Below are 72089 nucleotides of genomic sequence, written 5' to 3' on the forward strand. Positions count from 1 at the left end.
GTATCCCTTGCAGTTGAAACAAGCTATTCCATCAGTTTAGCAACACACTAATGTTAGCCTTGTTAGGATAAACTCCCTAAATCTATCCAATGGTTAAGAACATTTTAAACTAACATGAGACTTATAAGTGTCCAATTTAAAGAGTAATTCATAAAAGTATACAAATTTAACATAAAATAACGATGTACTTTATTTATTTACTATAAATGTTTGTATACAACAATCTGATTGGAGCTAAGGGCATCATACATTGTCTAACACAAAAGATAGTTTCAATGTGTTAATTATAAGTAAAACAAACAATAATTACGTGGCTATGGGGACTTTGTATATGGGCCCATTTAGGTTCCTAACACATACTAAGTCCCAAAAGATGGAGGCAAAGAGAAAGTAGACCAGCTATATGCCACCCCACTAGGGGTGTTACTTAAGCGGGACCAACCCAGCCCACAATTTTACACATTCTGGGCTTCAATTTTTGGTCCTTAAGGCTAGATCTGGTCCGAAAGTTCAAGCTTCTTTATTTTTTGGTAGCCCAAAGCTAGCCCGAGGTCGACCCTATCTTATTCTAACCCAAGCATAACCCACCTATGTGCATACATATATGTATATACAAACACATATATGCACTTACGTTTTGATAAATCATACACACATGCATATGCTCACATTAAATTTTAGTGTGGGCTGATTGACCAACTGGAGCCCAATAGGCTCGAGCCCAACCCAAGAGCATCAAATTTCAGTTTTAATTATGTCCATGTTGAACAATTTGGGCTTGACAGCCTTAGGCCCAATGACTCCATTGCTTCCACGAGGGAGCATTGGGCACTTGAGCAATGCGTGTGTGAACTGCATATTCAGCTGTCCAGTCAACGGTTAATTTCTAGGAGACATTTGATATCAGTTGAATTGGCAGAACTGAAAAACTTATTAATTTGTCTTTTACTGAATAAGTTTTGATGGAGGTTATGAGTTTTTTAAAGGCTGAACTTGAAGTTGAGAAAAGAACCAGGATATCCTTCAATATTTTCTTGTTTAATCATTTACTTATCCATTAATTAAGTTGAATAAATAATTTTATTTAATAAACTTGCTAATAATTTTCCAAAGAAAATGAAAGAGAACGGAATCAAAACCGAGCCTGTCTTCAAACAGTCACACTCTTATTCACCACAATAATCGTGTTTTTCTTATCCTACTCCCAACAAAGTTTATGCCATAAACATTAACACATGATCCCATAGAGTGGAAATGTATAATAAGTACATCAACCATTTAATTAACAAGTTAGTTCAACAGTTGTCTTTATCAAAAGGAATTAATTATTCCAAAAAAGTTGTCATATAGTCAGCTCACCAAACCCAATAGTAAAATGGCCTTATTATCAACTTAATTGATAAGAGTTGGGAATCTAATTTCACATGCCCCTTATGTGTGGAGAAAAAAGAAAAAGCAATCATATGGGATAAAATAATATTTTTTCTTTTATATACAAAATAACAATAATAAATAATAATAATAATAATAATAATAATAATTGATGAGAACAGATTTGGCCCTCCACTAACATCATGACACATGACATCTCGGAACAACTGGATGACACCATAAACTACCTAGGCGATAATTTACCTTAACCAAAATGATGGAGTCCCAGTTAGTGACCTGGCACTGTTGCCAACTTGGCAACCTACCTTTGTCATCGACCTGATGACCTAGAAAATCATGTAATAACTAATTAATTTAATCTACTCCTACCGTGTCCTTTGGGGTGGACCAGCCAAGTAGATCTTTCTATCATCAAAGGGGCATTCAATAGGGCTGCCCTTTTAAGTCTTTGTTTATTCTTTACTCTGAAGTGATCTCCACTCAATTATCTTTTCATCTCCACAATACTGATTTGCTCTTAGTTTAAAACTGCACCGTGAATTAAGGGTTAATACTCAAATCATGCCAAATCTCGCATCTGTTTTAGTAAGGAATGTGACTTTCTAATTGAGAATTTTAAAGCTAAATTATCTGATTGGATATCACAAGTACTGCGCGCCTATGGTTTCAGAAAAGATTCTAGCTTTAGTCTGCAACTTAAATCCATTGAAATTTGATTTAAAAATTACAAATATTAACAAAAATTAGTAAAAATAGTGAAACTTTAATAAAATTAGTAAAATGAATAAAATTTTATTTAACTAATAAAATCATTAAAAATATAAAAAATAATTATATTTATACTAAAAATAATTTTATTAATAAATTTGTTTTTAAAATAACGAAACTAAAATTAAAACCAATTTATGCTACAAGTTGTTTATGCTTGGGGTTTGAAATTGTATATTTCTGTAATGTAATGTTTGCATTTCCCATCTATCTCTTCCTTTTTTCAATACGTATCAAGTTATGGTGACCTTGGAACGGGAAGCCTACTAAAACCACTTTCTGAGCATTAGACATAACTCAAAAACTAATACTTTAATTTAACTTGGACCAAGTTCGCTTAGAGACCCATCTATCCCAGCAATAGATTAATATAATATTATATTAACTTCTAACAGGTCCTAATTAATTCCTAATTATAAAACTTTTTCCTGAAATTTGGGCCCCACCGTCCCTCCCCCCTTCCCCCCCTCTCGCTTTCTTCCCCCTTTTCTCCTATTGGTCTCTCCTTATTTCTCCGCCTTTCATGGCCATGGATAGGGGTGGGTTTGAACAGAGTCAAGCTGAATAGTTAGATATTCGAGCTCGACTTGCCAAGGCAGCATGAGGTTTGAGTTTGAGTTGATATCGGTTCGAACCAGAACTTTGAGGTCGAGCCAAAAGCTCAGAAGCTCGAGCTTGGTTCAGCTCAAGTTCGACTTGAGAAAAATGTCTTATAAAAAAAAAATTATTTAATATTTAAAAATTAGGAATTAAATAATTAGCTATTATTATATATAAAAATAAAAATATTATATAATATTTTTTATTTTATATATATTATTTTCTATAATTTTATTATTATTATTATTATTATTATTATTATTATTATTATTATTATTATTATATGTATATAACTATTCAATCTCGATTTACAAACCTCATGAGCTGAGCTTTATTAGGCTTAAACTAGGCTCGAAGCTCAATTAAAACCAATTTAAACCAAACTTTTCATAAACCAAACTCAAATAACTCGTAAAAAACTTGATTCATGACAACCCCTTACCATAGATAGTAATTTGAGCTCATACGTAGGGACAAACTTCACCATTGTTGTATGGATTTCTTTATAGCTGATGGACTTGCCAAATTGCCAATTTATTCCTCGTTTTAACCCTTTTAAAAGCTTATCTCTACACTGATGACAGAACCATAAAATAGAATTAAGCTCATATCTGAATTTAAACCCATTGAATATGTATAGCACATGGGTCCAATCAGTGATCATTTTTCTTGCACATGTTATGAGATTAAATAATGTCAAATAAAAATTAATTGTTGATGAATTTTTATAATTATTTCATTTAATTTGATCTCGATCATATACGATACATTGCCCCAAGGAGTATGGCATTGACGCGGTCAATAGAAGCGAGAGCAGAGCTTTCATTTGTTTTTAGTTTTTTTTTTCATAAAATATTTATTTTATTTTTAGTTTTTTATTTTGAAAGGGAACTATTTGTGTTTGGATTGCTAATTTCTCAAAGTCAGCTTACAGTAATTCAGTTTGAGTTGAGTAGTTGGTCAATTCAAGTTTGAGTTTGGCAATGGCAATACCAGACTCAAGTGGCTCGCGAGAATAATGGAGCTCATAATAAAATACTGTTTTATAAATACAAATACACATTAAAATAATATAAGCAAATACATTTAGAAATGATTTTTATAATATATTTTTATTTATATTTTGTTTAATATTAATTTATCTATAATTGTTTAACATATTTTTAATATCATTAATATTGATTTATTTATAATTTTTAATATTAATTTATTTATAATCATCTCAAGCCGAGTTAATCTCAAAAAGTCCGTGAGTATCAACTCAAATCAAATTCAAGCTAAATACATAAAACTCGAATTGAAATACACCACACCAGCTTTGTATAGTGGTCATTGGACCAGTATTGCTGGTGGAAATACTCTCTCTCTCTCTCTCTCTCTCTTTATATATATATATATATATACAAAAAGTTGTGAAATAAATCAGCTCTATTAAGCTGACTCGGGGCCGCCAGCCTATATTTTGGCACTCAAAAAAAGAACATTCTTTCTCTTCTCCTCTCTTTCCTTTCTCTTCTCTTCTTCTTCCCGTCATTGTATGACCAGATCTTTAAAACAAAGACTTTTTCAATTATTTATCAAGAAAAAAAATGAATTGCTTTATAAATGCCCTTATCTATACAAATGGAAATGAACCCCTTTAAATTGTCAAGTCTTTCAGAGTTTCCTCTGAACTTTTTGTTTAAAAACACTAAGAAGACAAGAAAAGAAAATTTATAAATGATTCCATAGAAGTTCATTAAACATAATACTTAGATACTCAAAAATAAAAAGATCACAATTACAAGTAATAAAAAGATTACAAACCAAGTGCAGCATATGAAAACCAATATGGTGTTGGTTTATCGTATGAAAACCAATATGATAATCTACATATGAAAATTTTTATTCTATTGAGTTTTCCAATAAAAATTAAGCAATTTTCATGAATCATGATAGTCTGCATATGAAAATCAATCATGATGGTGTTGTTTTATCATATTGAGTTTTTCAATAAAAATTAAGCAAAAAATTAAGCAGTTTTCATGAATCATGATAATCTGCATATGGAAATCAATATGGTGTTGGTTTATCATATGAAAACCAATATGATAATTTGCATATGAAAATTTTTATCATATTGAGTTTTCTAATAAAAATTAAGCAAAAAAATCAAAGCTCACTGTCGGTCGCCGCTGCTCCTTGTTGCTGTTGATTACAAAAGGAAACCTGCCGTTGCAAAATCATCAGCCACTACTGCAAAATCATTGACTGTTGTTGCTCCTTGTTGCTCCTTGTTGCTGCTGATTACAAGAGGAAGGAAATCTGCCGCTGCTTCTTGTTGCTCACTATTGTAGATGAAGCTCTTTTTAGGAAGGAAATCCATTGTAGTCGTCGGTCATCGCGATTCACCGTCGGTCATGGCTGCCGCAAGTCATCCGTCGCGCTGTCGGAGTATGAGGTTTGAACGGAAGGAAGGCTGGAACTTGGAATGGTTACAACAAAAATGAACTTTCATTCTAATCCTAACTCGTATGGCTGGAATCGAGGGACATGAATGACATTTTTTTGTTTTGTTTTTTTTTAAATCGAACGAAAATGAATTACGCTACCCAAACTGCTGCCTGGTCAAATGGTTTAGTGGATCGATCGCCCGGATCAATGATATTTTGACCTTTTCAATGGTTATTTAATAAATAATGATTTACAGTATAACTGGACCCGAGGATTGACCAGTTACCATTTTTCCAATCCGACCATATGGTCCGGTCCAGTTTTGGAAACCATGCTTGACCTGAAGATGAATGAAGGAGGGAGTGGGTCTCTATTACTGATGTTCTCGTGAACATAGACTGGATCCTGGTTGTTATGGGGGATAGAGGGGTCTTGAACTGGGTACTTGCCTCTTGCCCGCTATTGGTTGCTGATGTAAGGTTCCTAGTTCTTGTGATGCGATCGCTAGCTACTGCTGATCGGTCTTGCTTTGTCGGTTGTGTTGGGGCTGATTTCTCTAATCTACCTCTTGCCGAGGTGGTGGTGTGCACAGACCAACTATTGGGTCTCGAGGTATGGTCTGGCCATGAGGAGTTGTGACCCGCGAAGGCCTTGCACCCCGGGGGGAGACTGGCAAAAGCTCTACTGGTTTTGAGTCTAATTCTGGTTTGGATTGTTTTGATGGAGTGGAGGGAACTCCCGGTAGTAGTAGTAGTAGTATTGTTGGTACTGCCGGAACTAGTGGATCTACTACATTTGAAGTTGCATGACCCGGAGCATGAGCTCATGGAACTGTTGTGCTCCGACCCCAAGAGGAACCATAGATGGTTTTGCAGCTGGGATGGCAACGCTCACATGAGGCAAGGGTGCATTAACTGACTAGGTAGCAAACAACTGGCTCTGAACTGTTGATACCCCTAGCATGGAGAGGGGGATGGTGAACTAGACATTAGTCACTGAGGGGTCTCCTGGTTAAATTCAGGTAGGTCCTACCCCCCAGTGATGTTCATCTAGATGCTTTTTTTAGTGTTGCTTGAAGATGCCATTAGTAAAATATGCAAGGAAAGCGAAAATAATGGAGACTTAGCTTTCCATCGCGTTCCCACAGACGACACCAATTGATGGTGCGCAATCTATTTGCACCTAGCTAGATGGCAGCTTGAACATTGGTCGTTTAATTAACCGATCGAACTATAAGACAGGATAGCTCAGAGAACCCAGGGTGGCTCACCAGGCATGGTCGCTTCGTTGCTTAAGTTAGTATCTAGTTGTGTGAGCTAGTAATCTTGAATGCAATAGTGTTAGTTAGTAGTAAATTACGCTTACCTTGTGTTAATGGGTTAGATGCCTTTATATAGGCGAGCTGTTGTAGGTCTTACGAAACACCTCCAAGATCTTTGGGCCACTCCGTTAAGAGTCTGTTTCACACTAGGAGGTGGACATCATGCTAGCCGATAAAGCTTATCGAGTCCGTCTGATCCGAGAGGTATGTGGATAAGGCCCAAAGACACGCGACGTGATCCCGTGAAGTTCGGTGATAGTTAGGTAGCTTCTAGAAGTAGGTTACGTGTCACCTCGGCAAGTTGGGTTACCACGAGCTGCTCGGTCCTCAGTCTTGGCCGAGGTACCCGAGGTGACCTGGCCTACTGAGGTGGCACAAAGTGCCAAGTAGATATCTAATTAGAAGATAGCATCCACATGTCCGCTTATGGGCAGGTCGAGCCAAATCACCCCTCATTAGTTTAGACAAGTGAGAAAGAGAGGATAAGAGGAAGAGGAAAATAGAGAAGAGAAAGAAAGAAAGGAGAAGAGAAAGGGATGGAGGAGAGAGTAGATCGCCACTTTAAGAGTTGCACCGGTGATCAGGAAAAATAGAGGAGGAGGTACCGGGAAGGTGAAGAAGAGAAAGAGAGAGAGTGAGAGAGAGAAAGAAAGAAAGAATGGGAGAAGAGACCATATCGAGGAGAAACCAAATTTCCACCACTAATTCGCTGTGTGAAGAGGTTGAAGGAGATTAATAGTGCTGATTCTAAGGGATTCAATTACTTGGAAAAATACCTTTATCTTAGGAAATACCTACATCAGATGAGTTCCAAGGTATCACTTCTCCAAGTAAAAGAAAGAAACAAAAACAAATAGAGAAATAAATCATATACCTTAAGGTTAGGGGTTAGAAGTAGTTAGATCAAATTACAAGAATATCCTTTATATGTGTAGGGGTATTATGACCCGATGGGCTGGTTTTCCCAAAATTTAATGCGGTTTGGGTTAAATAATCAAAACCTAACCCACCCTACACCCGGTTTGGGTTTAAAACAAACACTAAGGTTAGGGCATAGAAGTTAAACCAAATTACAAGAATACCCTTTATATGGATAAGGACATTATGATTGACGGGCCAAGTTAACTAAACATGCACCGAATTTGGATTAAATAATCAAAACTCTAATATGAACCTACACCCTAATAGGCCTAACCCTAACCTGACAATGCAGGGGTGAATCAAGTCCAATTTACTATTTAACTTAACTCATTGGCATCTTATACAAGATTAGACACTCTCACTAGGGTTTCTGTTTCAAAGTGGTTAGAACAACTAAACATATCTCACAAATATAATACTTAAGTTGGATTGAATTTACTTGGCTCAACTAGAAATGTCATAAGGTTTTTTTAACTTTAATTTTGCTTAACAAGGCTCACGCATCAAATAGATTGTGACTAGTTTCACATTAATCCAATCCCATTGGGTCCCGGTGGGTGGTTATGGGTTGAAGCAAATTTGATACAATGAAATTGTAGGGTCGAAGTATTTGCACATATATTCTTAATTGATATAAATTAACTAATTCTGAGACAACCAGATTTGATTTAGCTTCTCATTTCTATTTTCGTCCATTTAGATTTTGGTTTGGGTCAGGCATATTCGATTCTATTTGGTTGGTCTAAACCCTATCCGTTACCATCCCTTCGAGAGTGTAAATACTAAATACTGATTTTTGCTCTTTTTTTTTAAACACAGTGAATATCTATCTATCTATCTACCTATCTATCTATCTATCTATCTATCTATATATATATATTAAAACTGGTCCATCCATGTCAGTATAGATCTCCTTTGAGAAAAGTTATTTATCTATTTTTATCATTTTTTATATTCTTTTATTTTCTTTTGTTTTAAAAATATAAAACAGTAATCATTCCTTATCTTGATTAGATTAAACAACCAATGAAATGCACTTTCCAAAAACCTAAATAATCTTTTCTCCTAAAATTTGTCCTAAACTACCTCCCCCACTTTCTCCAAAATTATCACTAATTCCTATTTATCTTCTAAATTATCTCTAATTCATAATTATCCTCTCCCCTACTTTTTAAATATATCTATCTAAATAAAGTTTGGATTAAAAAATACTAGAATTATTTAAATATGATAACAAAATTATAGAATAAAATTAAAATATTCATTAAAAACACAAAAAATAATTTTATATTTTTACAAAATATATCATGAAATTATGTACTAAAAATTTAAATTATATTTTTCTAGGTTATCAATTTAAATGTTTTCAAATATTTAATAATATTTAATAGCTTTAAATAAATAATATTCAAATAACAAAAAAATTAAATATTTTATAGATTATTTAAATATTTATCATAACTAGATTTTAAATAGTTAAAATAACAGAATTACATAATAAATTTAAAAAAAATCTTCAAAGTAGAAAAATAGTTATAACATAATATTCAAATTAATAATAATTTAATATATTACAAAGTTAATATGAAATTATGTAATAATAGTATAAATTATGATTTTATGGATAATTAAATTCAATAAATAATTAATATTTTAAATTTTAAATATTTTTCATTATTTAAGTATTTAAATAACTAAATATTTTAAATAACAAAATATTTAACATAACTAGATTTTAAATAGTTAAAATAAAGAAATTATGTAATAAATTTAAAAAATCTGAAAAGTAGAAAAATAATTATAACATAATATTGAAACTAATAGTAATTTAATATTTTCACATAATATTGTAAATAACTAATTTCACTTATATCAAGTAATAACTCGAGAAAAAAACTTTCAAAAACATTAATATTTATTAATAATAATTTTAAACTATTAATCTATATTTATTATATAATTATATATACTAAAATTAATATTTATTGTATTTTAGTAATTATTTATTGTTTTTTTGTGATAAATGTATTTTCAATGATTATGTATACATTTATTTTGTTTTGTTATTTAACATAAAACTTTCATTAATTATTGGATATTAAGCTACTATTAATGATTTTTTTTAAGTTTAATTTATAGTACCTATGGTATTTTTGTTATAACTTATTGGTTAATTAGTATTTATTAGAGATTAAACTATTATTTGAGATTATACTATTTATTGACTAAGTTAATATATTTTTAGTACTTATTATATTTTTGTAACTATTGTAATTATTATATTTTTTTCATTATCAATATATTTTCCATAATTGTGTGTTTTCGCTATAAATTTTTAATAATTTTTGGAGATTAAACTATTGTTATTTATCGGAGATAAAACTATTAATTTAGCTAAAATCATGAGTGTTCATGAGTTGGTTCGGACTGGCCGTAGGCTATTTAGCCAACAAATTGACATGGTCAAGTTTGGGAGTTGGTCAGTTGAAGCTGACTGACCTTTTGTGAAAACCAACCCACTCAAGTTATATTGGTTTAGGTCAATTTTCACAAAAATTTCAATCACTTCAAAAGATTTAAACTTCAAAATTAAATTTAATTTTAAAAATTACAATGCAATTGTAGGTACATGGTGGTCACTTAAACCATCAAAACAGAGGAGGTGTCAAACTAATACTATACGAATGCTTGTAATGAGTCCATAACTCATCGCACATCTGCGATGAGTTCATAACTCATCACACATTTGTGATGGACTCATAGCCGAAACAGGTTGTGATGAACTTTGGACCAATGCAGACTTGCGATGAGTTTAAATCTATCGCAGAACTGTAATGGGCTCTGAACCAGTGTGGACTTGCAATGAGTTTAAAGTCATCACATAATCGCGATGAGCGCAAACTCACCACAGATCATAAACAAATAATAGAAACCCGTGTATTATTAAAAAACACGCGTAACGAGACACCCCGTGAGCCTAATGAGGGTGCATAAGCTAAATAGTGACGTCACCCATGCCACATCTTTTTAAAAGGGTCATAAAAGGAAATAACACATGTGTATTATGAGAATCCTTAGATGAAAGGAAAGTTCGTCCTTGAGATATCTCATAAAACATGTGCCGAAACCCTAATAGTGTTTCCTAACAACTGACATGAAATCCAATATTCCCTTTCCTAATGGGAGCCAAACACTTTTGGCTCCTTCCTTTCGGGACCTTGGGATCCCTCCCTATAAATAGAGGTCTAATTCATAACAAAATAATCATTCTATCACCTCATTTTCCCTAGCCTTTAGCCTACCTCCTACACTTGACTTTCTTTTGTCCTTCAATGAGACTCTCGTACATAGCCTAACCACCTCACTCACATCAATTATTAAAAAATAAATTTAAAAATTAGATTTATGAAATAAAACATTTTATACTAAGAAATATGGGAAGTTTATTTAAAATATAAAATATTAATATATGTCAATGGTTAGGTCATTCCATTTTTGTCGGTTTATAAATAGCCAAAGTGAAACTGATCCAACTTGGTCGAATTGGGAATTTTTTGAACCAAAGCCGACATAGAAAACCGACCAACTCGGGTCAAGTTGATCAGGTTGGTCAGTTTCGTAAGTTTGATGAATAAATCTAACTGAAATTAATTATTGTTATTTTTGTATTATAAAAAATTTATTAAAAGTAGTACATAAAATATGATTAATTATTATTAGATATTTAAAAATTTGAAAATATAAAACAATTGTATACTCTTATGTGTTTATATTAGGTCATTTACTATAACACACCTTATAGTTAAACTTACCTTATAGTTTTTATTTTACTAAAATATCCCATATATTTTATAATTTATTTACTTAATCAACATTTCATTAAGGAGTGTTTGTTTTGCCATTAGGCCTATGATTTTTTATTCCAAAAAATACCCTTAACATTTTTTATACAAAAAACAAAATTGGCCAAATATAGCCAATGGAGTGGTTGATCGTGCCTTATTAAGGGCAAAATGATATTTTTCATTTTTATTTTCCTGTGATTAAATTTATTCAAATGATCATTAGGGTCAACACTGTCATTTTCCACTATCATCTAATGGAAGATTTATTAAATCCGTTGCAAATTATAAGTGGTGTTTTAGTAAAATGCTAACTATAGGGTAGATTTTTAGTAAATCCATGAAACTATAAGGGTATTTTAGTAAATGACCATTTCTATTATTTATCTGTTGCTTAATAAATCTTGTGCATCACACAGGTCATATATATTCTAAAACACAATAGTTGGAATTTTTTCTAGTTTTTGAATTATTTATTTTTTTATTCTATGTTGTTTTTAAAACAACCAATGAGATGCTTTCCTTCCCATAAAAAAATTGCATAAAATTTCTCTCTCTCTCTCTCTCCTCCATATGTACCCAATAACCTAAATAATATCCTCTCCTAAAATTTCTCCTAAACTACCTCTTCCATCATCCCCCACTTTCTCCTAAATTATCTCTAATTCCCTTTTATCTTATGAATTATATCTAATTTCTATTTATCCCGTAAATTATCTCTAATTTAATAGAGATTTTCTCTCCTAAATTATCTCAAATTCCTATTATCCTCTCCCCCACTTTTTATCTTTATCTCTCTAAAGGAAGTTTGAATTATAAAGCTTAAAAATTATTTAAATATTCAATCAAAATTATACATATCTTTAAATATTTATTAAAAACATAAAATAATTATAATATATTTAATAATATTCATATTATTAATAATTGAATTTATTGTACTTATTGTATTATTGTTAAAATTTGTTAATTATTATTTATTAGATATGAAACTATTATTTGGGATTACACTATTTATTGACTAATTTAATATATTTTTTAGTATTTATTATATTTTTATAATTGTTGTATTTATTTATTTTTAGTTATTTATTGTATTTTCTTTATCAATATAATTTCAATAATCATGTATTTTCTCTATAAAGTTTCAAAAATTATTGGAGATCAAAAACTATTATTATTTATATTATGCTATTAATTTAGCTGAAATTAGGAGTGTTCACAAGTTGGCTCAATTTGGTTGTAGGTTGTTTGGCCAACCAAATAAACATAGTCAGGTTGGGGAGTTGGTCACTTGAAATTGACTTACCACTAGTGAAACTAGCCAATTCAGGTTGTATCGGTTTGGTTGGTTGTTCAAAAGATTTTAACTTAAATAATTAAATTTTTTATATAAAATATATTGGACTAAGAAATATGGGAATTTTCCAACTTTTCCATATTAAAAAAATTATATATCTATATATCTATATATATATATATATATATAGTTGAGTTGTACGATTTTAGTTGATGTACAAATGGCCAAAGTGAAAATGATCCAGCTTAGTCGGATTGAGAAATTGTTGAACCAAAGCCGATTACAAATACTAGAAAATCGATGGTCGATTAGATTGGTCGGTTTCATTAGTTTGATGAAAAATTATAGCTTAAACTAATTGTTATTCTTGTATTATAAAAAAAATTTATTAAAAGTAGTATATCACTAATTATTAATTATTTAAAAAATAAAAAATATAAAACAATTATCTATTTTCACATGGTTCTATTATTTAACTTTAACTTTCACTTACGCTGAGTTTGGAAGGAAGCAGAGTGAAAATTTTATATTTTGCATTATTTTGTATGTATTTAAGCTTTAATAAATCCCATGGTCACATGGTCCCCGCTGGTATTTTTATAAATAATAGACAACAAAGTCATGCAAACTTTTTCCTTTTTTTTTTAACGTCACTCCAAACAAGGAAAAAAAGAGAGGCTACAAATACGAATAAACGAATGAAGGAGGGGCAAAGGTACAACCCTCGGTGAAGTATAGAAACTTAACCATAATGGCTGTAGCTGGGGTTATGCTGCTGTTTCTTCAGCTCCTACTCCTGTTCTTGCTGTTATTCTTGAGTCTCTTCATGGCAACTGCGACCTCATCACCAATCATGCCAAAGCCCGACTGCCCAGACAAATGTGGCAACATCACCGTTCCCTACCCATTCGGATTTGGGGACGATGCAAGCTGTTATAGAGAAGGTTTTCAACTACTCTGCAACCCCAATTTCACTATTCCAAAATTGTTTTTGAAAAATATTTTCATTTTCGAAGACACAAGCGGAGAAGGATGGCAAAACTTTACTGATAAAAAAGTAGTGGAAGTTGAAGAAATATCATTACAAGGCCAGTTGCGCGTCTATTCCTTCATGAATTATCGTTGTAACAATGATTCGTTAGTTGTTGTTAGCCCTAACACGTCTTTGATCCAAATGGATATGACGGGTACGCCCTTTGCTCTTTCTGATACCGGCAACACATTAACGGCCATCGGTTGTGAAATTCAAGCCGAAGTTGCTTCCGGAAATGACAGTACCGTGTGGTATCGAGGCTTTCAGTTTCAATACCGATGATTCACTCAATGTGGCGATAAAAACGAGACGTTCAATGGGACTTATCCAGGGATGGGTTACTGCCAGACCACCATCACTAAGGGGCTAAAGCATTTTTATGGGATTCTGAATGGCAACCACTTGTTTGATAGAAATTTCAGTCCCTGCGCATACTCTTTCGTGGCCGACTACAAGTGGTACAACTTTAACATACACCACCTCTCTGACTTTGGTTTCTACACAAGAAACAGAGGCATGGTTCCAACAATATTAGACTGGGCAATAGAGAACGACTCGTGCAAAAACATTACAATGAGAAACACCACCACTTACGCGTGTGGCAAGAACAGCAGATGTCATGACTCTCACAACGGTCGCGGATATCTCTGCAAATGTTTGGAAGGCTACCAAGGCAACCCTTATCTTCAAGACGGATGTCAAGGTATGTAATATATTGAAGTCAACTCAACTACCTCTTTACCATGACTATTTCTACAATTTTGATTGTTATTGTTGAATCCAACCCAAGATTTTTGTTATAAATGGGTTTCAGATATCAATGAATGTTCGGATCCAACCATGAATGACTGCTTACCATCTCCATCTGTGATTTGCAAAAATACGGCTGGGAGTTACAATTGCTCTTGCCCATCTGGTACAGAGGGCGACGGAAGACGAAATGGGTTTGGTTGCATCCCTATTCCTCCTCCACCACCTTCACAGACAAAACTTCGGGTGATTCAAGTCTCCACAGGTAATAGCTTAATACTTGATTTAAAATCTTCACATAGTTAACAAATATTGTCTTTCAACTCGGGAATAGCGGATGCACCAGTTCTCCAAATTCGGTTGTCAATTCCATTATGTGTCCAATCTCAATTACCATAAGTCTTCATGTGCATCCGATTATCATGTCCGATTTTGAATGGAGTAAATCTGCATCCATTCAATTATTACTACGATCTAACTTCCAACATCCAAATCTAAGATTATTGGATTTGGAATCGAATCAGGTATCTAAGTTCGATTCCATTGACAACCTACGTTATTTCAGCCCAGCGCCTGGGCCTGGATCATGCCAGCAAACTTTGATGTCAAGTTTTGGCCTTCGGACTCTAATATTTCAAACCCAGCTCCAGCCCAGCCTAGCCTGGGCCTGGGCCTAGGCTATATCCCTCTATGGGCCCAGGCCTAGGCTATATCCCTTACCATATGTGCAAAGCCTGGCCTGGACCGACCCACAATCACCCCTATCAAGTACCACCTCCAATCCTGTTGCCACGAGTCCTATGAACCGCTTGGTCCACAACAAGTGTGGACCCTCCAATCCCATCTGGCCATGTCAGTTTAAGAAGCTTGAAGACCAAGGGTCTGTTTGGCATGTCTTTCCGTGCAGTCTTTTGGTGGTTTATAAGTCAGGAAGACTGATTTTCGGTCTATTTCCATTTAACATGCGGAAGATCTAGCTGCCAAAAGACAGGATGCCGAAAAGATGCGAGAAGTCCATTTTGAACTGATTTTGGGAAGCTCTAAATGAAGCTTCTCGCGTCTTTCGCGTTTTAATTTTGGCCGAAAAGATGTACGGAAAGATGCACGTCTGCCAAATGTGCTTCGGGCTGCTCAGATCTTCATGCAAAAACTCAATGCATCTTTTGCATGTCAGAACTACCAGAAGATCTTCCCAAAATGACGTGCCAAATGGGCCCCAAATTAGCGGAGATTGCCTCTTAATGTTGGTTCCCTTAGATCAACAACCAGCTATCTTCTTCTTTTTCTTTCACAAATAGGGCTTTTGTTCTTTGAACACAGATTGTACATAGAAAACCTAGAAAACATTTCCAAACAATGAGAAAAAAACCAAACACACATTTATAATCAGTGAACAAGTGATATGCTTATGTGATTTATATGAATTAACCAAACGCTAACCCATATATATCTATGATACAAAGAGGAAAGAGGAGAGGTGAGGGATCCTCTCACCACAGAGATTACAAGACCTTTCATTTTTTCAAAATTTAAAAGGGTAAAGACTTGAACATGCCCTGAGTTTTCATAAATTATTTAAATATATCCTGAATTTTCGTAGATTATTTTACTTCAAGCACAAATTCATCAAGAATGTATTGAATCAGCTTCCTTTGTCACTCTCTTGCCTTGAATCAGCTTCCTTTAGAAAGGCACGTATACTGTCTAATTCATTCCTGAGTTCTCTAATATCTTCTTTCACTCCTTTGGGTTGTTTCACTTGTTCTCTGAGGAGAGAATCAACCTTATTGAGACAAAATCTGACAACAGCCTCCACCATAGTCTCTGCTCTCAGATCTAAAACTTTGATAGCAGTATTGTATAATGTGAAGAAGCTTCAGCTTATGAAGCTCCTACCATTTATTAGTAGTTGAGAGGGAGAATGTATTGCATATTCATCACCAATTTCAAACTCACTTTGAGCTTCCATAACCAATAACAATTTTGAATAATTTTACAATAAGATCTCACTATGTCCGAGGGATGGGTCGATCATGGGTTGGTTTATTGATTGGCCTTCCATAACCAATAGCATGGAAGGTTGAGGAATCCAAAGCGTGCCCCACTTTGTACTAACATTTGTCATTCGATGGTTTCCTGGTTCCATCCGTTATTCACTATAAAATAATTTTTCATCAGCATTCCTCTAGTAGGAATGGGAATGAGATTTCAATTCTGTCCAATCAAGTAGTTGTAATCAGAATAGCCCATTCAAATTCCTATTCCTGCAAACCAAACAGGACTTAACATGCTCAAGCTGAATCTAAGTGGATGGATAACCTAGTAGAGAGGGGGAGGTGGATTAAAATAGGGGACCCGTGTTTGAGGGTATGAATAAAAAATGAAGTTAAGTGATGGTTGTGGATTGTAGGTTGTAAACAAAAGAGAAGCAAAAGGAGGGAAAAGGAAAAAGGAGAAGAAGAGAAGGGGAGAGAAATAGCGGGAGAAAGAGAGATAGAGAGAGCAAAGAGGAAATCATCAAGAATCCAATACCTGGCCATAGTGCCACACTAGAATACCTTCAGTTTCATTTGTTAATCTCCTATTATTAATTGTACAGTGGTACAATTCATAAACTCTACATGTTTCCTTCACCTGGCCATAGTCTTATAAACTCTATGTACGAGAAATGAGAGATGATAAATAATATATGGGTTTGTTTTGGTTTTTTTTTTTTTTTTTGAAAATTTAAGGTATGATGAAGAGTAAAAATTCCCTTTTTATAGCCACAAGTATATTTATTTAAGTCTATTTAAAAAACACAGGGTTATGTTTAAGTTAATTTAGGAAAACTTAGGGTATGTTTAAATCTTTTACCCAAATTAAAACCATCTCAGGTTTTAATTATCCCTTAATAAAATCCATCATTACACAAATAAAGCCCTCTCAAGCATTAATTGTTTCTAATAAAATTCATTATTACTTTTCATGTCATAGTTGTTTCTAATAAAATCCATTATTACTCTCTCTCTCTCTCTATATATATACATATATATTCATCCCCCCCAATAGTCAATGCTTGTAACATTTTCCCTTCACTATTATCCTAATTTTCTATTAAATTTCTTTGACTCTCTTATCCTTTATTCTCAGTTTGGAAGGAGTACAAATGCAAATTTGTAGAGTGTAAAACCTTATATTTTTTATTATTTTGTATGTATATGCACTCTACAAATTTACATTTATACTCCTTCCAAACAGAGCCTTAGGCTCTCTCTAATAAAGTAGGGGTTTAAAATTGATTGATTGAATTAAGTTAAAGGCCAAACCAAAACCAAACCTAAAATAGACCTTAGCCAAGATTCAACGTGATGTCAAAGTACAAAACCCAAATAGGGGTGCAACTTGGGTTGGGAATTTGACAAATTTTCAATGGTCCCTGAATACCACATTCCTGAAATCAGAGCCTAATCCCGATTGGAGTAAAAAGTGATCACCCCTGTCCTAAAATCAGAACCTAACCAAATTTCTACAAAATCCCAGGCATTGCTTGGATTTAATTAGTTGACAGTTTAGTAAAATCAAACACAAACCCCTAAAACAAATATACCTCGCTGAACCTATTTAGCTGATGTGATTTTTAAAGTGAAACCTAATTTGGAAAAGAGAACAGTAGACAAAACATAAAAAAAAAGTGTGTCCAATTTCTACAAGTCTATTCAAATTATCTGCATCAGAAAAGAAATGTATATGTCGTTATAGATAAATTGAAAAATAATATAAAAACCATTTTTAGATGGATCCCATTCACAGAAAAAGGGAGAAGGATCAAACACCACATTAATACTACTAATATCCTAAGAAAAATAGAGAAAACAAGAATAATATAAGATTAGGTGGTGGTGTTTCAAAAAGATTGGATTTGGTTGGGTTTACTTGAACAAGAGAGGAACTTATACTAGTAAGGGAGGTAAGAAAGAGAGAGGAAAGCATTGTGCTGTAATGGGTCAGGAGTGGATGGTGAGACTAGGGCTAACAATCTTGACCCTAACCCATTTGACCCACCCACCTTGGAACCCACCCAATCTATTAGTGAGTCAATATGGGTCGAGTGACCCATTAGGGCCAATAGAAAAGGGTTAGGGTGGGTTGGGTCGAGAGTACCCATTAGGGTCAAGATGGGTTGGGTCAAAATCAACTATACTTGCCAAATCTCAAAAACAAGAAGTTTTAGTGATTCACACTCATGCCTCCTACAGTGGCAACATCTCATTAAACTTCCAAACCACTATGTCACATTTCATTTTGAGATTAAAGGTAAAATAAAATAGATTTTATTAACTTTCGAGTTCACATGCAATTTTATACAAAAGCAATTTCACAAAAGCAATTTTATGAAAAGGACTTATGAAAACATTTTTATAAAAGTACTTTTACGAAAATAGTTTTACACGAAAGCACTTTTATAAAAGTACTTTTTTGAAAAACTTTTATGAAAGCACTTTTACAAAAACAATTTTACACGAAGTACTTTTACAAAAATAATTTATAAAAGTACTTTTACAAATATAAAAGTACATTTATAAAAAGTACTTTTATGAAAGCACTTTAAAGTACTCTTTATAAAAGTACTTTTATGAAAGCACTTTAAAGTACTCTTTATAAAAGTACTTTTATGAAAGCACTTTAAAGTACTCTTTATAAAAGTACTTTTATGAAAGCACTTTAAAGTACTCTTTATAAAAGTACTTTATGAAAGCACTTTTACAAAAATAATTTTACACGAAGTACTTTTACGAAAACAGTTTTATGAAAGCATAAAATCATTTTTATATAAGTACTTTTACAAAAGCACTTTCACATAAAAGCACTTTTATAAAAGTGCTTTTATGAAAGCACTTTTACAGAAGTACTTTTGTAGTACTTTCTCATAGAAGTACTTTTGCGAAAGCACTTTCATAAAAGTTTTGCATTTTTTTCAATTTTTTTGTTATTTTTTGCATTTTTTGGTGTTTTTCATGCATTTCCTACAATTTTCTAGTATTTTTTGTATATTTTCTTATTTTTTCTACAAAAATTCTGAATTTTCTGTAATTTTTTAGTTTTTTTATATTTTTCATATTTTTTGGTATTTCTTGTATTTTTCTATAATTTTTTGGTTTTTCTGCATTTATCTACAATTTTTGCATTTCAAGTATATGAGTTGACCTTACTCATTTTTGTAATTTGGTAGTCTTAAGAGAAATTATACTCTCAAAATTTATTATTTTGGGTATACAGGCCATCCTGACACACTTTTGTATTTATAAGTGATGGTAGGTGGGTTAGTATGGGTGAGGGTGGTTAAAGGTCAATATGGATGGGTCAAGTGGGTCAATATGGATGGGTCATGGTGGATTAGGGTCAGGGTGGGTTATGATCCTTTAACAAGGATTGATGATGAGTCATGGTGGGTTGGTGGGTCAATATGGGTGGGGTGGTATTCAACCATTACTCAACCCAACCCAACCCATCCATTTACCACCTCTAGGTCAAACTACAAATGGGTATCTTTTAAATTGTAAGTAATTTTCCCACTTGGGGGTAAAATTATCAACACATAAATAGGAAAAAATTGACCCTTTTAATAATGGTTTCTTTTTATGACTAAAACAATTATTGTCTTATTTATTTGGGAAATAAAAAAATATGGTAAGTGCATTTACCTCTGTGTAAGTTCATTTACTCGGATAAATAACTTACTGGAAAGCAAATAGAGTCGGAATAACTTTCATAACTAGGATTCTATTCCTGACATCAAGGTCTTTAAACCCAATGCCACGTAGAGCTTTATGGTTGTGGAAATACACTCAATCTCTCAAGTAGACATGCATGTCTTGTCATTACCATATCCCCACTACAAATTTGATGGGAAAGTTGAGTCGCCATGAAGTAAACAGTGATTATCATATCCCCACAGAACCATGGTCCATCATTTGTATACAGTTCAGATTTGCACGACAAACAACAAAACACTGAGCTATATTTCCCACTACTTCAACTATCTTTATTGAAGCAAATTTTTCAAAGTTTCAAATTTTTATTTAAAATCCATTTTCATGTCCAAGGGCGATTGAGAAAAGTTTTTGAATAAGGGGAGCTATTTATCCATATGAGACTACAAGTTACAATACAATACATTTGATATAGGGTTGTCAATAGGTTGGGACTATATGTACTATATCCAGAACCAACCCTGTAGGCAATTGTGCTAATAATTATATTGAATCTGACCTTATTTGACAATTTTCTCTTGGTAATTTGACCATAATGAGCCTTAATATCTCTTTTTAAATTTCCTTTTTGCCTCATACAAAATAAGACATGTTCACACACACATTTAATGAGTGTTTATAGAAACAAAGGAATGGGAAAATTTTTGTGAATTGTATGGCAAAGTAAAAGTTCAATACAATTAAAGAATACCATACAAGGGTATTTGTATCCATAGTGTTGGTCTATATAAGGTAAGACTATACAAGGTAAGATACAACTTTGAGATTAGAGAGATGTCCCAAGAATCAAGCGGAACCAATATTCTAGTTCTTAGCTAGGTAACCGTGCTAACACCACCCTCAAACTCATGGTAGCATGGTAGATCCAAATTGACAAGTTGAGTTTGGAAACTAGATAACAAAAATGATTAGGAAGTTGAGATTTAGTGAAGATATCTGTAGTCTAGTCAATGGAGCTCAAAGATGCAAGACGAAGAGTGCTAATAAATGTTGTCGAATGAAGTGACAATCATTTTCAATATATTTAGTGAGCTCATGAAAAGCATCATTGCGACCAATTTGGATTGCAGTACAGTTGTCACAATGAATGGTTGTGGTTGTTGAATGTTGAACACACATGTCTATTAATAACTAGTGAAGCCAAAGTATCTCTAAAGTGGTGTCAACAAGGGCATGATATTCTGCCTTTGTACTAGATTTTGTAGTGACAATTTGCTTCTTGCTACACCAAAATATAAGAAAGATGCTAAAAACGGAAACAATAAGCCATGGTAGAGCGACGATTAGTAAGATCCCCAATCCAATCAGCATCTGAATAAGTAGAAATCTTAAGTGTAGAGTGAGTTGAGAAGTGAAGACCATGGAAATGTGTAACCTTGATATAGCATAAAATGTGTAGTACAACTGCATAGTGTGTGGAGCGTGGAGCTAACATGAACTAACTGCCTAAATGAATTACATAAACAATGTCAGCGCAAGTAACAATGAGATATACTAGACTACTAACCAATTGTTGATAGTGAGTAGGATCATCAAGTGGAATATCATCCATTAGAGTCAGCTTCACATTCAGTTCAAGATGTGTAGAGAAAGTTTTGCTATTTGTTAATCCAACATGTGAAAGAAGATTAGAAGCATACTTTGCTTGGGAGAGAATGTATCCTTCAAGGGATGAGGAAACTTAAAGTCCCAACAAATAGCTAATTGATGCATGATCCTTCATTTCAAATTGATGACTAATAAATGACTTGAGATCAAATATGCCAGATGTATCATCACCAATGATGATCAAGTCATCAACACTGAGCAAGACTAGAACAATGCCATTGCTAGTTTGGCATATAAAGAGAGCAGAGTCATGTGGGCTGAAAGAGAAGCGAAGGTGGCTAACAGTGGTACTGAATTAGAAAACCATGCTTGTGGTGCTTACTTAAGTTCATAAAGAGATCGATGAAGTTGACACACCTTGTAGATCACCATTGAGAAATGCATTTTTTACATCCCTTTAGAATAGTCTCCTCATAATCTATGCCATTTTCTTGGGTGAAACCTTTGGCAACTAAGTGAGCCTTGTAAGGCACCACTGATCCGTCAGATTAATCTTAATTATATAAACCCACTTACAGCCCACAATAATTTTTCCAAGAAGAAGGTCTAGCAGGTCCCAAGTTTGAATTTCTCTAGTGTCTGTAACTCTTCTACTATAGTTTGCTGCCAAAGAGGGTTAGAGCTCACATCACGAAAGGAATGAGGCTCATGCAAAGAGATTATGGTAGAGAAACAATGACAATTAGTGAAACAAGAAGGATGTTCTCTTACTCTAGTGGAGCATCAAAGAGTTGAGGTAGATGTAGATTGATTAGAAGATATGGGCTCATCATGTTCAAGAGTAGTTCCACCAAACGAAGAAGATCCTTCAAGAGAGGCCATAGGTGTCAAGGTAAGTGCATCATTACCCTCATTAGTTGAGACTACATCGGATTCACTAGAGAATAATCAATAGAGGGGTTAGAAAAGAAAGAATTATTGTACGATTAAGAGACTAGGAACTTGGAAAGAGAAGAAAACATGATGTGCTCCCTAAAGACAACGTGGTGAGAGATCTGAAGATGATTAGAAAGAGGGTTCCAACAATGATAACCTTTATGCTCAACTCCATAGCCAAGGGAACAACATAACCAAACATGAGGTTCTAGTTTTGTACGTTCATGGGGCTAAAGAAAACAGAACAAGTACAACCAAAAGCTTTTAAGGAGTGATAGCCAGGGGGTTTATTATACAATCATTCAAAATGAGATATATGATTAATAATAGGGGAGGAACATGATTAATGGTGTCGACATCTGTTATAGTAGCTTCACCCCAAAATAGTTTTGGACAAGATTTCAAGACAAGGAGAGAACAGGTGGAGTCAATAATGTGTCAAAGTTTGCATTTTGCAAGACCATTTTGTTGAGAGGTGCCTGAAAAAGAACGTTGAACAGTGGTACAATGATGCTTGAGAAAAATTTGAAATAAAGACCTTTGATGGTCTTAGAGAACTATCTTTTTATCATAGCAACAAAGGTCATGTAAAATTGAGGCAATTCAAATCGGTGATTCATAAGTTATATCCAAGTAAAATGGGAATGATCATCGATAAGCAGAACAAAAATACCTACAACCTCCTACTGTATTAATTCAAAAGTAGAGCATATGGAATCACTTATATTAAAGGATAAAGCAAATTATTCAGAAACTTGCCAGGGAAACAATCAAAGGTCCTTCCTTTTGCTAAAACTAAAAAACCCTTGGAAATTAAATGATGAAGAGTCCTTAAAGAGATGTGACCCAAGTGGAGATGCCAAAGATGTAATGAAGAATCAGTAGTAGTAGCTAATGTGAGATGAGGACTCTTGGAAGGTGGTATGTGAAGAGAGGTTAGTTCAAACATGTGCCCAATCTTACAGCCTGTCCCAAGAAGTATCCTATCTATTGTTCTTGCAATCAACAACCAATAGCAGAGAAAGACAATTCAAGACCAAGTTCACACAATTGGCCAACTAAAATGAGATTTAAGGTAAGTTTTGGTATCAAGTATGTGTTTGGCAATGTCAAATTAGATGTGGAGACATAACCAAGAGGACTAACATGCAATAGGAGATCCATTTGTAGTTTGTATGGTGGGTGCATTAGATGCAAAAGTCTTGGAAGAAAGAAGTGAGGAGTCAGAAGTCATATGGTTATGACAGGGAGAGTCAAAGAACCATGGAGAAATACTAGAGCAGTAGACTATGTAGCATGATTACTGGAGGAGTTAGAGAGGACCTGTTTAAGTATGACTTCCAAGTCATGAAGTGAGATAGCCGTGAAGGAGTGGAACATTCAATAATGGAATCAAAAGCTACAACAGGATATGTATGTTATGGGCCCGGGCGTAGGATCTTGTCACGGGGCGGTTTGCTGGGAAAACTCCTTGCTTTCCCCTTGCCTTCCCTTTGTGAGTTGACCCTATGATGGCGGACTGAGGGGTGATTTGTCCAAGAAATCACCTAACTCTCCTTGCTCTCTTCTTGACTGAAAATTCGATGTTTTATTGAATAAATCAGCTCCTTAAATAGGAGATTACAGGAGGGTTTCCTTCTTGTATTCGGCTAAGGTAGTCCCTCTCTTATCGCAACACAGGCGGTGCGCACCCACCTTGCTGCTGCTATGAGGTGCGTGCCGCTGCTATGCGGTGCGTGCTGCTGCCGAGTGCTGCTGCTGTGCGGTGCATGCTTCTACCGGGCGGCTGGCAGACTGTACCGCGGCGCGCTGCCAAGTGGTGCGCACCGCCTGTGTTGCGGCATGCTACCGGGCGGTGCGTGCTGCCTGTGTCGTGGTACACTGGTGCGTGCCGCCTGTGCCGCGGTACGCTGGTGCGTGCCGCTAGGCGCGCTGCTGCCTGTGGTTGCAACGCAGCGTGTTGCCAGGAGTCGCATCCATAACATTACACCCCTCCTGGGCAACAAGCTTGTCCTCAAGCTTGAGGTCGGGGTAGGCGTTGTGCAGGTCGGTCCATGGAATCCAAGTGGCCTCTGCTGATGGTAGTCCGTCGCAGTCTACTAGAACCTCGAAGGTGCCCTGATTGATGCGTGACCGGATGAGAGCTCTAGGTTGGAGGATGGGTCTGCCGTCCTTGAGAGGGGGTAGAGGAGGCACTTGCGTTGGGGGAGTCCCTGTAAAAGGCTTTAGCAGGGACACATGAAAGACATCATGAATTTTGCTGTGCTCGGGCAGTTCCAATTGATAGGCAACCTTACCGATCTGTCAAAGAACCTTGAAGGGCCCGTAAAACCTTGGGGCCAGCTTTTGGGGCCCCGTCGCCTAAGGGAGAGCTGTCGGTAGGGCTGGAGCTTTAGCCAAACGAACTGTCCTGGCTGGAAGGTGACCTCGCGGTGGTGCTGATCGTAGGCTATCTTCATACGTGCCTGTGCCTGCTGCAACCGTAAGGAGACTTCAGCCAGTAGGGCGTCGCGGTCTTGGAGGCTACGGTCTACTTCTTCCAACCGAGTTGAACCCGGTTCGTAGGAGACAAGACGAGGAGGGTCTCGCCCATACACCACGCGGAAGAGAGTCATGCCGAGGGATGAGTGGTAAGATGTGTTGTAGCAGTATTCGGCCCAAGGAAGGCAGTCCACCCAACGTCGTGGTTGGTCCCCCACGAAGCAACGAAGGTACATTTCTATGGTGCGATTGACAACCTCCGTTTGACCGTCCGTCTGTGGATGATAGGCGGAGGAAAAAGCTAGGGTCATGCCCTGTAATCTGAACAGCTCCTTCCAGAAGGTGCTGGTGAAGACTGCATCCCTGTCATTGACGATGGTCTCAGGCAGCCCATGTAGGCGGAAGATGTGTGTGAAAAAGGCGTAGGCCACAGAAACTGCGTTGTAGGGGTGAGACAATGGAATGAAATGAACATATTTTGACAAGCGGTCCACCACTACGAATAAGATGGATTTCCCTCCGACCTTAGGCAAGCCTTCAACGAAGTCCATAGAGATATCGGCCCAGATCTGTGTTGGGATTGCAAGGGGCTGTAGGAGTCCTGCTGGGTGTAGGTTCTCCCACTTTTGTTGCTGATAGACGGAGCAGTTCTGGATGAAATCCCTGACCGAGCCTCGCATACCATGCCAATGAAAGTCTGCATGGACGTGGTGTAACGTCTTCTGCACCCCTTCATAGGTGGCGTTGTGGATGCTGGCGAGGATAGCTGGAATCAAGGGACAATCGGTTGGGAGATATACCCTTCCTTTGTACAGCGCAAGTCCCTCGTGAATGGTCCAGTTTGGTCTAGTTGTGTCCGACTGTAACTCTTGCATCAGGTCTCTCCACGTGGGTGATTGGGGCAACACGCTCCTTAGGTCCTCCAGCAGGGTCACGCGGGGCTGGGAGACCGCGCAGAGGTACGCCGTGCCTCTTCCCACCTGGACAGCGCATCAGCGGCCCAGTTGGAGGCTCCCGCCTTGTGGTCTACGCGGAAGTCAAATCCTAGCAGTTTGCTCGCCCAGTGCTGTTGGGGTGGAGTAGTAAGCCGCTATTCTAGAAGGTATTTGAGGCTGTAGTGGTCTGTCTTGACAATGAAGGGTCTGCCCCACAAATACGGCCTCCAGTGCTGGACGGCCTTGGCCAGTCCGATCAATTCGTGCTCGTAGGCCGGTAGCTTGAGGTGCCCATCTGCTTGTTTGTGGCTGAAGAAGGCTATGGGGTGCCCTTTCTATTGCAGTACCGCTCCGATGCCTATGCCAGACGCATCACATTCTACTATAAATTCTTGCTCAAAGTCTGGTAGTTGCAGCACGGGGGTGGTGGAGAGTGTGTCCCTTAGCTTTGTGAAGGCGGTGCTAGCTGCTTCATCCCATTGAAATGCATTCTTCTTCAACATCTTGGTCAATGGGGCCACCAGGAGTCCATAGTCCCTTAAAAATTTGTGGTAGTATCCCATGAGTCCTAAGAACCCACGGAGGGCCTTGATGGCGGCTTGGGCCACTCCCGGATGGCTTGAATCTTGGAATTATCTACCGAGACTCCTTCCCTGCTGACTATATGGCCTAGGTAACAGACCTGCGGCTCTCCAAAGGAGCACTTGGTTCGTTTTAGGAAGAGCTTGTGCTGTCACAGCAGCTCCAGAATTGTTCTTAGGTGACAAACGTGCTCTACCCACGAAGTACTGTAAATCAAGATATCGTCGAAAAATACTAGGACAAACCTGCGGAGGTGGGGCCGAAAGACCTCGTTCATCAGGGCCTGGAATGTAGATGGGGCATTGGTGAGACCAAAAGGCATGACCAGGAATTCAAAGTGGCCGTGATGCGTTCAGAAAGCTGTTTTCTCCTCATCTTTAGGGGCCATTCGGACCTGGAAGTAACCTGACCTGAGATCCAGCTTAGAAAAGTACTGGGACCCGTGGAGCTCATCTACCAATTCGTCTACCACCGGGATCGGGAATTTGTCCTTGACGGTTCTACTGTTGAGCTCCCTGTAATCCACACAAAATCTCCAGGTGCCGTCTTGCTTTGGCACCAACAAAACTGGTGAAGAGAATGGAGAGCGGCTGGGGCTTATGATTCGCTGTTCCAGCATCTCTGCTCACTGCCTCTCTATCTCGTCCTTCTGTAGGTGCGGGTAGCGGTACGGCCTCACGACGATGGGTCCTGCCCCTGGTATTAATGGGATCCGATGGTCACATGACCGGCTAGGTAGAAGGCCTCTAGGTTCTGAGAACACGTCTGAAAAGTCGGCAAGAAGCCTCTCCATCTCCGTGGTGTGCAAGGCGTCGCCATGGAGAGTATGCACCTGCGGTTTTCTGGCTCTCATCTTGGTCCCCTTCCAGGTGACCCGCTTCCCATGTAAGTCAAATGTCATGGTCAAGGAGCTGAAATCCCATAGGATGGGGCCGAGGGTGATGAGCCACTTAATCCCCAACACTATGTCGAATTCGTCTAAGGTCAGCACAAATAGATCTGCGAGGAATGGTTCAGAATCCACCTGGATTTGGACGCTTCGGCAGATCCCTAGACTGTGAATTCTCTCCCCATTTGCTACAGCCACCTGGAGCCGCGGCCTGTCTTCCATTGGTAGCTTCAATCGGAGCGCAGCCTGCTTGCTGATGAAGTTGTGGGTGCTCCCTGAGTCAACCAGAATCCGTACCTTTTTTCCTACCACCTGGGCCTACAGCTGCATGGTTTGGGAGTTTTGGACTCCAGTGATGGCATGGAGGGAGATCTCAGGTTCTTGTGCCACCTGTTCCTCTTCTTCCTCCTCCAGCTCGTCTACTAGGAGGCAGAATAACCGCTTGCAACGGTGGCCGGTTGAGTACAAATCGTCACAGTTGAAGCATTGGCCCTTGGCTCGGCATTCTGCCATCTCGGCCCTGGATAAGCGTCTGATGGGAGGTGCTGTCGTGCTGCTACCCATGCTAGTTGCAGCTCGGGTGGTGTTGCTGGTGAAAGGGCATTGTTCCCTGTTAGCGGCCATTGAAGGCCCTCCTATGGTAGATCTTGGGTTCGCCCAAGTCGTTGCGGGACGCCCCATGCTAGACGGCCCTCGGCTGATCTGCAGCTTGCGCTCGAATGCTTGGGCCAGGTTCATTGCTGTGACCAAGTTGGGTGGGCTCTGCATCTCCACATCAACCCTCAGAGGTTCCGATAGGCCGGCTGTGAACGTATCCACCTGCTGGTCTGGCCAAACCAAGGAGGCTCTGGCGAGAAGGGTCTGAAACTGCCACTGATAATCTGCAACGGTCCCGGTCTGCTTGAGGTTAATGAGCTCCCCCAAGGGGTTGCTCGTTAATGGGGGTCCGAACCGGAGGAGGCAATATGACTTGAACTGGCCCCAACTAAGGTCTGGTTCCTCCTGCTCCACTCGGTAGAACCAAAGCTGTGCTTCACCGATCAAGTGGAATGCTGCCAGGCTGACCTTGTCCTTCTCTTCCGTGCGCTGATTGCGGAAGAATTGCTCACAACGGTACAGCCATCCAAGTGGGTCACCGTTGCCGCTGTATGAGGGAAACTCCAGACGACTGTATTTGGGTATGATTGCTGCTGTTGGTGTGTCACTCTGTTGCTCATCGGAGCCCTCTGCTCGATCTAGGCGACAACTGTGATCAGTGGCTACCCCTTCAGGGCTCCCATCTCTGGTGGAGAAGTATAACTCCAGTAGACATCGAAGTTCCCTGACGTCCTCTTTAACTTCCCTTACCTCCGCGTGATTTTCCACGAGACGGTGTTCTAGCTCGTGAACCTTGGTCGATAGCTGCTCCATGTCACCCATGATGCTCGGCTCTGATACCAAAATGTTATGGGCCCGGGCGTAGGATCTCGTCATGGGGCGGTTTGCTGGGAAAACTCCTTGCCTTCCCTTTGCGAGTTGACCCTATGATGGCAGACAGAGGGGTGATTTGTTCAAGAGATCACCTAACTCTCCTTGCTCTCTTCTTGACTGAAAATTCGATGCTTTATTGAATAAATCAGCTCCTTAAATAGGAGATTACAGGAGGGTTTCCTTCTTGTATTCGGCTAAGGTAGTCCCTCTCTTATCGCAACTTAAACTTCTATCGAAACTCAAACTCCTACTTTCTAAGGGAAACACAAAAATAGGGGATAAGGGAACGGTACAGCTGGCGTGTGGGCCCCGCTCTGTGTTGGCATGCGCGACCCACCTTGCTGCTGCTGTGAGGTGCGTGTGGTGTGTGCCTCTGCTGTGCGGTGCGTGCTGCTGCCGAGTGCGGTGCGTGCGGTGCATGCTTCTGCCGGGCGGCTGGCAGACTGTACCGCGGCGCGCTGCCGGGTGGTGCGCACCGCCTGTGCCGCGGCATGCTGCTGGGCGGTGCGTGCTACCTGTGCCGCGGTACGCTGGTGCGTGCTGCTAGGCGCGTTGCTGTGTGCGCTGCTGCCTGTGGTTGCAACGCAGCGTGTTGCCAGGAGTCGCGTCCATAACAATGTAATAGAATTGGAACTGGTTTTCCGACTTGGAATAATTTCCCTTGTACTAGTTAGGTCTTAGGGGGCCAAGTGGGGCAATTTTCAAGAATATGTCATAGCTTATGGAAATAGCGACATTCTATTGTAGAATATTTAGAGATAACATGACCATTCTTTTGACAATTTTTGCAAAATTTCTATTAACTATTGGTTTGTTCATATTGATTATTCTTTTGAAACTAAGAGGAAGTTGTAAGGGTCATAGCGGTGTGCAAAGATTTTAGCATGCCCAATTGGGTTTCTTTAGAGATGAGTTTAGAAACAACACCTTCAAAAGTAGGAAGGGGGTTTTAATGAAGAAGATGGCACATAGAGACTCAAAATCAGAGCACAGTTCCATGAGAAACTGAACTCGGCACAATTGATCTCGATGTGTGATGTATTTGATAGCATCCTCATCACACTCCCAATATGGTTCAAATTGAGCTAATTGATCCCAAAGGGGTTGCATTTGTGCAAGAAAATTATTAATGAAGTGTCCTGGCTCTTGTTTCAAATGATGAAGATTACCCAAGAGTTGATACTGATGAGCTAGATCAATGGTAGTGTAATATTTGGCAAGTAAGTCCTAGATCTCCTTCTTTGTATCAAGTCGACCAAATTGAAGGTGAATAGAAGAAATAAAGGTGTCATGAATCTAGGTAATGATTTGGTGATTTTCGTTATCCCAATCGTCAAGGTGATCAGAAAATTTTTCATCCATTTCACCCTCTACTCTTTACATCCTTTTAGGTTTCCTTGAGCCCATATGATATAATTGGACCCATTCAAAATAGTGGAGATAGGTTGTACAACGTCTGATTTTTCCATGATAACTAAGCAACACAAAAGAAACTAGTGATGAAAACTAGTGGTACTAACCAAGAACTTTGGAAGATACTGGAGAGAAATAGAAGTGTGTTTTTCATAGATTAGAGGTCGATGGCTTTGATACCATGTTATCAAAAAGCAGAGGAATGGGAAAAATTTTGTGAATTATATTGCAAAGTAAAAGTTCAATACAATTATAGAATACTATATAAGGGTATTTGTACTCGTAGAGTTGGTTATACAAGGTAACATACAACTTTGAGATTAGAGAGATATTCCAAAGCATCAAGCGGAACCAATATTCTAAATTTCCGATTCAAGGCTAACATGAGGAGAGGACATGTAAAACCAATCCTAAATTTATAATAATCATAGCTTAAAATGAATACCCAAAGTTGACCCTATTTATAATCATGACTTAATGAGCATTCCTAGAACCTGTGTAATAGAGTCGGGTGGGGTCTATTGGGTTGGCCTGGACCATTGATAGCCTTAATTGGATAGGGGGCAATTGGATTGACAACATGTTCAATTGCATAATCTATTTCTGTTTGTATGTCACACTTTACCAATTTTTTGCAATTGTTATTAGGCATTCAAATTTTTATTTTTTGTAATATAAAACTCAGGGAAAATCTATGATGCCAAAAAGAGATGATATCAGAAAGGCTTTGACCAATCATAACTCTCGGTGAATTTTTGTGAAAACCACCTGATTGATTCTTACTTGTATGATGCCAGTTAATTTGTTGTAAATTTTTCCATATCATATCTTTCTGTCATCACAATCAGACCCTTCATCTTAACCAATTCAATCAACAGGGAAAGAGCTTAAAAAATGAGAGTTATATATAGGATGTGAGAGTCGTGCGGAGTCTCCTTTGTGGTCATTGAAAATTAAAAAAAAATTAAAACATATATAGTTTTATTTATTTAGTATAACCATTTACATTTATGTTTACTTTTTCTCTTTCTAAAGTTCTATCATTATGATGGAGGTGTAGCTTTAGGTATGGTGTTACTTCTTGCTGGTTATTGGTTATACCATATTTGGAAGAAAAGACAAATAAAAAAGCACAAAGAAAATTACTTCAAACGAAATGGTGGTTTACTATTACAACAACAAATCTCATCAAAAGAAGGCTCTATGGATAAAATACAAGTTTTTACCGCAGAAGAATTAGCAAAGGCAACTAATCAATATAATGAGAACAGAATTCTTGGTCAAGGGGGACAAGGTACAGTCTTTAAAGGCATGCTATCAGATGGAAGCATTGTGGCAATCAAGAAATCCAAATTAGTGGATGAAAATCAACTTGAACAATTCATTAATGAGGTTATCGTACTTTCCCAAATCAATCACAGAAATGTGGTTAAACTATTAGGTTGTTGCTTAGAGACAGAAATTCCTATATTAGTTTATGAGTTCATCTCTGGTGGAACACTTTTCCACAATATTCATCATGAAAATGAGGAATTTCCCTTGTCATGGGATGACCGCATAAGAATTGCCACAGAAATTGCAGGAGCAATTGCTTATCTACATTCAGCAGCTTCTATGCCAATCTACCATAGAGACATTAAGTCTTTAAACATTCTTTTGGATGATAAACGTAGAGCCAAAATATCAGATTTTGGGATTTCAAGGTCAATCTCAATTGATAAAACTCACATAACTACATTGGTGCAAGGGACCTTTGGATACCTAGATCCTGAGTATTTTCAATCAAGCCAATTCACAGAGAAAAGTGATGTTTATAGCTTCGGTGTTGTTCTTGTAGAGCTCCTAACAGGGGAGACACCGATTTCTTCCACTAGATCAATAGAAAGGAAAAGTTTAATCACATATTTTATTTCCTCAATGAATGAGAACCGACTTCTTGAGATTCTTGATTCTCAAGTTACAAAAGAGGATAGAAAAGAAAAGCTACATGAGGTTGCTAACCTTGCAAAAAGATGCTTGAGTTTAAATGGGAAAGAAAGGCCAACAATGAAAGAAGTTACATTGAAGCTTGAGGGATTGAGGAGATATGAAAGATATTCTCATGTTCAAAAGAATGTTCAAGAGGTGCAGTTTATTGTAGATGAACCAATAGGTTTATGGGATACAGGTTCTACATCAAGTACTAGATGTAAAAGTTTGGAGAGTAATGTCACATTGTCACTAGCTGAACAACCACTATTGCTTAATCCATCCTCTCAGTCATCTTAAATAAGATATTGATGCAAGAATAGGTTATAGGGGATTTCCTAGCTGGAGTGCGTGGCGTATGTTAAAAAGAGGTTAGAAAGTGAATAAAAAGATGTAAACTTCCCAAGGTCTCAATTTTTAACCCGTTTTTGCATCCAGGTATGAATGTGTAGTCTATGTAATGCATTATGTAGTATTTCTTTCTCATGCTTAATTTACAACGGTTGCTACTTTATGGTGGTTATGAATGTCATATGATCTTTATTTGAGTTATGATGGTGATGATTTACAGCATTGGTCCTTTTTCAATCATTTATCAGTATTCTATCATAGGGATCTCACTTCATAGGTAGCCTGGTTTCCAAGTTTAATCTAAGGCTCCATTTGGTTCACGAGAATAGGGGTCTGAAATCGGAATCGGACTGGGCTATTCCAATTCCAACTGTTTCGTTGAGTAGAATTGGAATCCCATTTCCATTTCTGTTGGAATGGCATTCCCCCATTTGAGGGAATGGTCATTCCCTGCCCCTCCCTTGGGAATGAAATTCCATTCCTGCTGATTTTAATTCTCATTCCCACTCCTATCTGAACCAAACAGATTATGAAATTGGACCATTCTGATTCCGATTCCTGAGAATTTCAATTTCAATTCCGATTCCGATTTCGATTCTAATTACAAACCAAACGAACCCTTAAATGCTATCTCATAGTACTAAATGACTTCAAGCATCCTCATTTAGAAATTCAAACAACATGAAAGAATGCCCTAATTACATCATTAGTATCTTATTCTTTCCTTCCAAGAGCATCTAGGAAATTTTCTTAAAAGCTCCATTTGTTGCAACATAAAACAGGTGAAAATTTTTCTCAGTTATGCTTCGCCCCTTTTATGTTTAAAACTCTGTTTTCAATTCCCTACATCAAAACAAGTCAGAAGGGCCGAAAGCTCTGTTTTCCCTTAACAAGGAAACCCCTTTCAGCAGGAATGCAAGATTACCTGATAATCTGACTCCTTTCATTTGTCTAACATGTAGAAACTACGCCCAAGGCCCCAAGCCTCCAACTAAACCTACTTGATACTTTAGACCCAAGCCTAACCCGCCTAAAACCGCTGGATGCTATAAAAGACTAGGTCCTAAAATCTAATGGAATATACATATTTTAAATAGAAACCTTCATGAAGCACATAGATTTGCAAATTGTTGGATCGTTTTAGGAAGTAGACCATGAACCGGGTTGTATGTTTGTATAAATTCGGTTCTTTTCACTTATTGCGTTTAATTTCTACAAGAGTAAAGTAATAAAATAAAACATGATAATGATCATGCCATTACCATTCCTCAGCTTGGCTTAATGATAACATCTTAGGCTGATGAGCATGTGAATAGGCCTGTTAAGTATGGCAAAGACTTGGTAAAATATGAAATAATTTTTTAAATAATAATAAGAATTAGTTAAATATAATGATATTAAATAATTAATAAATTTAATAAACATGAAATAAGTAATTATTTAAATCAAAATAATAATTATTAACTTAATCTACTCCTACAGGTCTGTTCGGGTGAACCAGCCAAGTAGATCTTTCTATCATCATAGGGGCATTCAATTATTCAATAGGGCTGTCCTTTTAAGTCCTTGTTTATTTTTTACTCAAAAGCGATCTCTACTCAATTATCTTTGCATCTCCACAATTAGGGTGGATTCGTGCCAAGCTGAGCCGAATACTATGAGGTTCGAGCTCGGTTTGCTAAGGTAGTACAAGGCTTGAGTTCAGTTCGAGCTAGAACCTTGAGTTCTAGTTTGGATCGTCAAAAACTCATAAGTTCGAGCTCGGCTCAGCTCGAGCTCAAGCTCGACTTGAGAAAAATGTTTTATAAAAATAAAAAATTATACATAAAAAATATTTTTTATTTGATATTTAAAAAATTAAGAATTATAATATTTTTATTATATAAATTATTTTTTATAATTTTATTATGGGAAAATTCCTAATAGGTACCCTGTACTTTTGGTCGAGTACCAATTTAATACCCAAACTTTAAAACGCGACAATCTAGTACCCGAACTTTCATTTTGTGACATTCTTGTACCTAGCATTAACCAGCCGTTAAGCGAAATGGATAAAGATAAAAGTGCCCTTCAAGAGTCATCTAATTTTCTTTATCAACCATCCAATAAAATCAAACTAGCAATGCTGCCTATTCCCCGTCTCGTCTTTCCTCACTCTTTCTCCCCTCTCCCTTTATAAACTCCCCGACGGGACAAACAAATGCAACTCAGAAGAAAAATACGCATAAGAAGAAGAAGAAGAAGGAAGATATGGTGAGCAGATCCATCGTACTCTTTCCTTCTCAGCTCCTAATCCTAGTCGGCCATCACCACGGGAGAAATCCTAGCACATCAGATCCACTAGTTTCCCCTGCAGATCACACCATCCCCTCATCTCCCAACTCAAGGATGCCATCAATGAGCTCAGAACCTGGGTATCATCCAATCCCTATCCCCTCTCCCATGGTCAGTCTGGGATACTGCTGACAGTTAGCAACTCACTTGCTTCCCACTACTGCCACTGGCGGTACCGTTGTGAGGGTGACCAGGGAGGTGGTTGTCTCCGTCGTCGTAGTTGGATGGAGGGTGGTACTGGTTCTGAAGGATGGGAAAGATGGCAGTTCAGAAAGCTTCCTATGGCAGAGCTTTGATTATCCATGTGATACATTATTACCCAGGATGAAACTAGGATGGAACCTGAAGATGGGAATGAACCGGTGCTTATTATCGTGGAAGAGTATCGATGGTCCTTCTACCGGAGATCTAACTTATGGGATAGAGCTTAACGAATACCCTGAAACAGTGATGCGGAAAGGATCGAAGGAGCATTATCAGGCTAGACCATGGAACGGGCTTCGATATAGTGGGGCATCCGAGCAGAAGACCAATATTATTTTCAGTTTCAATTTTACTTGGAATAACAATGAGGTTTCTTACATGTACCACCTGCTGAATGCTATACATGGAATGCCTTGAGTCATAATTGGCAACTTTTCTTGTCAGTGCCGAGAGACTACTGTGACAGTTATGGTCTTTGTGGTGCGTACAGTGATTGTGACATTAATGAATCTCCAGTTTTCCAGTGTTTGAAAGGATTTAAATCAAAATCTCCAACTGATTGGAACTTATGGATTGGTTCGGGGGATGTGTACACCAAGCATCTCTGGATTGCCAGAAGGGAGAAGGATTTGTGAAGTTTACAAGGATCAAATTGCCGGATACTAGGTATACTTGGGTGGACAAGAACATTAATCTTAAAGATTGTGAAGTAGAATGCCTAAAGAACTGCTCTTGTACAACATATGCAAACTCTGATATTAGTGGAGGCAGTGGTTGTGTTATTTGGTTTGGTGATTTAATCGATATTAGACGGTTTTCTAACAGTGGCAGTGGGCAAGATCTCTACGTTCGAATGGCTACATCAGAACTTCAAAACAAGATTTGTATCACTTCGTCAACACCTATAGAATCTTCCAAGCCACTCTCATGGCTCTCAAGGAGCAACACTTGGCAGTGCAGGTGGCTGTTAGAAGGTATTGAGGTATCGGCCAATCCTAGCCCTCCTCTTCTAACCAAAAACAACTCTAGCCTTCCTACTAAAGAGAGTTCTAGATCTTGAGCCCATTCTTTTAAGATCATCTTCTTCATATTGTTTCTTTAACTTGGTACCAGAGCCAAGGCTTACAACACCTCCATGTATCTTAAGCAATGAGTGTGAGTTCATCCCTTTCCCAAACCTCTTCTCTGTCTATGAGAATCAACTCAGTTCCCAACATCATTCATTACTTGACAATCAAGCTTAATAGTGACAACTTTCTCCTCTGGAAGGCCCAATTGCTTCTTGTACTTCGAGCTCACAAGTTGATGGGGCTAATTGATGGATCGGTCAATCCACCTTCAGAAGAGATACCTGATCTTAATATCAATAGTAAGAAAATTCTGAACCCAGAATTCTCTACCTAGGTACAGTTAGATCACCTGGTTCTAAGCTGGCTTGTTGCTTCTCTAACTGAGGGAGTCCTGGCACAAGTTGTTGGACTTTCCACAGCTGTCGAAGTCTAGAGTGGTCTTGAAAGGTTATTCTCTTTTCATTCTCGATCTAGGGTACTACAACTTAGGTGCCAACTTCAAAATCTCAAGATGAGAAATCTCTCCATTAGTGATTATGTTCAAAAGCCAAGACCATTGTAGATAATCTTTCTATAGTTTCAGAACCAGTAGCAAAAGAAGATTTGGTTCTATATATTTTATCCAGTTTGGGAAGTGAGTATGAATCCCTCATTACAGCCATCACCAATCGAACTGATGCAGATCAACTCAACATTAGTGATGTTGTTGGGTTGCTTTTGAGTCATGAAGCTTGGCTTTTACAACATATTTTTTCTCAATGCAAATGTTGCTATGAATAATAAAAATGTAACTAATAGTTTTCAAGTCTCTCAAAACTCCTATAATCAAAATAGGAGTGGCAACAACAGTGGCAGTGGCAGGGGGCGTGGTGGTCAGTCCTCAGGCCATGGACAAGGTCATGGAAAAGGAAATAGCATTGTCTATCAACTTTGTAAAACCAGGCCATGAAGCACTGAAGTGTTACAAAAGGCTTGATCTCTCATATCAAGGAGTGAGTAGCTCACATCCAGCAGATCCTATAGCTTTTCACGGTAGTGTCTCTCATAATAGTTCTATGTTTGGATCAAGGTTTGATCCAATCTGGTATTAAGATAGCGACACCACTCATCATATGACACCAGATGCTAATAATTTACAAATTTGAACTGAATACCAAGGTTTTGATCAAGTCAAGATTGGTAATGGAACATGTCTGATTATAAATAGTATAGGACCGACTTCTCTATTTAGCAATCATAATCAATTTGCTTTAAAGAATATTTTTTATGTTCCTTTTCTTACTAAGAATTTGCTCTTTGTAAGTAAATTTACCAAGGATAATAATTTGATCTTTGAATTTCATTCGAATTTCTTTGTCTCGAAGGATCGTATGGGGAGAGTTTTATTCTGAGGACCCAGTAGAGATGGACTCTATCAGTTTCCTAGAGCAGTTCAACACAAGACAGAGAACTTGGCAGATTTTGTAGGCAAAAAACCTCATTGGCAGAATGGCATCAACGACTTGGTCATGCTTCTCTAAGAGTTGTGAAAGATATTGTTTTTAAGTTTGGTATACCTTGTTTTGGATCTCTTAATTGTTCTTTTGTGTGTGAAGGTTGTTAGTTGGGAAAGCCCATTGTTTAAATTTACCATCTTCAAATACAACTTTTTCTTCTCCTCTTGAGTTAGTCTTTTCTGATGTGTGGGGACCTGCCCCTATTTTGTCCAATAAAGGTTTTCGTTATTATGTTTTATTTATGGATGCATATTCAAAATTTTCTTGGATTTTTCCACTTGAGAGGAAGTCGAATATGTTTAACACCTTTCTTAAATTTTAGAATCATGTTGAGACTCTCTTTTCTACAAAAATTAAGATGTTCCAGAGTGATTGGGGTGGTGAATTTTGCTCTCTTTCTTGCTACCTTGATGATGCCAGTATCACTCATCGTCTCAACTGCACACATACACATGAGCAAAATGGTAGTGCTAAATGCAAACATTGGCACATTATTGAGTCCACATTGTCTCTACTAGCGTCCTCCTCGCCGATTTTGCTGAAACTGCAGTCTTCCTTATCAATCGACTACCGACTCTATGTCATGGTAATCTCTCTCCTTATGAGAAGCTATTTGGAAAACCTCTTGATTACTCTATGTTAAAGGTGTTTGGTTGCAAGTGTTATCCTCTGCTTCATCCTTATAATTCTTACAAGATGGATTTTTAGTCTGCTCCTTGAATATTTATTGGCTACAACAATAGTCACAAAGGGTATCGTTGTTACAACCCCGCTACCGGCAAAGAAAACATTGCTCACCATGTTGTGTTTGATGAACATTCCTTTCCTGGAATGATACCTTCGTCACCACCCTCCAGCTCTACTGCTCCTACTAGCATTACTCTCTCTTCCTTGGGTCTCATTAGTGCTGACAAATGTCCAACTTGCCATGTTGATCCCACTGCTCCTCTTGATCCTGCTCCTGAGCAATCTGCTACTATTTCCTCTGAACCATAACAAGCAGTTTCCACTAGCACTGATGTATTACCAGTTCAGCGCACCAAACCTATTCAGGAACTGCTCAACACCACTTCTGTTGTAGGACCTCCTGTGCGCACCCGTTCCATGGCAACAAGGTCTATGACCTCTAGATCAGCATAGGCTTTATCTACTACTCTCCATCCTCTTTCGTCTGCTCTACTTCATGATGTTCCTTCTCATGAAGAGGAGCCCTCTTCTTACGGACAAGCTACTAAGTCCCCTCATTGGCGCTCGGCATTGGCTACTGAGTTTCATGCATTGATTCAAAATGGTACTTGGGAGCTGGTTCCCTATGATGCTTCTATGAATGTAGTTGGATCTAAGTGGATGTTTAAAATCAAATGGCACCCTAATGGTTCAATTGACCACTACAAGGTTCGTCTTGTTGCACAAGGCTTTACTTAGGTTCTAGGGGATGACTTCATTGAGACATTCAGTCCTATGGTTAAACTTGCGACTGTGCGTACTGCTATCTCACTCGTAGTTTCCCGTGGATGGGACATTCTCTAGTTGGACGTCCATAATGCTTTTTTATGTAGCGCAATCCGGTTGCTCCCTGCTGGAGACGATCTAGCTACCAGCAACGACGGGAATTGAGGAACCTGCAAGAGACAAATCAGAGAACCCGGGGTGGCTTACCCGTCGAGGTCACTCCGATGGCTAAGTTAGCACTTAGTAGAGAGCTTGAAAATGATATCAGAGAATTAGAGAGCTAGAGAGCAAAGATTACGCATACCTTCGCCCCTGGGGTGTGAGGTCTTTATATACCAGAGTTCTCGCGAGTTTGGGTGAGTGGTTCCTGGATCCTCGTTGTGATGGGATCCATTTTCGTATTAGGTGGGGATAACACCACCAACCGGTAAGGTTGCCCACTTCCGCCTGACTTAGGGAGTAGGTGAGCTAATATAGCCGTTACAAGTCATAATCTCGTAAAATGCAGGGTACGGTGGTGAGATCCTCGGGGTTGTGATGCTGAGGTCGGCCTGACTAGGTAGTGAGTTGCGTGTGAAGTGCCGGGCATGCTTGGTTGCGAGCTGCCTAGTGGCGAGCTGCCTCAGTTCGTGTTCTTCAGACCCGACCTGCTCTGAATGCCGAAGTGCCTTAGTACCGAGATGATCTTGCACAGAGGTAGGCTTTCCCCAAGGTGAATACTTTTCGAGGTGGGCCCAGCTATCTGAGCTTGATCTGTAGCGGACTTGGTACCGCTATCCTGGTTGTGAATTGGTAATGAGGTGATCTTAGCTCGATGTAACTCTAGTTTGGGGTAACAGGGTACCTGAGGTTGCTTTGTAGCGAACTGATCATGCTGAGCTGTCACTTATGTCGAGTCACGTCCACGTGCTGATCTGATCATGTTGAGTTGTTACTTATGTCGAGTCACGTCCATGTGTCTCCCTGTTATGAGGTCGGGCCAAATTTCCCTTCATCAATTGCCCCGCACTCCTTGAGCTAGGGGTCTTGATCTGGTGCGGGGAGTTCACGATGTGACAAGTGGATTTGGCTCGAAGCTCAGGCTACTCTATTAGATAGGTTGCCGGTCAGACCAGTTCGGCTACTCGCCTCAACTAGGAATAACCTAGGTCACGTGTAGTTTACGTGCAGACATCACGCGATCTATAAATTCCGCGGACACCAAAAAATGTGCTAAACTGTTTTTGGCCTCGAGGGTCGTGCAGCCTGTTTTCTTATGAGCTGTTAGATTGCTTTGATCTTGACCGTTGCTTCTTCGATACAATGGCTATAAATAGGGGGACCCGAGACTCATTTTCTTCACCATAAGCTTACTAGCTTTCGATCTGAGGTCGCGCTTAGCTTCTTTAGCTCGGATTTTCTAGTTCGCCGCTTTCCTCTAGTTCGGTCGTCCTTCTTTGGTCAGTCTTCCTTAGCTTCTTCTTTTCAGTTCAGTTCAGTTCTATAGCTTTCCCTTTTAGTTCAGTTTGTTGTCAATGTCTTCCTTTAGTTTCGATAGCCTCTTAGATGAGGCCGAGGAGGGTACCTCAGCCCAGGTTGATAGCTGGGATGAGGCTACTTTGGGTCCAGAGGTAGTCCGTGGCCCTCCCGAGGTGCAGTCACCCTAGGAGGCGCAAGGGGCCTCGGGTAACCCGGCATCCACTTCTCATCAAGGTCGGGTGTCAGACCACTTTGGCCGTTCAATAATGACTTTGGACAGGCTCCGGGCCTTAGTACACCAGTACAACCTCCTGGGCGAGCTCTACTATAGTCTCCCTGTAGGTAACTTCCCTTGGGAACACGATCACAATGAGATCGTGATTTTTGAAGAGCAGCTCGTGGCTGGTCTTCGTTTACCTTTGCACCCCTTAATAATAGAGGTCCTGAAGTTCCTTAACATCACCATATACCAGTTACACCCGAACTCCATCCACAATGTAGTAGGGACCATTTTGCTTTTTTATAAGTACTATCTACCCCTCGACCTCGATATTTTTTCTTCAATCTTGTCTATCAAGAAGAACTCTTCTTGTGTCCTTCGTGAGCATAGGCGGACCTATTGTCTCTTCGCCCGAGTTATAAGCTTTTTTACGAACTACCCAATAGGATCCCGGCCTGGAACCAGAGTTACTTTGTAGTCCGCAATCCCACAGGGTGGCCTTTCCCTACCCATTGGAGGGCTGCCATTCAGGATTCTGGTGTTAGGCTGGACCTGATGACAAGGGAAACGATCCAGTCTTGGGCGGAGCTCGGTGATAGCTATGATTATAACCCTAGCAAGTGCACTAGTTATCAAGTAGTATAAAAATATCGTTCCCACGAGGATTTAACAAAATAAGTATTAGAACTACAGCCTTCCTTAATTATTTGGACAATCAAATTTCAGATTTGAAGATAAAAACTAATGAAAATCAGAAAAAGAAAACAAGAACAGAAGTAACCAATGCTGAAGTATGTAACGATTGATTGAATTCGCTAGGACTTTTGGTCCACCTAACCATTCCAATGAATATTAATGTATGAGATAACCCAAGATAATTTGTCATTCTCATAATTTGAAGTCTTTCCAATTTTATTTAATATTCTCTCTCGAGATATACTAAAACAACTTCTATCAGGTAACCCTTCGACCTCTCGACTAGAGTTCTCAAGGTAGAAGTGCATTAAGTTCAAGGAAAAACTATTACATTCAGATGAATCATGTGTATATACCCCTATATACCATTCAATTCACACCATGAATTATTTGGTCTGCTATATGAATTCCTCTCTCGATTCATTCACATAAACCTAATCAATTAAGAGATGGTCACTCCTAATACCATTAAGCAAGATACCTCATAGACTACATGGAAATCACGATCTTGGATAAATCAGAATAAAAATGTATTCATTGTTATGATTAGGCTTTCCATAGTCCTAGCTACAAATAAATCAGTTCATATAGAGGAAATAAAATAAACAAGAGGAAAGAAAGAACTCATGGTGTCGCCCTTAGAGCTGAGGTCTTCTCTTCTCCTTGCCGCCACCTTCTTCTTGCAGTCTTCTTGCTTTCTTGACTGATTGCTCCTCTGCTTCTTGATGCCTAAAGCTGGTCCGCCACCCCCCCCCCCCTTTATATAGCTTAAAGGGGAGGGGGTGGTCTCTTGGGAGATTATCCTCAAAATTAGAAAGTCCTAATCTAATCCTATTCTTATCTCTTTATCTAGTGAACTCAATCTCTTTATCTTTCTTGGATTATATCACAAATTTAAATCTGATAGGACTCTTCTCAGTTTCTTGTTCTTGCATTCGTATTAGGCTGCCTCTGCGAATTGGGCTGCTGCAAGGCTTCTTTGCAAGTTGGGCTTCAGCTGCAAGGCCTTCCTACGAATTTTCCCCCACTTCGGGCCCGGATTTTACTTCGATGCAGGCCGAATCTGCGAAAGCCCAAAACATGAAAGTTGTAACTTTCTCTCTTGTATTTCCAGTGAGTCTTGAATCAGCCCAATCAGATCTTGGATACGAGAGTTAGGCCCAGATTACTGAACGGTGCTGAAACTGTGAAAAATCATCCGATTTGACTTGCTTTTCTCCTGATGCCTTCTTTCATGTCCTGAACCGAAATACAAGAAATATGAGTCTAAATAAGCACTAATTCAGTATAAAAGACTGAATATTTGGGGATAAAAATATGATAATTTTTATTCGCATCACTTGGCTTCAACTTCGTGGACTACATCGCCGAAGATAAGCTCGTGCAGGATGGCTTGAGCCCTGGTAGGTCATCCTTGGTTTAGAGTAGTACTTCATTTTAGGCACTTTATTCTTGGTAATGTTGCTAATGTCGTGTTCTTGTTGCAGCTCCCATGCACCTCCGTGCAAACAAACTCCATAGGCGGATGAAGGGAAAGAAGAAGTGAGCTTCGAAAAGAGCTCGCACTGAGTCTCCGCAGCCTACTGTCCCTGAGCCCGAACAGCCCGAGCAGCCCTCTGCAGTGCCTCCGGTAATCGACTTGGAGGAATCATGGAGGACCCCACCTCGTGCTCCTAAGGCATCTTCAAAGCCTGCCCCTACTACAGCAGCTTCTTCGGGCAGTGAGAAAGCAGGTCGGAGTATCCTGACTCCAAAAAACAGCCTCCTCAAAAGCAAGGACACAGTGTACGCAGAGGAGGTCAAGAGCTGGGCTGAACTATTGACCGCTTAGCTTGGGGCTCGAGCGGCTACACACTGCATGGTGGTAAGTCTTGTTTTACTTCTTCAATTTTGTACTTGTGATTTTGCTGGTATTAACTTGTATTCTTTTGGTAGGTGAACTCCACCATGCACACCCTGACGTATCAGTCTGAGCAAAATTTGAAGCAAGCTCTAGCAGTCGAGAGTCAAGCTCTAGCAGCTGAGAGTTTATCTCGCGAGGCTCATACTGAGCTAAACTTGGCTCGTAGCAAGATCCATCTGCTGGAGAGTAGGGAACGGGATTAGAAAGAGCTTCTTACGGTGCTGATGTCGGAGAAGGAGGAGTTGCAGTGCGAGGTGGAGAACCTCGGGGCCCTTGTCAAGGAACGGACCGAGATCCTCCTCAAGGCCATGGAGGAGGCCAAAGTCAAGGCCGTCAAGGAGTTCAAGAGCTCTGAGGAGTTGGAAGGTGAGCTGATCGAGGCAGGGTCAGAGGGCTACCGCAAAGGCTTTAAGCTTATTAGGTGGCTAACCAAGCGCAAGTTCCCATAGCTCGACTTTAGTGCCATCACCACCTCGCGGATTATAGAGGAAATGGCCCTTGAAGCGCAAGGAGACCTGGACTCTGAAGTTGAGAGTGTCGACGAGCTGCTTGACATCAAAGACGCCGGTGCTACTGATAATGCTGGTCCTTCCACCGAGGCTTCGGGCAAGGGTGATGGGCACCTGGAGGAGTAGTCTTTCGAGTTGTACTTCATGCCTGCGAGCTCAATGTCTATTTCTTTCTTTTTTCTCCCCCCTTGTTGTAACGAGCTTCTTTCATCAATGAAATACACTTTTTTGCTAAATGTTGTGCAATTTATTTTTCTAACTGAAATAATCGGATGTATGGGTTACCACGAACTTCGAGCTACTGAGCTAGGTAACGAGTAAGGGTAACCGAAGTGGATTTTTTCAAAGTGGTTTCCACCCCGAGCTGTATGGGTTACCCCAAACTATTGAGCTACCGAGCTCGGTAACAAGTAAGGGTAACCGAAGTGGAATTTTTTCCAAGTGGTTGTCACCCCGAGCTGTCTGCTAGGGCTATTAGTAGGGGTGACTCTGGTGAGCGACATCGTAGGGTATGTACCCGGTCTGTTCGCGCACGGGCTACTTATTTAAATGTTGGTTCCCTGACAGACCAGAACTGTGATTGTTGCCGAGGTGGTATAGACATCGTAGGGTTTATACCCGAGTTGTCTATGGCTTAGGCATTAAAAGTAACTTGCCTATGCCAAAGAGGCGACTGGGACTAGTTCACCCTTGCCGAAGAAGCGACTAGGACTTAGTTCACCCATGCCAAAGAGGCGACTGAGACTTAGCTCGCCCATGCTGAAGAGGTGACTGGGACTTAGTTCACTCATGCTGAAGTGGCGACTGGGACTTGGCTTGCCCATGCCGAAGAGGCGACTGGGACTTAGTTCGCCCATGCCGAAGAGGCGACTAGGACTTAGCTTGCCCATGCCGAAGAGGCGACTGGGACTTAGTTGGTGCCGAGGTCATTTGTTAGCTCGGTCTTTTAATCCTTGGACTTCTAGGAATGACTTGCAATCTGCTCTTTAGTTCGACAATCACAGAAGTGCTCAGGCACCATAACTTTCCGAAGCACCAGGTCCCCAACACAGAAGTGCCGCTTCCTAACCCGGGCGTTATAGTACCGAGCCACTCTTTGCTGGTAGGCTGCGGTCCAGATATATGCGAGGTCTCGTACTTCTTCCACCAGGTCGAGGTTGGTACGAAGCTCGTTATCGTTTTCTTCATTGTTCTATGTCTCCAGGCGTAATGTAGGTACCTCGATCTTGGCTGGGATTACCGCTTCCGTGCCATTGGTGAGGTTGAAGGGGGTTTCACCTGTGGTGGTCTTGATAGTGGTTCGGTAAGCCCATAGTACGCTGGACAGCTCGTCTACCTATAGTCCCTTAGCTCGGACTAAGCGAGTTTTTAGTCCGTAGAGTATGGCTCTGTTCGTGACTTTCATCTGCCTGTTTGCTTGAGGGTGTGCCACCGAAGTGAAGTTCTGTTGTATCCCCATCTCGGTACACTAGTTCTGAAACTTGATATCTTTGAACTGCTTACCGTTGTCAAAGATGAGCACTCGAGGCAGTCCAAAGCGGCATACTATGCTCTTCCAAAAGAAGTTTTGTACACTTCGAGCTATGATTGTTGCTAGGGGTTCCGCCTCTACCCACTTTGTAAAGTAATCCACTGCTACCACCAAGAATTTCCTTTGTCCTGTCGCTGGCAAGAATGGTCCAAGAATGTCGATTCCCCACTCTGCAAAGGGTCATGGGTTGGTGAGGTACTTCAGGTCGACAACAGGTTAGTGATGGATGTTGGCATGCCTCTGGCATTCATCGCATTTCTTGACAAGCTCGAGTGCGTCTGCCTTCATCGTGGGCCAGTAATATCCTTGTCGTAGCGCTTTCTGGGTGAGAGCCCTACCCCCCAAGTGTCCGCCACATAGGCCTTCATGAGTGTCATGGAGAACGAGCTGAGCCTCTAAAGGTCGCAAGCAGCGGAAGTAGGGGAGCGTGTAGGATCTCCGGTACAGCCGTCCATCTATCATGACGTACTTGGCTACCTTTCGCTCTACCCTTCTAGTCGCGTTGTGATCTGCAGGGCGGGTTCTGTGAAGTAGGTAGCTCGCGAGTGGGTCAATCCAGCTCGGCTCTGTTTGTGTAACAGGAGCGACCTCTTCTACCCCCCCACCCCCCGAGAATGCTGGGCCGAGGTAGGTTCTCCATGTACACGGTCCTCATGGGATTGCTGCTCGTGCTGGCTAACCAGGACAGGGCATTGGCCTCAACGTTCTCGGACATTGCAATCTTCTTGATGAAGTATGACTGGAAGCTGCGTAGAACTTCTCTGACTTTGGCTAAATAAGCAGCCATGGTGGGGTTGCGAGCTTCATGATTGCCAGTGAGTTGGTTGACCACGAGCTGGGAGTTGCTGCAGATGACGACGTGTTTTGCTTGTACCTCATTTGCTAGTGTGAGTCCGGCTAACAGTGCTTCATACTCCACTTCGTTGTTAGATGCCGCGAACTCGAACCGAAGTGTGTACTCCAGCTTCACCCCACTTGGCCCGTGCATAATAACGCCGGCTCCACTTCCTTGCTGATTGGATGAGCCATCTACATGGAGGATCCAGGACTCCTCGTCCCAGGTTGGCCTTGCTCTAACCGGGGCCGGTGCCGCACTGGTCGAAGCCTCCTCTCTGTGCATGAGCTCAATCAGTTCAGGGACTACGGTGCTGAAGGTGCATTCTGCAACGAAGTTGGCCAAGGCTTGGGCCTTAATCGCCGTCCGGGGCTCATACTGGAGGTCATACTCGCTGAGTTTGATGGCCCACTTTGTCAGTCTTCCAGATACCTCGGGCTTGAGTAAGACTTGCCTTAGAGGTTTGTTGGTGAGAACGATGACTATGTGAGCTTGAAAGTACGGGCGAAGCTTTCGAGCTGTTGTGACCAGTGCATACGCCAACTTCTCGATCTCTGAGTACCTGGTTTCGGCGTCTTGCAAAACTTTACTCACATAGTAGATAGGTCGTTGGACCCAATCTACTTCCTTTATTAGTACCGAGCTAACCACCTCATCGCTCGTGGAGAGGTACAGCTTTAAAACATAACCCTCTTCGGGTCGGGTCAGAATCGGGATACTAACTAGATATTTCTTCAGTTCGTCGAAAGCGAGCTGACATTCTTCAGTCCATTCAAAGCCTTTACTTTTCTTAATTGCCTTGAAAAAAGGCAGGCAGCAATCTGCTGACTTGGACATGAAGCAGCTTAGATCAGCCATATGGCCATTTAGCCTTTGAACCTCTTTCAACTTGCGAGGTGGCTTCATATCCAGGATAGCCTTTATCTTTTCGGGGTTTGCTTTGATGCCACGTCGATTAACTATGTAACCCAGAAATTTACCTGAGGTGACACCGAATACACACTTGTTAGGGTTCAATTTCATATTATACTTGCGTTGAATTTCAAAAACACATTAAAAGTCATTTATTAGACAGTTCGAAAATTAGGTTTTGACAACCATGTCATCTACATAGCATTCAACCTTATTGCTGATCAATGGCTCAAACAGTGATGTGGACGCGTATTGGGAGCAGCAACAATAATGATTCGGTGTTCTCATCCTATCCAATTCGACAGCAACAGTCTTATCCATTCAGCAGATTAGATTAGACTCTCTTGTTATTCTTATCTTATCTTATTAAGTTAGTAGATTAGATTATCTTATCTTATTAGATTAGGATTACGAGAGAGTTATCTTATTAGATTAGGATTAAGAGAGACTTATCCTATTTTATCAGTCTTATCTTATCAAGATAGAGTTGGAGGTCTTCCTATTCAGCAAGGAGTCTCCCTAAGAGCAGGACTCTTGTAATCTCCTATTTAAGGAGCCACTATTATTGAATAAAGGTATCCAGAAATTCAGTAAAGAAAAGAGTTAAGGAGAGTTAGGGTGATCTCTTGGACAAATCACCACCTAGGCACCAAGATAGGTTCGTCAAGAGCAGGGAGGAACAAGGTAAAACAAGAGGTTTTCCTCGTGGACAGACCCGTGACGAGATCCTATTTCTGGGCCCATAACAAATTGGTATCAGAGCCAACCATTATGGGAGATCTGGAGCAGCTATCATCCAACGTCCACGACCTCGAGCACCAACTCGTGGAAACCAGCTCCGAAGTACGTGAGATCAAAGACGAAGTGAGGGAGTTGTGACATCTGATGGAGATGTTCCTTTCTAGCAGGGAAAGGAACTCTAAAGGAGGGACAGCCGCTAACGGCCGCCAACCAGATCTGCTAGAGTCTTCCGGCGAACAGCAGTCCGTTAGCCATAGAGCCGCAGTCATCCCCAAGTATAGCAGGTTAGAATTCCCGTCGTTTAATGGCAACGGAGACCCCTTAGGCTGGCTATATTGCTGCGAGCAGTATTTCCGGAATCAATGGATAGATGACAGGGATAAGGCTGATCCTGAAACTTATGAGGTTTATGCGCAAATGGCTCTTCAACCTGTAAATAAATATGACAAGGAAGCATTATTGGCATCGGACATGGGGCTCAAGCAAAGCAAGCAACCCATTGAGTTCTTTTGCAAAACACTTACAGCTAGTGATACGAGCACTCATGGTGGATTTTCTGTACCTCACCGGGCAGCAAAGAAGATCTTCCCACCTCTATATTTTTCAATGCAACCCCCAGCCCAAGAACTAGTAGCGAGAGATTTGCATGATGTTGCATGGACATTTAGACATATCTATCGTGGTCAACCAAAAAGGCACTTGCTGACTACAGGTTGGAGTGTGTTTGTTAGCACAAAAGGACTCCTTGCTGGTGATTCTGTTCTTTTTATAAGAGATGAAAAGTCACAGCTTCTCCTAGATACAAGGCGTGAAAGCAGACAGCAACCAGCCCTTTCGTCATCAGTCATATCTAGTGATAGCATGCATATTGGAATTCCTGCTGCTGCCGCCCATGCTGCTGCAAATAACAGTCCATTTACAATATTTTATAATCCAAGGGCCAGTCCTTCAGAATTTGTAATTCCGTTATCAAAATATAATAAAGCAATGTACACCCAAGTTTCTCTTGGGATGAGATTTAGGATGATGTTTGAGACTGAGGAATCAGGGGTACGCAGATACATGGGGACAATAATAGGTATCAGTGATTTGGATCCTGTGAGATGGAAAAATTCACAATGGCGCAACCTTCAGGTTGGATGGGATGAATCAACAGTTGGTGAATGTCCAAGCCGAGTTTCAATTTGGGATATTGAGCCTGTTGTAACTCCATTCTACATTTGCCCACCTCCATTTTTCAGGTCAAAATTCCCTAGACAATCAGGGATGCCAGATAGTGAATCTGACGTAGATAATGTTATCAAGAGAGCAATGCCTTGGCTTGCAGATGATTTTGGCATGAAGGATACTCAGAGCCCAATCTTCCCTGGCTTGAGTCTGATCCAGTGGATGAATATGCAGCAGAATCCCCAGTTTTCAGTTGCTCAGTCAGGATTTTTCCCATCCATGGTTTCCTCTTCTGCACTCCATAATAATCTTAGCACCTATAACCCCTCTAAAATGCTAAACTTTCAAGCCCACATCTTGTCTGCACCAAATTTCCAGTTCAATATTCCAAAACTAAATCAATATAACTCACAAGTTCATCAGTTACAGCTACAACCCCTATCATGGCCTCAAAAGCAGCAGGAGACTCTTATTGGTCCGCAGCAGCAGCAACACCCTCAGCCACAGCAGCCAAACAACCAACAACAGCAACAACTGCAGCAGCAGAGGCAACAACATGATCAGCAATAGCAACAACAGCTTCTCCGAGCAGCTATTACTAGTCCCAGTGTAGTTGCCCCGAAACTGTCCCCTAAGTTCTATGGGCCCTTCAAGGTTCTACGACGGATTGACAGTGTGGTCTACCAGCTGGAACTGCCAGAGACCAGCCAGATTCATGATGTCTTCCACATCTCCTTGCTGAAGCCATTTACAGGTGTTCCTCCGGACCAAGTCCCCTCCCTGCCACCCCTGAAAGATGGCAAACTGATTCCACAACCTAAAGCTGTCATCCGCTCTCATTTCAATCGAGGAGTTCTTGAAGTCTTGGTGGAATGGTGTAGCTTACCATCGGCCGAAGCCACATGGATCCTATTGACAGAGTTCCAGGCCACATATCCTGAATTCGAGCTTGAGGACAAGCTCGTAGTCCAAGAGGGGAGTAATGATGTGGACGTGTATTGGGAGCAGCAAGAATAATGATTCGGTGTTCTCATCCTATCCAATTCGGCAGCAACAGTCTTCTCCATTCAGCAGATTAGATTAGACTATCTTGTTATTCTTATCTTTTCTTATTAAGTTAGTAGATTAGATTATCTTATCTTATTAGATTAGGATTAAGAGAGACTTATCTTATTTTATCAATCTTATCTTATCAAGATAGAGTTGGAGGTCTCCCTATTTAGCAAGGAGTCTCCCTAAGTGTAGGACTCTTGTGATCTCCTATTTATGGAGCCACTATTATTGAATAAAGGTATCCAGAAATTCAGTAAAGAAAAGAGTTAAGGAGAGTTAGGGTGATCTCTTGGGTGAGCCATCTTCCTTTTTGAATGCTTTAGTGTTGTCTAATGGGGTGGAGACTGTTTTGCATCCTCCATTTTGAATTTCTTTGAAAGAGTTTCTATATACTTCTTTTGTGGGATGAGGTTCCTTATTCTTCTTGTGTTATTTCAATTCCAAGAAAGTAGTGCATTAGGCCCAAATCGGTCATCTCAAAAGTCTTCATCATGTCTTCTTTAAACTTCTTGACCATCTTCTCATTATTTCCTGTATAAATGAGATCACCGACATATAGAGAAACAATGAGAGTGTCATTTGTACCTTGAGTCTTGATGTAGAGTGTTGGCTCACTATAGCTCTTCCTGAATCCTTGCTCCAAGAAGTAGTCGATTCTGTTATACCAAGCTTGTGGAGCTTGTTTTAAGCCATATAATTCCTTCTTTAATCTGAGAACTTTGTCTTCTTGTCCTTGCACCACGAACCCTTGAGGTTGCTCCACATAGATTTCCTCCTTAAGATAGCCATTGAGAAATGCAGATTTCACATCTAGTTGAAAAGTTTTTCATTTCTTCTGTGCAACTAGTGCTATCAATGCCCTAATTGTGTCAAGGCGAGCAACTGGAGCAAATGTCTCATTGTAGTCGATACCGTATTATTGAGAGTATCCTTTGGTAACTAGCCTTGCTTTAAGCTTCTGGATTGAGCCATCTGAGTTAACCTTTGTCTTGTAGACCCACTTAACTCCAATAGTGTCTTTGTCTTGTGAACGATCCACAAGCTCCCAAGTCTCATTTTTTTCAATCATTTTTATCTCTTCATTCATAGCTTTTCTTCATCTTTCTTCCTTAAAAGCTTCTTCAAAGCTTTCTGGTTCTATGATCATCAAGTTGCATGTTTCATATATTTTTGTTAAGGATTTAGTTCACCTTGGTGATGAGTCCGGAGTAGACTGTGAAGCTTGTTCCGGTTCCGATTGTGTTGGCGAACTGATTTGATCATGATCTTCTTCAATTCCTTGACTTGGTAATAGAGGCAAGTTGATAATCTTTCTTTCAACTTTTTTTTTCTCCCAAATGTATGCAGCATCCTCGTCTAATCTTATGCCTCGACTGATTATGAGTTTTTCTTTTCTTAAGCTATAGACTCGATAGCCTTTTGATTGAGTGCTATAGCCTAAAAAAATTCCTTTCTTAGTCTTCTCATCCAGTTTGCCTCTTTTCTCTTGTGGGATGTGTGTGTAGCATATGCACCCAAAAACTCTGAGATGCTTTGCTGATGGTTTTTTCCCACTCCAAGCTTCAATTGGTGTTCTATCTTGCACAACTTTAGTTGGATATCTGTTGAGCAGATAGACAACAGTGCTTATTGCCTCTGCCCAAAAAATTTTGGGAAGATCCTTTTCCATGAGCATGGCTCTTGCTGTCTCCATAACTGTTATGTTTTTTCTTTCAGATACTCCATTTTGTTCTACAATGTACCCGACTGTGAGTTGATGCTCCATGCCTTCATCTTCATAGAACTTGTTGAATTCATTAGAAGTATATTCTTTGCCTCTATCACTTCTTATGGTCTTGATGTTGTGACCACTTTGCTTCTCGACACGGGCTTTGAGTTTTTTAAAAATATCAAAAACCTGCGATTTTTCTCACAAGAAATAAACCCATGTCATTCTAGTATAATCATCAATGAAGAGAATGAAATACCTGTTTTGATTATTTGATGGAGTACGCATTGGACCACAAACATCTATATGAATTAACTCTAGTGGCTCTTTGGCTCTCCAAGCCTTTCCGGATGGGAAGGGATGTTGATGTTGTTTTCCGAGTATACACCCTTCATAAACAATGTTGAACTCCTTGATAGTTGGTAGATCACGCATCATGTTCTTCTGCTGAAGAATCTTTAATCCATGGAAATTAAAGTGTCCGAATCTTCTATGCCATAGCCACGACTCGTCCACTTGTGTTTGCATTGCTATATAACTTGCATCTCTCCATTGAATGGGAAAACATCTATTTTCTATCATTTTTGTTTTTGCAATTTCAAGAGACTTGTCTTGCTTGTCATAGATTGTGCAAGAGTTTTCCTCAAAATGTAAAGAGTAACCTCTTTCTATCATTTGGCCCACACTGAGTAGATTTTGATCAATATTGGGGACCAAAAGTACATCATTTATGTATTTCTTGCCTTCTTTGGTGTCAACAACAATGGTGCCTTTGCCGGTTGCTTCCATGAAGTCGCAATTACCAATTTTGACTTTTGTCTTGATTTTATCAAGACTATGGAAGATGCTTTCATTTTTAGTCATGTGGTTACTGCACCCACTGTCAAGGTACCAAGTATCATTTTTTTCTTCTATTGCAGAATGACAAGCATAAAAGAGATTATTTTCCTCATTTTTCTTTTCTGAAAAATTAGCTTGATGGGTTTTCTTAAATCTACAAGCTTTTTCAACATGGCCGAATTTTTTACAATTTTGGCACTGTGGTTTTCCTTTAAACTAGCAATCTTTCTCCAAGTGGTTTCTCTTCTTACAAATACCACAGGAAGAATACTTGTCATTATTTTCTTTTGATTTTCCTTGTGACTTTCTCCCATCAACTTTTGGTTTATGAGACCGCAGATTAATTTTAGATTGAAAGGCAGCTTCAACCGAATTTTCATTCTGCCTATCACGCCTATTTTCATATGTCTTTAGAGAACCCATTAATTCAGTTGGTGATAGTGTTTCTAGATCCTTTGTTTCTTCTATCATCGAAATTATTGCATCATATTCTCTCTATACAAGACATTAGAATTTTTTCGACTATTTTCTTGTCAGAAATAGTCTCCCCATAGGCTCTAATTTGATCTACTATTTCTTTTATTCTAGAATAGTAATCTTTTGCAGTCTCATTATCCTTCATCTTAAGATTTTCAAAATCCCTTCTAAACTTCTGCAATTTAACAGTGCGTACCTTGATAGATCCTTGAAACTCCTCCTGCAGTGTATCCCATGCTTCTTTTGTAGTTGATGCGCCCATGATTCGAGGAAATATCTCCTCAGCCATTGCTTGCTGCAAGCAGAATAGTGCTTGACAATCCTTTTGTTGATTCTCTTCATAGTTTTTCTTTTGATTTGCTGAAAGAGTACAAGTATCTTCAGCAATGCAGAATCTTTCCTCAACAATTTTCCATAGACTTTGTGACCGAAAATAGGTCTTCATTTTGATGGACCAGAAGTCATAGTTTTCTCCATTGAAAATTGGAAGAGAAAGAGTAGAGCGATTGGAGTTAGCACACATAATGGTTAGAAGAAATCACACCCAGAAAATAGATCGGACGAAGCTCTGATACCACTGATGGTTTGCGGATGATAGTAACAGAAAAAACAGTAAAATATATGATAGAAAAGAGAGAAAAGAACTTAGTAGATCGAGAGAAAAATTTTGTAGATGTATTCCGTTGTTTCTCTCAGATGATCTGAACCAGTACAGGAGGGAGATATTTATATTAGATGGAGTCAGTTGAAGGTGAACCAACTTATATTGAACGAAGACTGACATTAACTCACCTTGAGAGCAGAATCGACTAACTTTGAAACTAACTAACTTTGGAAGATGCAACGACTCACATTGGAATGAAACAAAGATTGGAAGAGAGCTTTACTGTTAGAGAGAACTGATTCAATGACTTCTGAAAATGTGTAGCAACATTTAATACTCCCACACCCTATCTCGGACTGTGGACACCTTCAAGAGACCAAAGGCTGAACCATCTCAGCCACTCTTTTTTACTGAGATTTTCTTTCCTTCCATTCGTATGTAACCTCTGATCACTTCTAAGTTTTTTACGTAGGTTTTCTTCCAAGCAAAAGTTTTAGCTTCTTCGGTTGCCAGCGTTGCAAAAGTTTCAGTGAGGTTTCAGTCGTTGCAAATGTTGTAGGAGTTTCATACATTTTACCTTTTTTTATTTCTGATAGAGCATACATTCCAGCTGCTTTTGAGTTGAGCAGACGTTGCCAAATGTTCCAGATACATTTCAGCTTCTTCAAACGTTCCCAAACAGCAGGTAGAAGGTAAACCTCTATTTTATTGAGAAACGACGCATAAATAACTGAAAAAATGAAGATTTAACAAAAAAAAAGAGTGAGAAAACAAAGAAACAGGTAGAAACTAGACGGGTTGATGAATGACCCGTATAACATTTCAAGCAAAGAAGACAACGAAAACGGGTTTGCGACGACTCGTTTTTAAAAAACCCAAATATGAATAGTTGGGTCCAGCTGATTTGGACCCATACTGATTACTGGTCAGCTGGAAATGTGCATAATATATTTTAAATAAATAATAATAATCATAATAATCATCATCATCCTCATCATCATCATCATCAGAAATAATAAGAAGAAAAACAATAACAGTATTTTAATAATATAGTAGAATATAATATATTTTTATATTATAAATAATAACTAACAGTATTTTCATTAATTAACAATATTTTAATAATTAAAAGTATTTTAATAATATAACAAAATATATTATATTTTTATATTATAAATAATAATAATTAATAGTATTTTCAATAATTAAGAATATTTTAATAATTAACAGTATTTAAATTAATTAGCAGTATTTTAGTTATTAACAATGTTTTCATTAATTAACACTATTTTCAATAATTAATAGTATTTTAATAACATTATTATTATTATAAAAAATAAACTATGCAATTGACTTTGTTTTGGCCATTCTTATTATAGTTTATCTTAGTTTTTTGACAAATTGATTAAACCATTTTTTGATTCTTTCAATTTGTTTATAAGTCTTGATTGTTACATTCTTGATTAACAAAACCATTACTCAGCTCCATTGGGTTAAACCCGGCCGATTGTCCCAAGAACCGATTGGTTTGATTTTGTCTCTAAAATTACAGATCCTATCGGTTCTGATTAAGTTCGAGTCCCTAGTAATTCTTGTCAGGTTGGTTGCGGTTCTACTTGGACCAACCCATTGACAGCCCTATCCCTCTCTCCCCTCCCACTATAACACTATTTTTTGAACTTTTCATTTATCTTTGTTTTCAAATTTTCATTTATCTTCAACCATTCTCTCCATGAAATTTTAATATTATATATTTACAAGAGAATAAATTTTTCTAATATATATTTTTCCATTAATCAATATAATTAATTAATTAAGTCTTCTAATTATCTGTCATCTAGGCAAGCCCCAAGTTGGGATTGAAGTATAGGATGAACTTTTAATATTATTTACAAGATAATAAATATTTTTAATATTTTTAATTAATAAATATAATTAATTCATTAATTAATTAAGTTGTCTAATTGTGTTTCATTTAGGCAAGCCACAAGTTGAAATTGAAGTTTCGGAAACAAACCCAACTTTGAAGCTTGTTGGCCTAATGTACACTTAAGCCCCAAGCCAAGCTTGAACAAGAAAACTAGATCCAAGCCTTAAATTTTTGAGTTAGGTCAAGCTTAGGCTGGTTGGGCCCAAACTTAACTTAGAAATTTGTGAGTCTAATGATTGCTTAGGTTGGGCTAAAGTATTGGACCAAAACTTGGGCTAAAAATTTGCAGGGCTAGGTGTAGACCAAGTCTAAACACAAACTTAGGACCAAGCCTAGAATCTTTGGGCCAAGCTAGGCCTTTTCATCTACATTTCTTTAATATCTCAATTGAATTTCATGGAACAAGAGCAAAATAATATTTTAAAACATTCTCTCTCTTCTCACTCTCTTTCTCTCTCCAAGAATTCAACCACTCCCCACCATCCCTTCCCACTCTCTTCCCCCCTCCCCCTCAACCCTCCAACAATATAAATACTTAGTGAAATTTCTTACTGCATATCATATGTTAAGTTACTTAATTTCACTTAAATGTATTTTTTAAGACTTTATTAATTACTTTAAATTAATTAATTGTAATTGTAAAATTATTTTTTAATTTAAGTAATTAATGTAATTTAAGTATTTAGTTAGATTAATTAAATTAATAATTAATTAATTTACCATATTTAGTCAATTAAGTAAAAATAACTAATTAAATTACACTAAATTGATTTGCTTCATTTGCCCAAGTAACTAACTTTAAATCTACCTAGATGAATAAAATTGCCTTTTTAATGTGTTCATGCATTCTTATCAACCCCTATAATGTAGGCACACCCCTCTAGTATGAATATAACAACAATAATAATATCGGTATACATACATACATATATATATATAATTTATATATTTATGATATATGTTATAATAGAATCAAATTGAATTGAATTTGATTCAATAAATTAATTTGTAAAAATTCTAATTTGAATTCGACCATTAACGGTATTCAAACAATCTGAATTCCATTTAATTATGTCAATTCTTGAATTTAAACTTGGATTTTTGAATATTGTTTACACCCTATTGGTACCCAATTTTTGCTCAGTCCCTTTGACCCATTTCCTACATTCCGGATGCCTGAATAGGCCACACCAATCACTTTAAAACATGCCTAAACTCTAAGAAACCAAATTTTAACCCAAATGCCCATAAGTCCATTATTAAGTATACTTGATTCCCTTTTGATGGTCTTGATTATGCCACATCACCATACCTGATCCCTGATCAAAATCTATCACGTGAAACAAAATCCTCAAACAACCAATCATGCAAAATTTTAACCCCAAATTCTTGGATTTAGCCAATCATCAAAGATCTCATTTCGACGCACATAACACTACGACGCTCCTCAAACCTAAAACTCGTGATCTGTACACACCTAATACGATTAAACCCATCCAACAGACTCATAATCTCAATCCATACCTACCCACCAAATTTTATCCCAAAATTCCCTCGTTTGACCTAACATCAAGCTTGGATTCAGTTTTGGCGAATCTTATTAATCAAAAGCTCACCTGTCACAAACCTCCATCATCCAAGCCTTATCTGACCAATCAAACTCCACCACCATATTCAATGACCCAAAGAATCCCAACACATCAAATTTCATGACTAAACACCTCCATTTGACCATTGAAAAGGCAAGATTTCATTTTGGGCCCTCTCTTTGATTGAAAATCATAAGCTAAGACCATGATCTGAACTAAATCAGTCAATCAACACCTCTAATCAATGATCCATCACTTCCATCAGATTTAGCATGTTTGAAAATGCCTACCCACCATATTTCATTCAAAATTCCCCCATTTGACCCTTTATCAAATAAAGATTTTATTTCAACAAATCTTATTGATATGAACTTATTAGCCATAGATCTCAATCTTCTCGACCCTGTTTATCCGATCAAACCTCACCACTATGTTCAGAGACCAAAAAATCCCAACACACCAAATTTCATTACCAGATTCATCCATTTGATCATTAAACTAGAGAGATACTTTTTTGAAGCACCAGATTGAACCGCCACATCAGTTGTCCAACATAGGATCTTAAGTGGGTGGGGGCTGACACCAGATCCTTACTTAGCCCCATTAAAACACCTAGACCAATGATTTTGAGCCTAATAGGCTTAAAAAACCTAAAATACCAAACAGGCCCTCACTTAAAACCAAGAAATGATAAAACCACTTTTAAAATCTCATCAAATTTATGTTTTGTGCCACTGTCAGACCCAAATACGGGGATGCAATGTCTAGCACGCCCCAATCCCTCATTGGACGCACGAAACCCATGAGAAAACACCCAAAATCTAGAAGATTTGTTGCATAAGCAGGAAGGGTCAACTGTAAGCCCCCTTCTCTCAAAATCCTTGCCTATTTCAGTGAAAAAACTCTACTGAGCTACAGACACTATAGCTGGACAAGTTTCAAACCCATCTCCCTCCATCGTCTCTATAAATAGAGGCTCAACTTGAGATTGAAGGAAGAGAGTTTTCTAACTCCAATAACACACCCAACTTACTTTTAATCCCGGAATCCTTGAAGCCAAGCTCAGGTCTCATCCTCTGTTTTTCCTGACTCAACACCAGAAGTGCCCAACCTAGCTCCGGCCTCATTCTAGTTTCATTTGAAGTCCATTTAGATGCTGGAAAGCTTGTTTCAAGGTCGTACACGAGAGGTAAGCCTCTCATTTCACCATCTCCTTGCTTTTAATTCAGTTTCAGGTTGCTTAAAGCTCTGAAATCTTAGGAAATTTGCATTCATAGCTTCCTCCAAATTGAGAAAAAGAGGTAGAAAGGCAAGGGTCTTAGGGAAAATAGTTCCTAAAACCCGATAACATCACCTCAAATCAATTCTAGGTGGAGTTGGGAGTGTTTTTACCAGATTTCAGGAGCTTTGAGCAATCCCATTATTTGGTGTTTTGTCGGAATTTGAGCTTAAATTACATATGTAGTGGGCTTCTATACTAGCTTGGAGAGAGGGGTGCCATGGAATATTCCCCATTTTCAAGTTTGAGATGTTGCAAGCGAGCAGCATTACACAATTTATTTCACTAATACCGGGTTTCCTAATCAATTTAAGAAAGAAGAATATTGTCAGGCATGATTTTTCAAAACCGGACCGGACCAGACGATCAGATTGGAAAATCTGGGAACTGATCAGGTGACCAGTTTCATTTTACCCTAAAGTTATTATTTTTCCAGAAAAATGATAATTTGATCAGTAAACCATTGACCCGGGCAGTCGAACCATTTGAATCGGTCAGCAATTTTAGCCATTTTTTTAAATGTTTTTGTTAGAACAAGCCATCTATTCAATTCAAGCAGTCAACCCGAAAACCAGACCCCTAACCAGTTCATTATCCGATTCGATTTTACAAACCTTCTTGTAAGATGAAGTTCCCTCTCCAACTCCAACCAATCTCCCTCCTTTCATCTTTTAACTTTTTTCGTTTCAATGGGAAAAAAGGCCCTTCTAAAACCATCAAGGGCATGCTTTAATTTGAAAATATAACAGAGCAAAGGGCATCTGCTGACCATCAAATTAAAGGCGAAGGGAAAATAAAACAAAATGTTACACTCCCTGATATGTGATATGTTCTTTTTTTTCTTTTATTTTTCCCTTTCCAAAATGGTACAAAGGAAAATCCATTCACCATTATTGTCCTGAAAGAAATAGTCTAAATGTCAACATCTTTACTTCGTCTTCATGGGTCTTAGTAATGATTAATCTAATCAAGCAACCAGCCTCTCTTTAAAAAAATAAAAATTAGGTAAAAAAGAAAACAAGCAGCCTGTCCACACTATGTCTTTCGTCCATCCCATAAGAATGGTATTCTTAAGCTTTAAGAAATGAGAATTATATATAATATAATATAAAAAAACAAAAGGAAGAAAAAAAATTTATTGGAATGGGTGAGGATGGTTCAATTACTTAGGTTGGGCTCACGACTCCACCTAACCTAACTCGGTTTGACTTGCACCCCTACTTGTTTATTTATAAGATTACCACCCTACAATGTGCATAAGACAGTCATATATATATAGAGGTAAGTATATATGTTGGGCTTCATTTTCTTATTACATATTTATGCGAGTACTCATGGATGGGAATATATATTCAGGGTGCACATGATGTGTCTGCCGACCTTATCATGGAGAGCCCATGTATATACATACATGCATGTATTTAAGACCTATACATATGTTCTATTACATGCATTATGTATCAGTCCTAATCAAAGTCTCAAATCACTATTATCAAATTGGACTTTTTACCGATTTATCTTTTAGAAAGATTTTCAAATAGTAGCATCATCAAAGGTCCTTTGATTTCATGTACAAGCTCCCTAAGGCTTGAAAGTCTTTTTTATTAACTCTTAAAATAGATTTTTAAAAATTTAATTTGTCACAGAGCACCCGAGAAATTATAAATCAATTAAGGATATGTTTGGTTCAATTCTCAATCTTTTTCATTCTTGTTCAAGATAAAATTGTAAAATGCAAGAATGGGTAAAAATGGCTTAATTAAGAAAATATTGCTATGAACCAAACGATTTTTATCCTGAAAAATGAATTCTTTTCGAACTAATAAGTGTCTTATGTTGTTCCTTTTCATTCTTAAAAAAAATGTGTTAACATTCATAAACCACTGGCCTAGGTCTCCAAAATCATCAACATAGATGTTTACCGGTAGGATTGTAAATTGGACTAGACTTGGTCCAATCCGGTCCAATCTCATATTGGATCATTTACAAATAGACTTGGACCAGCTTGGGTCCAATCCAATCCAAGTTGAATCAAAACACAAAAATAAAATTAAAAATCCAGAAAATATATAAAAAGACTACAAACATACTACAATCCAATCTAGTCCAATTAAAATGCAAATGGACTAGATTGGGTCCAATTCAATCCAAAGTGAATGAATGAAAGCACTTCTGTAAAAGTACTTCAATAAAAGTGATTTTGTAAAACTAGTTTTGTAAAAGTGCTTTCATAAAAGAACTTTTATAAAAGTACTTTCACAAAAGTACTTTGGTAAAAATACTTTCATAAAAGTGCTTTCGTAAAGCAATTTTGTAAAAGTATTTTTGCAAAAGAGCTTTTGTAAAAGTGCTTTCATAAAAGTATTTTATATAAGTGTTTTCATAAAAGTACTTTTGTAAATTTGATTTCATAAAAGTACTTTTGTAAAAATATTTTCGTAAAAGTACTTCTCATAAAATTACTTTTACAAAAGTGCTTTTGTAAAAGTGTTTTCATGTAAAATGTACTTTTATAAAAGTTCATCTCATAAAAGTACTTTACTTTCATAAAAAAGTGCTTTCGAGAAAATGTTTTCATAGAGGTGTTTTTATGTTGGTGGTTTCTAAGCATTGGCATATAGTTTCTTTAAAGAATAAAATGGGCAAGTGGGGCGTGATTATTTTTCATGATGTAGGCTACCCCAATGTTCGTGCCATGGGCTGATTTTTTCATTTTGTCTAATTTTTCATTCTGAAAAGAATGAGGTCAATGGCAAAAATTTTGTAATCAAATGCTCCAATGTTATAAAATCTTGCTCATCCTAGATAAGAATGTGCAATAATTAAAAAAATGAGGCCCTGAGCACCGAATCAGACATGGCCTACGCTGTCAATTTAGAGAACGACAAAACTGGTGGCAAAGATATATAGGAATTTTTGTCATCAAGTGCAAATAAAATTGATGTAATAAATACATAAATATTTATTATTAAACATTCACTTTTCTTTAAGCAATTCTCTCTCTCCTTTGCATTTGTTATAGACATTAGATTTTTATCATGGTTTTTAAAACTGAACCAGACTGGACAGTCAGACCGAAAAAATTGGTAACCGGTCAGGCCCTCGGGTTTGGTTATACTAAAAACTGAAAATCTAAAAAACATTGAAAAGTCAAAAAACCATTAACTCAGGCAGTTAGACCACTAAACCATTTGGCCCGGTCAATTGTTCATGGGTCCTCTTTTTTTATTTCTACTGTTCTAAATAAAATAAAAAAACAAAAAAATACTTTAATATCCCCATCCCAAATCAATTAATTGAATGTAGGGTTAGAACCCCATTTTCATTCTAACCCTTCATTCTTCCCTACTCTTAGCCCTCACAGCCATCACCTGCGGTGGCCAGCACCTCCGACATTCAATGGCAACATACATCGGCCAACGGCGATTAACTGCGACCGGTGATGGCGAGTTTGCAACGGCGCCCAAAGTTCTTTGAAATTTCCAGCATTTCTAGGCTTTTGCGGTAGGTGATTTTGCAGTGGCGTCCATTCCTCACACCCAACTGACCACCTTTGGCAACCAGCACCTCTGGCGTTCGATGGTGACACACATTGAACGACCGTGATTAACGGCGACTGATGACAGCGAGTTTGCAACAGCGGCTAGTGTTTTTTGTAATTTGCAGCACTCCTAGGCTTTGCGCCAGACAAGTTTGCAGCGGCGGGCAGTTCTAAAGATTTGGACATTGATTGTGAGTGTTTTTGACACCTAGGAGTAGTTCTAAAGAAATTCTCAGAAATTGAAGAAAAAACAGAGTTGTGAAATTTTTGCTTGTGTTGAAGCTTAGGGAGCAGCATTTTTCATGGTGATTAGGTACAAATTAATATAATTTTTTTGATCAATTAGGTAAAATTAATGTATATTGAATTCTTTTAGAGATCAATCTTGGTTGCATAGTAATCTAACATTTTAGAGTGAATGCTCCTATTTCTCCCCTTTTATTGTGGTGCTAGGGGAATCTATCCCTATGAATCTTGATTTTAGGTCAAGGATTTCTGCATTTTAGGATTTAACATTCTAGAGTTTTTTTACTGTATTTTTTGCAACTTTTTTGTTTTATTTTCTGTTTTATTTTATATATTTTTTTGTGTTTTTTCTGTATTTTATTTTTATAATTTCTATGTATTTTGTACTGTATTATTTTTTATTTAGATAGTTTTATTTTCTGTTTTTATTTAATTTTATGCTTTTTTATTATATATAAATACTTTATTTTTAATTTATTTATAACACCATGGGTCTAACCGTTTGACCCAAACGATTGAACCGCTTAACCGAAAACCGGTCCCCTGATGGGTTCCATTTCCAGTTCGTTTTTAAAACCAAGAATTTTATTAATTATGCCAAAGTCAACTTTTATTTTAACGTTATAATCAAATTGGTAATTTTATGATTATGACTATTAACTTTTTAAATTTACAAGAAATGATCCACGCTTTTAATAGAGTTAGGTAGCTTTACTTTAGTGGGTCAAAATGGGTTAGGTCAGTTCAAAATTGGTTAGACCCCATTTCTATACCACAATACCAAAAGCATGGATTTTAAAACCAACCTCGGTCAGGGGTCCGGTTCCAGGTTGAACGGTCTGATTATTTAAACTGAACGGTTGGCCTGTTTTAACAAAAAAATATAAAATTAAAAAAAAATAAAATAAATAAAAAATAGATAAAACGATTCAAATGGTTAATCGCCTAGGTCAACAATTTGCAAACCAAAATCAATAATTTTTTAAAAAATTCCGGTTTTGGAAAAGACTGAAACTAGTCACCTGACAGATTTCCAGTTTTTTGATCCGACCATCTGGTCCCAAAAGGAAAATACGACAGCTATCATAGACATCCATACTTGAAAGGAAACCCAAAGCCCATTTAATGAGTTAGGCTGGCACTTGCCTCTTCTTCTGCTCTTCAGCCCTTGATTGCCTTTCTTTTAAATCTGCTTTAAATGAAGCATATACATAATAGTCAAGAAGCCTTATTCGCTTCCTACTTCACGGAAGCCCCCCAAATTTGAAAGCCTAATCAGCCATAGCCGAAAGGGTATTGAAATCTTCCTCGTCACTGTCGATTCTTCCTTTTAGCTCGTGCCTCTTCAACTTCCACTTTGAACCTTTGAAACGTCTCCCTAGCAAACTTTTCTCGGCCCCAAAAGACCAGACCCACTGAATTTGCCACGTGGATGTCTCTCTCTACATGAGAGTCACTGGCCCAAGGCTCTACACTTGGACTCCTAGACGGTTCCACCCCTAGTCCTGCAAGATTAGGCTCTGCCTGAACACCCGCGGTCGGAGTACCTTCCTCTAAACTAGGCTCAGAACTGGGGGGAGTGGAATGGCCGGGGGTGTTCCCCGGTCGTCTTTGGCAGCTTAGACTGCTGCTCGACTTTTGCTCCAAAACCTCCACCTCAGACCTGCTAACACAGTGAGCCTCATCTCGGGAACTCTCTGAGTCAAACCCTCTCAGCGTCTCAGCCACATAATTCAAACGCCTCTCAATTGTTCTCTTACACATTAGCTTCAAACCTGCTTTCTTACAAGCCAATTTTGGCAGAAATAAACTTCTCAGTTTTCTAACAAGAGTGATCGGGAGTCTTGGTTAATTTCCTAGCGTCAATCACAGGCTTCAGTCTCTCCCAAATCGTAGCTATAGGAACTACACCTGTCCCATCTTCCACCTTTTAAATGGAGGCCCACTCCCCGGCCCAGCTCTAATGCATGAGATAGCCTCTTTTGGCCTAGCCCCCGAAGTCTCGCCTAAAAGACTCTCAAAAGACAAAACCCTGCTCGAAGATGTCAAATTCGATTTTGAATTGGCCTCACCACCAATGGGCATCCAGTCTATGGGTCCCAACTTCTCTGACACAGGGATCAACGCAAGCTCAACAGAAACCTTCTCCGACCCTGTCCTTCGACTATCTTCACCCTCTGGCTCCACCTCTGGCTTCTTCCTCCGGCGACTACAGTTTCCACCAAGCCGCAAGCCCTTGCGACGCCGATGACATTTTACCAAACGAAACGCCGCCTTTCTACAAGATCCCCCACGTTTCATTTCATTCTCTGGAGCGTCCAGCTCGACTTGCCTCTCGTTAACAGAGGAGTGGAGCTGCCTGAGATCAAACACCAAAGGGTGATTGCGACCATCTTAATGTTCTTGAGCAGAGGTCCTTCCAAGTTTCAACATATCCTAGAGAAGGTTGTACGCATTTCTTTGTGTCGAGAAGCCAGTATTATCCAGTTCTTGCATCTTAGTCCTTCTAACCATCAGGTCTGCAAACGTGTTAGATCAAATTTGAACAAGATAATATCTAAATCCAATCCAATTAGAATCCAATAAATGAGAATTCTAATATTCACAGGATCAAAAAAGTAGATATTCAAATTTGATTTATTTACATGTTCAATTATTTGATTCAATCAAAACATTAGTAAATATATATAAAGTTAGCTAGTTTGAGTTTGTGGAGTTGAATATAAAACTAAATAATATATATTAGTTAGGTTTATAAAAATTTCAATATAATCCAAATAATTCTAAAGATTTCAACACTAAAATTGGTGTTACATACTTGAGTATTTGTACGTATAAGAGGAGAGAGAGAGGATATAGTAGATCTCTCCTAGTTGGGAATCTTGGGATGCGAGATTGCGAAGCAAGTATTGACATTATATAGTACTAGATCAGGTCCCCACTGATTATATGAACCAACAGTCCAATTCTGATCCAATTGAAAAATAAAGACACAGAACCAATCATACCAGGATCAATTATGACACTGGAAAGGCAGTTAATCAACTGGTGTCATAAAAGATGTGACCAATCAGGTGGTATTCATGACAATTTTAGGAGGTGTGCTTCAGCCATGTCTTTACAATAGGGCTGCAAAGTCGGGTTGAGGCCAACCCTAGCCCAATCCTAACCCTAATTCAATCCAACCTTTAATCTGACCTATCCAATCCTAATCCTAACCTCAACTAAATTCTTTTAACCTCAACCCAATCCAACCTAACCCAAAGTCAATTTCGGGTTTGGATGGGCTCCAATCTTCTTCTCATCTTTTATAATATTATAAAACTTCTTAATTAATCTCATATTTTAATTCAACTTTCACTATATATATGAATCCTATGTTTTATTAGTATTTATTTGTTGATATTTTTATTGGTTCTTTAAATAAAAAATTTAGAAAAAAAAGTGTTTGAAATGACTATAGTTTTTTGAGTTATGACTTATAATAGATCTTTTATGGGCAAGCAAGCTATGGGTGGTAAAACAAAAGAGATAAGATAAAGAATAAAATATTCAAAAACATAAAATATGTTATTAAGATTTTATTATTTCTAATTAGGATTAAGTGAAATGATTATCTTAAAAGAAATAAATGATAGTATGTGGTGGGGGCTATACAATTATCATGCATATAACAAATCAATGTATGATATTATATATGATATATACTATAGAATCAGGTTCGGGTTGGGTCGGGTTGCCCGAGGGGTTAACCCTAACCCAACCCGAAGTAAAGTTGGATTCATAAATTTCAATCCTAATCCTAACATGAGCATCAACTTGACCCATTAGGGTTGGGTTCGGGCCAGCCCAACCCATTTTGCAGCCTTACTTTCCAATATCATAGATTTACCCATAGCACTAATGTGGCAGAGTTTGAATTAAAACGACCACAATTAATGTCTTTCATTATCTTAGTGGTTGTTGGACAACATGATTGGTTTTGTTTTTGAAAATAAAAGCAACTATTGTACTAGTAAAATAATATATAATAAAAGGGATAAATAGACTGCACTCCACCACATAATTCAAATTAAACCGGAGACTTACAACAATTCAAAATTATAAATACCTCCACCTATAACACCTATACCCACTCATGAATTGGCATCAATTCTGAGCTGGCACCTACCCCTAATGTAAGGTGGAGATAGGATTTCTGAAGGTGGACTGAACGGTAAAACCCCATTATAAAAACAGCTTAAAGATATTTTTGTTTAAACAAGAAAACCATCTAATATAAAAAAAAAACAACTGTCATATCAGCAAAACAATATATAAAAACAAGTTACAGATATTTTTGTCGGAATCAAGTAACCAATCTAGTATAAAAAGCGATTTATAATTTTATTCAACTTTACACATTGCTCTAATTTTTTTTTTCTTTTTCTAAACTCTTCAAATGTGATGACAATGATAAAAAAGCATAGTGATAGTGGATCCAAGAGGATAAATAACTTTTTTTTATCCCATACCTTAATGTTTATTTTTAGGAAAACCTTCAAACAAACGACTCACCATAATTTTTCAAAACGTCTAGTAACCCCATCATGTCAGTAGTTTGATGTTAAACATTAAACAGATTAATGGGTGTTAATAAATTACCATTTTACCCTTTGTTCTATTTGTTTCATTTGTTAATATTCCATAAATAATCTTATTATTTTTTGACTATAATCCAAATTTTTACCTTCCATAGAATACCTTCAAACATCACAATGAGAGTAAAACGTCTGTAAACGAATAGAAATCTTATATAAAAGGCAGTAGAGCACTTAAGGGCATTTTATTCATAAAAATATGTTTAATAAGGTTGACTAGCCATTCAGGGGCAGTTTGATCATTAAAATTTCATTTATTCTGACATGGACAACTTCTGTCGATATACACAGTTACACTAATAGTGATTTAATGGATGATAAGTTTTGAAAAACAAAAATTTACAGATATGGGGTTTTTGGACGTTTTAAAAAATTATGGTGAGTTTTAAAAAATGCAATTACCCAAAAATTTTAGAACGCTGGTGCCAGTGAGTCTGGTTTAGTGTTAGACAGTTTCTAAAACATTTAGGATGCCGGTGCCCAGTGGGTCAGGTTACGTGTTAGAAAATTTCGATTCCATTCGGTTGTTCTAAACCTGGGTCCGACCCATTGACATCCTTTTCCCGAAAGAGATGCACTTCCAGGCTTTCATCGCGTAAACACAGACGACAAATTGTATTAATCTATGTCATTAGGAATTGACTTTCGCTGAAAATGCAGTGAATACTTCCTAAATGGTGGAGAACAAAGTCACGCAAACTCTTCTTTCTTTTTTTTTTTTTTTTGTCTCTGTGTGAGAGGGAGGAAGCTAAAGCTTATAAATATATACAAACGAAAGAGGGAGGGGAAAATGTGTAGAAACTTAACAATGGCTGTAGCTCGGGTTATGCTGCTGTTTCATCAGCTCCTACTCCGTCAAGTGTTGCCTTTGGGGAATTGAGAATAGAAAGCAAAACATACGTAGAGAAAAATTCTTTCAACAAAATGGAGGGCTTCTGCTAAGGCAATAGACTGTCCATTTGAACTAGGCGGTCGAACCGTTGACCTGAAAACCGGTGGCTAAAATGGTTCTGTAAATTTTTTCTTATAGTTTTTTGTTGTTAAGACAGGTTGTTCTTTTGAACCGAACGACCGAACCGCCGATCCAAAAACTAATGGCTAGAACGGTTCCGTTTTTGGGTCGTATGAGTCACATACTCAAATGACATAACACATATGATACTACTTAATGGACCTCACAAACTCAATTTTTTGCCTATAACTTTTGTTGTTAGAACGGATTGTCTGTTCGAACCGGATGATCAAACCGTCGACCCAAAAACCAGTGGCCAAAATGGTTCCATAATTTTTTGCTTGTAATTTTTGTTGTAAGAATGGGCCATCTTTTCAAACCGAATGGTCGAACCATTGGATGTTAGAATGTTATTAACAACATTTATCAATAATGGTAAGTAATTATACTATTTAATTAAATAATCATTAATGATAGTTTTAATAATATTATTTAGTTATTTTTATTATAATAGTAATTATTAAACTTATGAATAGGATTTATTAACAATATTCATTAATTAATAATTACCAAAGTTAGATTAAATTAACAGTATTTATTAGTAATAGTCAGTAATTATTTTATTTTCTTAAATAATCAATAATAATACTTTTAATAACATTTTTAATTATTTTGAATATAACAATAAATACTATATTTATTAACAATATTTATTAATAATAGAATTTATAATTTTGTTTTAAAGTAAAAATTAAGTAAATATCTATTTATTAAGAATATTTATAATAACAGTAATTATTAATTATAATCACTAATTATATATTTATTAAATTACTGTAATAATAAGTAATTATTAAAATTGGGTTACTAAATTTATTAACAGTATTTTTTAATAACAATATTTATAATTTTAATTTAAAGTAAATATCTAGTTATAAACAATATTTATAATAACAGTAATTATTAATTATAATCACTAATTATATATTTATTAAATTACTGTATTAATCAGTAATTATTATTACAGTAATTATATAATTACACTATTAAATATTAATTATTGTTATTAATTAGTAATTATTTATGTTAATTAATAATTAATTAGTAATTAATTACTGGAAATGGGTGCATGTTATTACACTATTAATTACTGTAATTAATTAATAATTATTGTTATTAATTAGTATTAAACAGTAATTAATGTTATTAATTAATAATTAATTACTGCAAAATGGGTTAATTATTAATTATAATCACTAATTATATATTTATTAAATTACTGTAATAATCAGTAATTATATAATTACACTATTAATTAGTGTAATTACTGAAAATAGATGCATGTTATTACACTATTAGTTATTGTAATTAATTAATTAATAATTATTGTTATTAGTTAGTAATTAATTAGTAATTATTGTTATTAATTAATAATTAATTATTGGAAATAGGTGCTCGCATGTGGGATCTACTCGCACGAGTAGATTCCATTCCGTGCAAAGGTGGTCTTTTTGCTTTAGTTTGTTTATGATGTATTGTTTTTCTTTTTATTGCTTTTTGGACTGGATTGAGATGGTGAGATTGTGTGTTTTATATTTCGATTTTGGGGCAAGGCGGGCTGCATCCTCCCCTTTGTCTATCTTTCTACCTTTTGGTAATGGTTAATTAATAAAATTTAAGGTGATTGCCCCTTCACTGGTGTAAATTTTGGAGTCTCAAGAAAAAAAACGAGAATAATCTTGAAAGAGAACCCAAAAATAATCTCGATGGAAGAAATTTCAAAAAACATGTAGAAGAAGAAGGAAAAAAACTATACCAATTCTAAAAACAAATTAACATTAGACTTATGCTTCTCCACCTCTATTATCCATCCTGTCCCATTTTTTCCTTACGTTATAGTTTTAATGATTTTCGTTGAAATTTAAAGAATAATAAAGAGCAAAAACTATTTTTCATCAAATTTGTCCAATAATAACACCTTAATCCCACATTATGGAAGATTGACGTTTATACCCTTTAATATTAAGAAATTAATGGAATCTATAACCTTTAATGTTAAGAATTTAAACGGAAAATGACAAAATTTTAGACAAAGCTTAGCAGGGTGCATGCTAGGTCTACTACTAGACTATTGGCCAAACCTCCTTTTTTGGGAGAGATACTGAGTGACCATCTTGTCATGGGGCTAATCGATGAAGCCCGCACTTGATTGTATTGAGAAAGCTTATAAAACAAAGTAATAAAAAACAACGATAACAATGATAACACACAAATTAGTCAAAAGGCACTTTGTATTACAATTGAAATGACAAGTACAAACATACAAGTTCATGCCAAGAAAACTGCTTAACATTTACAGATTCTTAGTGCCATTCAAATACCTACCTCCCCTCAAACAGTAATTTAAGCTTTTCATGGGAGTGACAAAAGTATACAATAAAAGTGGTGAAAAATCATACTTATAATTATAATAATGCCAATAGCATTTTCCAAATACAAAATACATGTGCAACCCACCCAAGAGACACTCAATGACAAACTAAGAGATCTGTTGTTTGTAGTCTCCTCCACTCAATTCGATCTTCATCCTCAAAGATCAACTTCTACTTTCTACTTGGATCTGTTCTTTGAATCTACGGTCTTCATCCTAGGGTAAGGAATCCTATGACTATGTTTTAGATTAAGTCCTTTCCTGGCCGCTTCAAGGTATGAAATGTAATGATTTGGCATGGTTGAAGGGGACATTCGGGTTAGGTTTAACTTAAAATGAGTTTTTAATTGTTGGGGCACTTGTTCCAATGATTTTTCCCCCAAAGGTCTTTCCTCGCAGGGCCACTACAAGGATTGGATTTAGGCCATATTGGGCTATGCTCCCTAATTAGAGTGATCGGCACTCTCTCCCTCCAATTGGCTTGATAGTTGATGTGCGTGTTGTTGGAGATGGCTTTGGGTCTTCTTGGCATCCCCTTCATTGGATAATAGTTGCACTAATACTAGTGCTAGAAAGCCTTCAATGGAGATTGCTTCCTTGTGATGACTTCTTGATTCATCCTAATGTTGGCATGGCATTGGTGCTACTAGGTTGGTCTTCTTCTTGGTATGGTTGTGGGGCTAAAATTTGCTTCCCATGTACCTGGAATGCAGTTGTCACTTAAATCATGCAAGGGGAACGTTTGTCTAGAATGAGTAGGCTATCAATGTGTGTGGCATGGAGGTTGTTTCCTCTTGGATCAAAAACTACATTCTAGGGACAAATTGAAAATCATCCAAAGGTATCAGAGATCAGTCGATGCTTCCCCTCCATGGCCCCCCTTAGAACTTTATTCGACGAATCATGTCTTCACTACAAGAAAAATGACTTTTAGTGATAGTTAAAACTGCCACTAAAACCTTTATCGATAATTGACAAAGTGCCACTAAAGCAAGTGTCACTAAAAGTTTTAGCAGCAGTTTTAGTCACTTTCAGTAAAACATAGAAAACTGCTGTTAGAAATCGGAATTTTAGTCCAGAGCCAATGGGAGAACAATGTCAACAAATTGGTCTTTGATAAGATCCTTGTCCTTGACCATAACCTCTACTATAGATGATTGCCATATTTTTTGAGGTTGATGCATTGGAGTCTAAAAGTCTTTATCCTTGTTGGAATTAAATTCACCTCATCTTGTTAGTAAACATGGGATTAAATTTAAAGCAATCAATGTTGGAGATATTTCGGTGTTTGGCTCCTTGTTAAGAATCCTGTGCTTTGTGCATGATAGGGAATGGAGCAATCTAACTACATCATCATCAGTCAAATTTAATTGTGTCGTCATTTCTAAATAACTCAATCTATTTGAAGGATTGAAATAGTAGCAGGGCAGAGGAATGTAAACAAAGAGAACTGGCATGCAGTGGCTACACCAACAATGAAGCTGTTCGCACAAAAGGAGGATAAGATGAAATAGTGGTGTCATCACCCCCATTTTTCTCAGCGCGCCACCTGGACCCCAATTTACCCCTCATCCCAAATTCCCAA

At 37.9% G+C, this 72089-nt stretch overlaps 2 pseudogenes; both read left to right on the forward strand.

Annotated features, from left to right (window-relative positions):
- The first annotated feature begins 13943 nt into the window (after positions 1 to 13943).
- On the forward strand, positions 13944 to 32635 carry LOC148802555 (putative wall-associated receptor kinase-like 16 pseudogene; annotated as a pseudogene).
- A 15556-nt stretch (positions 32636 to 48191) lies between these two features.
- Positions 48192 to 49784, forward strand: LOC148802556 (auxin response factor 19 pseudogene; annotated as a pseudogene).
- Positions 49785 to 72089: the final 22305 nt, after the last annotated feature.

The sequence above is a fragment of the Nelumbo nucifera genome, chromosome 2 (assembly GCF_055504915.1).
Source record: "Nelumbo nucifera cultivar China Antique chromosome 2, China Antique-T2T, whole genome shotgun sequence".
NCBI classification, from domain to species: domain Eukaryota; kingdom Viridiplantae; phylum Streptophyta; class Magnoliopsida; order Proteales; family Nelumbonaceae; genus Nelumbo; species Nelumbo nucifera.